General features: G+C 43.9%; 3 protein-coding genes across 4 annotated transcripts in view; 1 reads left to right on the top strand and 2 right to left on the bottom strand.

The window, feature by feature from the left end:
- LOC123995007 (cellular communication network factor 6-like) overlaps nt 1-5,775 on the top strand; it is a 13,963-nt gene extending 8,188 nt beyond the window's left edge. The window contains 5 exon segments of the mRNA XM_046298204.1: nt 21-146; nt 148-304; nt 737-991; nt 1,633-1,826; nt 4,707-5,775. Coding sequence (XP_046154160.1) covers nt 21-146; nt 148-304; nt 737-991; nt 1,633-1,826; nt 4,707-4,988 — 1,014 coding nt within the window. The 3' untranslated portion in view covers nt 4,989-5,775.
- Nucleotides 4,499-16,672, bottom strand: tube1 (tubulin, epsilon 1). Of its 2 annotated transcripts, XM_046298202.1 has the most exons (12): nt 16,427-16,668; nt 16,078-16,151; nt 15,794-15,846; nt 15,588-15,648; nt 15,380-15,495; nt 14,955-15,076; nt 14,620-14,807; nt 14,316-14,488; nt 13,830-13,970; nt 11,457-11,597; nt 6,295-6,469; nt 4,499-6,028 (listed from the first exon to the last, which is right to left on the bottom strand). In XM_046298202.1, exons 1-12 carry the CDS (start codon nt 16,449-16,451, stop codon nt 5,870-5,872), a joined length of 1,428 nt encoding a protein of 475 aa, XP_046154158.1. In that variant the 5' UTR covers nt 16,452-16,668; the 3' UTR covers nt 4,499-5,869. The 2 variants fall into 2 exon arrangements, with proteins under 2 accessions (XP_046154158.1, XP_046154159.1); XM_046298203.1 differs by lacking the exons at nt 4,499-6,028; nt 6,295-6,469 and adding an exon at nt 7,424-7,864 and having other exon boundaries at nt 16,427-16,672.
- A 4,766-nt stretch (nt 16,673-21,438) lies between these two features.
- Nucleotides 21,439-51,837, bottom strand: LOC123995528 (laminin subunit alpha-4-like). The gene is made up of 41 exons (XM_046299167.1): nt 51,501-51,837; nt 47,726-47,827; nt 46,685-46,812; nt 46,193-46,273; nt 45,709-45,923; nt 44,933-45,033; nt 44,541-44,721; nt 43,361-43,444; nt 43,085-43,236; nt 42,663-42,773; nt 41,918-42,029; nt 41,463-41,627; nt 41,175-41,368; nt 39,800-39,915; nt 36,880-36,937; nt 36,329-36,477; nt 35,853-35,994; nt 35,650-35,743; nt 35,439-35,555; nt 35,118-35,303; nt 34,860-34,996; nt 34,352-34,516; nt 33,459-33,604; nt 32,958-33,120; nt 32,640-32,773; nt 32,314-32,485; nt 32,015-32,146; nt 31,749-31,891; nt 31,435-31,564; nt 31,184-31,321; nt 29,399-29,532; nt 29,066-29,221; nt 28,342-28,495; nt 27,696-27,889; nt 25,955-26,144; nt 24,731-24,886; nt 24,070-24,229; nt 23,266-23,396; nt 23,085-23,178; nt 22,828-22,947; nt 21,439-22,634 (listed from the first exon to the last, which is right to left on the bottom strand). The coding sequence occupies exons 1-41, from the start codon at nt 51,615-51,617 to the stop codon at nt 22,489-22,491; spliced, it is 5,700 nt and encodes a 1,899-aa protein (XP_046155123.1). The 5' UTR covers nt 51,618-51,837; the 3' UTR covers nt 21,439-22,488.
- Nucleotides 51,838-72,089: the final 20,252 nt, after the last annotated feature.

Here is a 72,089-nt window from a genome sequence, read left to right as displayed (position 1 = left end):
CCTTCCTACCTTCCCTCCAGTCTCTATGCAGGGCTCAGAACCATGGTGGGCAGCTGTCTGGTCCGCGAGGAGGCAAGGCAGTGTTGGAGAGGAAACAGTTGTGCCAGTGGCCGTGTAAGTGCAAGGCCAAGCCCCAGTGTGCCCCGGGGGGTCAGCTCAGTGCTGGACGGCTGTGGCTGCTGTAAGAGCTGCGCCCGGCAGATAGGAGAGGCCTGCAACGAGAGGGACATCTGCGACCCCCACAAGGGCATGTACTGCGACTTCTCTAATGACCAGCCGCGATATGAGGTCGGAGTCTGCGCTTGTGAGTGAACTTTTCGTTTCATATGTTACCCCCTTCGGGCTATTCATAAGAGTTCAAAGTCAATGTATGACTGACTGTCTCAAGGTCAATAACTTTTTCAGAGGGGGCAGGAGCTGGATTGTGTAATAGGACCCAGCTACTTCAAAGACCTGGCTAGAAACTGTACTACAGCTAAATACTTGAATCCCATGCTACTCACTCAGGATTGTAGATTTGCATAAACCTGTAGTTCCATGAGATTGGTAAAGTCATTTACCTTTAGTCTCTTTGATCATGAAAAGAACCCAGTAGGTCGCACACATAAATCAATCAGGCAAACACCCCAAGGCCAACCACACTAATAGAAACACACTAAGACCAGAAGACTGCTGCAAGCAGTGCACAGGCCAGTCAACCGAGTCGTGTTCAGTTTCCCCATCTCCTTCTCTGTAGACTTGATGGCAGTTGGTTGTGACCTGAATGGGGCCCACTATGAGAACGGCGAGGCCTTCCAGCCCAGCCCGCTGTATAAATGCACGTGCATCGCGGGAGCCATCGGCTGCACCCCGGCCTTCATCCAGAAGCCCGCTGGTCTCCTGGGTCCTGCCCCTCTGAGGAGCAACGCACCCCTGCCAGCTGGCCTGCAGAGCGCCCCTGGTGCCTCCAGAAAACACCAGCAGGACACACCAAACATGGCCGCCATGCCAGGTGTGTGTTTGCAGGGAAAACCAGGGCTAGAACCGCCAGCTTTTCTGCCCTGGAATGCTAATTGCTGTAAAAGCTGGATGGAAAGAGGGAGGCGTTTTTGTTTACTTTGGCTGGGAAGTGCAGAGGGTGGATGGAGTGTGGCTGACTGACTGTGGTTAGCCACACAGAGGGAGTAGGGTGGATGGTTCCAGTCATGCACAAACGTCCATAGAGAGAGCTCTAGTTCACTTTCCATCAAAAGCACCAATGCCTCTTTTAAGTATGCTTCTTTTGATATATTTGAGTAAATGTTTGCTTTGCTTGGCTTGATAAACACAAACGTCCTGCTTTCTAGTGAATCTGAAAGGTTAGCCGTCACTAGGTGCTGATGTTTTTGATATTGCCAACACACAAATCAAATATGTTTGCAATCACTGACTTCAAACCTTACAAAGAGGCAATTGAAACCATCTTGACATCATGGCCCGCCTAAAGATAATTTCTCTCCAGCTGGGCTATCCAATAATCTTTAGCAGGCAGAATGACTGAGGACCGAGGGCTCTTGATTCACTCTGAACAGCATGTGCTCTATAGCAGCATGGCGGCGTACAGGCCGGGTCCCTTCCTCTAGCGATGCCCTTTTAATACTGTAAAACCGAAAGCTTACAGGGATCCTCCTTTAGCCTGGAAGAAGAATTGCCTGATCCAGACCACTCCGTGGAGCCCCTGCTCCAAGACCTGTGGCCTGGGTATCTCAGTCCGGGTCAACAATGACAACGGCAAGTGTGAGATGAGGAAGGACCGCCGCCTCTGCCTGCTGCGGCCGTGTGAGAAGAGCATCATGAAGTCCGTCCAGGTGACTGACCACTGATCAGCCAGGCTCTTCTCTGAGAGATGATGTGTTCTGATGGTGATCAGTGAAATGTTAAATAACTGACTTGTACGCCCACAACACCCAGTGATATTTCTTAATCTGAAAATATGACAATGGTCTGGGAACTACTGTATACAGTGCCTTCAGAAATAATTCACACCTTTTGACTTTTTCCACGTTTTGTTGTGTTACAGCCTGCATTTAAAATGGGTTAGATTGAGATGATGTCGTCACTGGCCTACACAATTCCCCACAATATCAAAGTGGTATTATGCTTTTATAAATGTTTACAAATGAAAAGTTGCAATGTCTTGAGTCCTTCCTAACTCAGTTGCCGGAGAGAAAGAAAATCGCTCAGGGATTTCATCATGAGGCCAAAAGTGACTTTAAAACAGTTAAGAGTTTAATGGCTGTGATAGGAGAAAACTGAGGATGGATCAACAACCTTGTAGCTACTCTCTAAATGACAGAGTGAAAAGAAGGAAGCCTGTACAGAATAAAAAAACATTCCAAAATATTCATCCTGTTTTTAATACGGCATGAAAGTAATACAGAAAAAAATGTGACAAAGAAACTAACTTTATGTCTGTAATACAAAGCGTTATGTTTTGTGCAAATCCAACACAACACATCACAGAGTACCACTTCATATTTTCAAGAATGGTGGTGGCTGTTGTTATGGGTACGTTCGTCATCGGCAAAGAATAGGGAGAGGGGGGGAAAATATACACTGGAGCTGCTTATCAAGATGACATGGAGTGGCCTAGATACAGTTTGACTTAAATTCTATATAAAATCTATGGCAAGACTTTAAAATGGCTGTCTAGCAATGATCAACAACCACCTTGACAGAATTTGAAGAAATTTAAAAAGATCATCTGCAAATATTGTACAATCCACGTGTGTAAATCTCTTAGACTCACAGCTGTAATCACTGCCAAAGGTGATTCTAACATGTATTGACTCAGGGGGTTGAATACATATCTAATCAAGATATATATATATATTACCAGTCAAATGTTTAGACACACCTACTCATTCAAGGGGTTTTCTTTATTTTTACTATTCTGCATTGTAGAATAATAGTGAAGACATCAAACCTATGAAATAACACATATGGAACTTTGTTCAAAATATATAATTTTATATTTATATTTGAAATTCTTCAAAGTCGCCACTCTTCGCCTTGATGACAGCTTTGCACATGCTTGGCATTCTCTCAACCAGCTTCATGAGGTAATCACCTTGAATGCATTTCAATTAACAGGTGTGCCTTGATAAAAGTTCATGTGTCCAAACATTTGACTGGTACTGTCTATAAACTCAGCAAAAAAAGAAACGTCCTCTCACTGTCAACTGCGTTTATTTTCAGCAAACGTAACATCTGTAAATATTTGTATGAACATAAGATTCAACAACTGAGATATAAACGGAACAAGTTCCACGGACATGTGATTAACAGAAATGGAATAATGTGTCCCTGAACAAAGGGGGGGTCAAAATCAAAAGTAACAGTCAGTATCTGGTGTGGCCACCAGCTGCATTAAGTACTGCAGCGCATCTCCTCCTCATGGACTGCACCAGATTTGCCAGTTCTTTCTGTGAGATGTCACCCCACTCTTCCACCAAGGTACCTGCAAGTTCCCTGACATTTCTGGGGGAATGGCCCTAGCCCTCAGATCCAACAGGGCCCAGACGTGCTCAATGGGATTGAGATCCGGGCTCTTCGCTGGCCATGTCTTGCAGGAAATCATGCTGGAGGGTCATGTCAGGATGAGCCTGCAGGAAGGGTACAACATGAGGATGCCTTCCCTGTAACGCACAGCATTGAGATTGCCTACAATGACAACAAGCTCAGTCCGATGATGCTGTGACACACCACCCCAGACCATAACGGACCAACCACCTCCAAATCGATCCTGCTCCAGAGCACAGGCCTGTGTAATGCTCATTCCTTCGACGATAAACATAAATCAGACCATTACCCCTGGTGAGGCAAAACCCTGACTCGTCAGTGAAGAGCACTTTTTGTCAGTCCTGTCTGGTACAGCGACGGTGGGTTTGTGCCCATAGGCAACGTTGTTGTCGGTGATGTCTGGTGAGGACCTGCCTTACAACAGGCCTACAAGCCCTCAGTCCAGCCAATCTCAGTCTATTACGGACAGTCTATTGCGGACAGTCTGAGCACTGATGGAGGGATTGTGCGTTCCTGGTGTAACTCGGGAAGTTGTTGTTGCCATCCTGTACCTGTCCCGCAGGTGAGATGTTCGGATGTACCTATCCTGTGCAGGTGTTGTTACACGTGGTCTGCCACTGCGAGGACAATCAGCTGTCCGTCCCGTCTTAGGCATCTCACAGTATGGACATATATATTGCCCTGGCCACATCTGCAGTCCTCATGCCTCCTTGCAGCATGCCTAAGGCACGTTCACGCAGTTTAGCAGGGACCTTGGGCATCTTTCTTTCTGTGTTTTTCAGAGGCCGTAGAAAGGCCTCTTTAGTGTCCTAAGTTTTCATAACTGTGACCTTAATTGCCTACCGTCTGTAAGCTGTTAGTATCTTAATGACCGTTCCACAGGTGCATGTTCATTCATTTTTTATGGTTCATTGAACAAGCATGGGAAACCGTGTTTAAACCCTTTACAATGAGTTTATATCCATTTTGTCATAGTATTTTGTGTAGATCTTTAACAAATCTATTTTTATTTCACTTTGTCGCACAACAAAATGTGAAAAGTCAAGGAGTGTGAATTCTTTCTGAAGTCACTGTATGTTCACAAATGGAGAGCAGAAGTATGATAGAAACCCTATCAATCTATCATATGACAAGAGAATATTTAACTATGTCCCTTTTCCCTCTAGATGCTGAGAGGAAAGACATGCAAGCCCAAGTTCCAGGCTAAGAAAGCAGAGAAGCTGACCCTGTCTGGGTGCACTAGCACCAAAAGTTTCAAACCCACTTACTGCGGCATCTGCACTGACAAGCGCTGTTGCATCCCCAACAAATCCAAAATGGTGACCGTCAACTTCAAGTGCAAGGGCGGCTCCAACGTGCACTGGAAGATGCAGTGGATAACGTCCTGCGTGTGCCAGAGGAAGTGTAATGACCCTGGGGACATGTTCGCAGAGCTACGCTTCCTCTAGCACCTTCTCCAGCATCTATAAATCAACCTCAGAGCCATGTCCATGCCCATAGACTAACACAGGCCTGGCCTATCTGCCTCTGGCTCTGTGCTGCCCGAGTCGGTATGGTATTTGTGTGTACAGGGCTGAGCTGGTCAGGGTTCGGCCTGGCCATGAAGTGCTACTGAACAGTGCCTGTGTTCTGGCGATATGCCAGTGGGCTGGTATGGAAAGTTTCAACGTAGAACCTCAACTCATGAAGACGGGAGAGAAACAACTTGTTCTGGGTATATTGCTTGACAATTAACATGAAAGGAAATGTAATGTACGTGATGACAATGTGGGGATAGACCTCGATTCTATGGGTTTTGCAGTACCTCATTAAACAATAAGGCTGTGAGTGAGGCCATTAGTGGCAACAGGCATAGATAGAGCAAACATGTTTGCTCTATCTTAATTCACCTTTGTAGCGACCCACTGATTATACCCCTTATCAACAGTGTACCAGCTGGATCACAATACATCTTCCTACCAGTTAATTCTCAACATAGTTTGCACCACAATACCTCATACAATCTCACGTCCACTCTGATTCACTAGAAATTTAGATTCAGAATCAATAAAAATTCATAGTTATTTGTTTTTGTATTTTCCCCTGTGTTGTTGACCCTTTTCAAGGCATACATATTCATAACTCAGTTATCCAGTAAAAATAAATTACAATTAATAAGGAATATCATTTAGACACAGGAAAGAAATGCTTTGTAACTTATAAAAATAAATAAACCAAGTTATCAAATTACAGTACTATTTTCTGCTAATAAAACACAAAAGTGCTTTGCAGACACACACAAACACGCTCCACTATGTGTAGTCTGCTAGTGCGTACACACAGAGGACCTTCATGTGGCGATGTTGAGCCTGGCAGCGTCAGGCATCAGTCTGTCCTTGGTGGCATCCAGCTGACTGTACTCTTCTATCAGAGAAGAGAGGGAGGAGATCGCTTCCGTGAAGCAGCCCTGCTCCATCCCGTCCACATGCAAGTAGTGATGCATGTGAGCCTGTCAAAACAATCCATCGTTTCAGACAAGAAAACTCCACACGGATTGCGAAAGGAAGGAGAAACAAGTGATTGGGAAAACACAGGGGTCTACAAACCTACTTAGAGAACATTAACTGTTGGTCTTTCCTTATTAGAACTCTACTATTGTCCACTGTGAAATAGAAATGGGTCTTTTTGCTGTCTTTTAACCCTCAATCTTCTGGACCGTAAACACTTATTTTGCAACAGAGTTTTGGATTGTTGCGATTGAAGATTAGGATGTACCTTCTTCCTGTAGAGCTTGGTGAAGCGGTCTCGGAGCTCCATGAAGGTGGATTTGACACAGGTGTTGTTGGCCAGGGCTAGGAGTGAGTGGGAGTGACCCACAGGGGGCACAGAACACAGGCCTGTCTTCCATCCCTCCTGATTCCATGACACAAAAGGCAGCATGGGCTTCAGTCTGAGAGGAAGAAGGAAAGGAGAATAAATGCGGCTTTTCTATGAAGACGGATCCGCTTGTCCTTCTCCATAGAGAATATTAATTAAAAGTGCATTTTAGACTCCGGGAAAATCAGCCCAAGGGTGTTTATTTTTATTTTTTAACTTAGTCACAAGAAACCCATTAAGACCGGGGTCTCCTTTTTAAAAAGGTGCCCTGAACACAGCAATACAACAAAATAGTCACTCTAACCAAAGACTCACAAAAGAAACCTACAACATTAAACACAACAATTTCTTCTTCTTAAAAAATAAATACAACTCTCATTCAACACATTTAATACTAGAGTAAAAAACTGCCATGGTGGCACCGGGTACTCAAGATGCAAAGAGTTTCAAGAATGGGGACCATTAAAACGGAACGCGTATCTACCTAGAGCGGCACAGAGTCGGACTAGTGGAATCTCGAGTTCACCACCCCTATGAATGGGTTTGGTGTCTCACTTTTTCTCTCTCCCCTGTGAAGTTAAGTAGGTTGCAAGCTTTTTCAGCAGAGCTTTGTAAACAAAAAGAAACTAATGAAGTTCTCTATGGGACTTTAGTGAGCACCAGCCGACCTTCTGTCACGGGATGCAGTGATGAGTACTAAACCAGTCACCTGTGATAAAGCGAAGTGCTCTATGGTTGAATGCACCCAAAGGTCTTAAAGTGGCGTCTGCTGCAATTTGATGAATGGTGTCACCATAGTCCAAAACTGTCAGGAAAGTTTATTTTAAAACCTGTTTCCTGCTGTTTAGAGAGGCAAGATATATTTCTGAAAAAAGAAGCCCACTTTAAACCTTAGCTTTTTAAACTAGCTCATCATGCTTTTTTTAACATGAGATCTTTAATAAATCCAAAACGGCCAGACATGTATTGGCAGGAACACACACAACGAGAGAATCAGCCAATGAGTAAATACTGTAAGTAGTCCATCAGAGACATTTTTTGCATGAATTAGAGAACATATTTTTAGATTTGCCCGAATTAAGTCAACAAGGGCTTTCTGTAATGTACTGTAACAAAATCAGATTGCAGCTCTAACATAGCTTGGTCAACAGTTGGTGCAAATGACGTACATAACCGTATCGTCTGCATACAGATTCATATTACAGGAGATTACAGGTCCCAGACACTGACACAAACCACATATCCAGGGTTGACATAAAAAATGGTATCTTTATGTGCAGGCTAATTCAACAACCAAGGTGAATAATATGGTCGCTATCGAAAGCCACTAAACGTGCCAAGAGGACTCTGTGCTCCAGGAGATTTCCCCTCCTGATTTAGATGGTGGTCACACACACACGCAAGTATGTGCGCTCATAGAAGCTCCTGTTTCTGTTGCTCTTGACAACATGCCACGTGAAAAAGGTCTCTGCAGGGAGGGAAGAAGGTGGGAGCTGAATGGGCCAGTCATAAATCAGGGGCGTCTGTACTGGAGCACAAACACACGGCGGTGAATGGGAACACTATTTGAGAGTGAGCAGTCGGGGAAGGTCATCTCTGGGTCTTATGAGTAGTTATGATGCTGGGTGAACTGGCAGCCCTTTTTATTCGAGACGGGGGAGGGGAGGATAGTGCTCAAAGTAATTTCCCCCGTGGGGGATCAGTGAAGAATGGATTGTTCCATGTCATTTCAGCAAGCCACGACACCCACCATCTCAGATTGTTCTGAAGTTTGGTCCAACTCAGATGTTTGGTACGACATTGAACAAAAATATAAATGCAACATGTAAATGTTCTGGTCCCATGTTTCATGAGCTGAAAAACGATCCCAGAAATGTTCCATACGTACAAAAATCTTATTTCTCTCAAATTTTGCGGACAAAATAGTTTACATCCCTGTTAGTGAGCATTTTATCCTTTGTCAAGTTATGCCACACCTGCCATGTGGATGGACTACGAAGAAGCTGATTAAACAGCATGAACATGACACAGGTAATGATCATGGGGACAATAAAAGGGCACCTCAAAATGTGCAGTTTTATCACGCAACACTATGCCGCAGATGTTACAAGTTGAGGGTGCGTGCAATTGGCATGCAGACTGCAGGAATGTCCATCAGAGCTGTATCCAGAGAATTGAATGGGCCGCCTCCAACGTTGTTTTAGAGAATTTGGCAGTACGTCCAACAGGCCTCACAACCACAAGTAACCACACCAGCCCAGGACCTCCACATTTGGCTTCTTCACCTGCAGGATCGTCATAGGGGGAGGGCATGGTACCGAGGAGTATTTCTGACTCTAATAAAGTCCTTTTGTGGAGAAAAAAACTATTCTGATTGGCTGTGGGTGAGAGGGCCTATGCCCCTGCCCAATCATGTGAAATCCATAGATTAGGGCCTAATACATTTATTTAAATTGACTGATTTCCTTATATAAACTGTAACTCAGCAAAATTGTTGCGTTTTTATTTTTGTTCAGTATATATACAGTACCAGTATGAGGACATTTTCTGTTAAACCTTACCAATGCTTGTGCACTAAAATATCCTTCTTTAAGCATAGGCATTGGGCTTGAGTTTGTTAAATAAACTAACTCATAAGATAGAAAAGTACGTTTTGCATTAATAGGGGCCTGTGTGTGTAGAACGACCCCATGATGTCTGGGTGCTCAGCCAAGACAGAAACTAACTGGTTCCTCCTAGCTTAACTGGAGAGAGAGTGAAGGTTAAATCCTGCACATCGGTGACAGAGCTGTTGTTCTGTTTGGAGCCTGTTTCTGGGCCAAAGTTTCATGCTTTGTGTGTGTGTGTGTGTGTGTGTGTGTGAGACCAGTAGGACCATACATCATCTGGGACGACAGTCAAAGGCGCTTGCTTGCCCAACTTGGGGGAACCGTTGAGCTACTGTTAGAGGAAGTATGTCTGGAGTGACTTCCTGTCACTTTGGTACCCATTGTCCTCACTCAGTTGTGACAGACTGAGACAACCTCTCCATTATCGTCTGTACCCTATAACCCAGTTGTCTCCACACACACACACACACACACACACACACACACACACACACACACACACACACACACACACACACACACACACACACACACACACACACACACACACACACACACACACACACACACACACACACACACACACACACACGTTTTTGAAAGAAAAGTTATTTTTTGTCCATTAAAATAACATAAAATTGATCAGAAATACAGTGTAGACATTGTTAATGTTGTAAATGACTATTGTAGCTGGAAACGGCAGATTATTTTTACTGAATTTTTTTACTGAATATCTACAACGGCGTACAGAGGCCTATTATCAGCAACCATCAGCATTTTTTTTGGGTCAGAAACAAATCATTTTCTTCTAAAACTCAGTCTATTCTTGTTATGAGAAATGAAGGCTATTCCATGCGAGAAATTGCCAAGAAACTGAAGATCTTGTACAATGCTGTGTACTACTTACAGAACAGCTAAAACTAGATCTAATCATAATAGAAAGAGTAGTGGGAGGCCCCGGTGCACAACTGAGCAAGAGGACAAGTATATTAGAGTGTCTAGTTTGAGAAACAGACGCCTCACAAGTCCTCAACTGGCAGCTTCATTAAATAGCACACGCAAAACACCAGTCTCAACGTCAACAGTGAAGAGGCGACTCCGGGATGCTGGCCTTCTAGGCAGAGTTCCTCTGTCCATTGTCTGTGTCCTTTTGCCCATCTTAATCTTTTATTTTTATTGGCCAGTCTGATGTGGCTTTTTCTTTGCAACTCTGCTGAGAAGGCCAGCATCCCGTAGTCGCATCTTCACTGAATTCAAGGCACACTTAACCAGGATGTCTACCATAGCATTCTGCAGCGATGAGCAATCCCATCTGTTTTGCGCTATTATTTGTTTTTCAACAGAACAATGACCCAAAACACCCCTACAGGCTGTGCAAGGGCTATATGACTAAGGAGAGTGATGGAGTGCTGCATCAGATGACCTGGCCTCCACAATCAACCGACTTCAACCCAATTGAGATGGTTTGGGATGAGTTGGACGGCAGAGTGATGGAAAAGAAGCCAACAAGTGCTCAGCATATGTGGGAACTCCTTCAAGACTGTTGGAAAAGCATTCCTCATGAAGCTGGTTGAGAGAATGCCAAGAGTGTACAAAGCTGTCATCAAGGCAAAGGGTGGCAACTTTGAAGAATCTCAAATATATATATTTGGATTTGTTTTAACACGTCTTAGGTTTCTACATGATTCTGTGTGTTATTTCATAGTTTTGATGCTTTCACCATTACTCTACAACATAGAAAATATTAAAAAGAAAGAAAAACCCTGGAATGAGTAGGTGTGTCCAAACTTTTGACTGGTACTGTATTTATTGAATATTATGTGAATGTCACGCCTTGGTCATTGTATTTTGTGTTTTCGTTATATATTTGGTCAGGCCAGGGTGTGACATGGGTTTATGTTATTGTATTTTCGTATTGGGTTTGTAGTATTTGGGATCGCGGCTGATTAGGGGTGTTGTATAGGCTTGGCTGCCTGAGGCGGTTCTCAATCAGAGTCAGGTGATTCTCGTTGTCTCTGATTGGGAACAATATTTAGGTAGCCTGGTTTCGCTTTGTATTTCGTGGGTGATTGTTCCTGTCTCTGTGTAGTTTCACCAGATAGGCTGTAATTAGGTTTCACGTTCCGTTTGTTGTTTTGTATCGTTATTTCATGTGTCACTTTTTCTATTAAAGTCATGAGTAACCACTACGCTGCATTTCGGTCCGACTCTCTTTTGACAAACGAAGAACGCCGTTACAGTGAACCATAAAAAATAAATAAAAAAGGGACAACTTGCGTGCAATCAATTAGCTTATTTTCTCCGAGATCAAATAAAACTTCAACGAATAAAAATGTTTCAGGATTGCGACTCTTACTTGTTTCTAACTTCAGAAACAATTTCAGGAAAATCTGAGACGGTGCGTGTGCTTTTTGAGGTGGAACAATCCTAGTAGCTTTCTCTGGGTCTTACCTCTCTATGTTCCTGCGGAGGTCAGACATTTGCACGTTGCCACGGACCATGAGGGCACAGGCCAGGTACAGGCTGTGTTTGGGGTCAGCCCGGATCAGCTGGTGGTCTTTACTGAAGGCATCAGTGAACATCTGATCAAGCCTGAGGTAGACAGGGTACACAGCTAAGGAACAACAACTATACACAAGGAATACATGCCATTTACATTTGACTCATTCAGTAGACACTATTATCCATGGTGCCAAACTAACTAAAGTGCATTCAACTAAGAAATGTGAAATACCACACTAGCTCTTTTGCAGTACACTTAACATTATACAGGCTTGGACATGATCATTGGCACAATGTGCTGCTAATAGATTTCCCACATTCATCCAGAAAAGAGACCCACTCGAGTGAAAATGAGTTCCTGTTCAGTCTTGTCCTGTACATTTTTTGCCCATACTGTCCCAATCGCACAACAGTTCTATTACCCCACAACTTTCCTGTCCCGATGAAAATCACCTCCGCTCAATTTAACACACAGAAATCAGAAATAACTTATTCCGTTAACTGCACACTGCTGCATGAGTTTCCATACCAATGGCCTCGTTTTGGGCTCACGAGACAAGAGTGGGGGCTGGTAGCTAGCTACTATTTTGTTGCCTGCGCAGCTGGGTACCAAAACATTTATGCAGTAAATATATTTGGATTTGTTTCACACTTTTTTGGTTACTACATGATTCCATATGTGTTATTTCATATGTTTGATGTCTTCACTATTATTCTACAATGTAGAAAATAGTAGAAATAAAGAAAAACCCTTGAATGAGTAGGTGTGTCCAAACTTTTGACTGGTACTGTATAAATAAATGGCATATATTATGTATAATATTGATATTTATTATGTGAATTGTTGGAATCATATAATTAAAAATGGTTAGGCTATTCTAATTCTGTGGTTGGTGTTGTCATGAAAGTGAATGAAAAAGACAGTATAGTAGGAGTTGTGAAGTCAGTGCTTCCCAGGGGACCCAACCCTTTGAATAGAAATGTTATCAAGATTTTAGATGTTATCAAGCTTCACCTATTCTCTCTGATCCAGAACATGACTTTGTTCAAGCAACATGCTGCCACCACCACTGGCAAGCACCTGTATTCAGTGATCCCAAGATTTAGCAACTTTTCAGACTACCCTGTATGAGGATTCTGTGTTATGCACTATAGCCCGTTACCATATATGTGATTGAATATTATTTAATGTTTGTCTTGTGTGGTTGTATGCATGTGTTATGGCAACCATAACACCTGGCAACTTTTTTTGTTAAACAGCACCTAGCAACAAATTTAGCTACTTTTAAAAATATATTTGAAACTTTTAGCAACTTTTGAAAAGTGACAAACGCTAAAATGCACGCATTTTCCCACTAAATGACACAAAAACGATTTTCTCTGTCACACACTCGGTCACAACACACGTGCCTGGCTGCAAAAAGTGCATTGTGAGTGATGTCAGTAGCAGGCGCTCAGCTCGTGCACAGCCAGCAGCAATTTCGGCAAATAGAAAATCATTGTTGGCTGACTGCAGCTGCCTGTGACCGAGCTGAGCGTCTGTTGCGAACGTCACTCACAATGCACTTTGCAGCCAAGCATAACTAACTACCAATACACTGCTTAAAACTATAATTGTTTAGAATGTGTAGGTTTACTAGATTAAAAGCAAATAATTCAAATGTAATTATTCAATAGTGTAATTGTTCAATAATTAAGTGTTAGGTTTCAAAATAAAAATATCTGATCATATAAAATGTGTTGCGTTTATATTACTTTTACAAACAAAAATATGTGATAAACAAAAAAAATCGAAACTAACAAATGTCAAATCATATTTTTGCCGAGATGGCCAGTCAATTTGAGTAACGTTATTGTGTATTCTACGTAATGACGCAGTTTTACGCAATGATATCACAACGTCATTTAGCAACTTTTAGTAACAAATCGACCTGCCTCAAGCAACTTCCCCTGAAAATTAGTTGGCAACACTGCCTCTATTAGAGCTACCGTTTGCTAGCCAGATATGCCCTAGCTTCATATTACGTGCTAGCTCAATGCATTTACCTAGCGATTAGCATTAGCAGCTAATGCAAAATAATTATGTGGAGCTTGCTAAGACTAACTTACTAGCAGTTGGCAGAGATGAAGAAACTAATAGTACAATATAAAACATGCGGATTGATATGATGAAGCAAAGTTGAAAGCAGCATCGTTCTTGTTTCTTGACTGCATGGGAATCCTGTTCCCTTGTCAATCCTGTTCCAAATATAATATTCTGAGTTACAGAAAAGTCTAAACAAAAGAGGAGAAAAATTAGCAATAGGGGACAGCAGAGCAGACCTTCGGGTGGGGATGTTGACATCAGCCAGGGTGTACAGAGGGGTGAGGCTGGGCACCAGGTAGTGCAGTCGAGGGAAGGGCACTAGGTTCATGGCTATCTCATTCAGGTCCATGTTGAGTGATCCCTCAAAACGAGCTGAACTGCAATAAAAGAGAAACAAACAGCTAATTGACATCACACATCAGACATTTCACAATCAAGCAGACAGATGCTATCGCCTAAAACAAACAAGTGGTCTTCTTTATTGACATAAATAACCCCTTTAACAGTTCAATGACTGCAGTAGGCAATGACATTGTTGCTGGCGAGATGGATTTTTTGAAATTCTAATGAAATTCCGATTTTTCTCTTGATTTTTACAGTGGCAGTAAAATGCACTGGAGACCAGACTCCAAACACCTGGGAGGCTTAATGAAGAGAGTCTGTCAAGGTAAATAAAAGGCCTAGTGCCACAGACAGCAGCCAGTTCATCTCCAGTAGTCTACCTGGTGATATTGAGCAGCAGGTTGGCTACGATGTTGTTCATGGCATCAAAAGGCTTCTCAGCTCCACTGACCCCTCCCTGGCCTGAGATGATGGCACTGTCCTTCTTGATCACAGAACCTGGCTTCCCACTGTGGGACATGTGCTTGATCTTGTTCACTATGTCTACCAGTGACTGGAAAAGGAATCATAAGAATGGACAAATGGAAGGGAATTGTTATTTACAACAGTCAGTAACAGACTGTAAAACATGGTCATGCATCGTATGCATAATACGGAAAATAACTTACACGCACGCAAACACACCTGATTCTCCACAGGGAGGACACAGTCGGCATGCTCGGTGAGCTCCCGCATGGCCAAGACACTGTTGTAGGGGGAAGTGACGACATCGTCCTCTGCTGAGGGGTAGACTGAGGTGACGATACGACATACCTCGGGGAACTCCTCCTCCAGAAGCTTCAACACACAGGTGCCCAGACCTGATCCAGTTCCTGACCATCACAGCATAGGACACAACACATCATGGTTATCCAAAAAGTTACACTGAAAAAGCAGAACACGCCAACGTTGTTCATGTAGTAATAATGTGTTTCAGTAGTTATGAGACTATGTATACATTTGTACACTCGAGTCCTCACCTCCACCCATGGAGTGAATGAGAAAGAAGCACTGCAGGCAGTCACAACGCTCTGCTGCCCTCCTCAGCTGGTCCACAATCTGTTCCCTGTAGGCTGAGCCATACGTCCAGTGGCCCACTGCCCTGGAGAGGAATAAACAGGTGGCACAGTTGTTTTACAAATTCATGTTATCAAACATAAAATGTACCTGCAATTGTACTGATGGAAATTACTACTGAGTGCCAGTCTGGTGCTATCATGCCAAGTCCTTGTCACTCATAGTTATGCCATAAGAAATGGAGTTGGCAAGAGCACCAACAGATCTGGGACCAGCCTGGGAAATGACCATGTATAGCCTATACAGAAAAAAAAAAAGAGTTTCATAAGCATTATTTTCAAGGAATGCGAGATGGCACCCCGCGAGGCAGGCAGGCACAGTCGCTAACCAGTTGTTGCCTGAGCCAGACACATCAGTGATGAGCTGAGTGCTATCAAACAATTCTCTCAGCGGGCCCTGTAGGATCTCATTCACCACACCCTCCTCCATGTCCACCAGCACCGCCTGTAGTGAAGACATTAGTTTTGTCAGAGTGGGTGAAGCCGACACACAAACAAACACGTCAAAGTGAAGCAATAACTGTCACTGGAATTTACCCTGGCCTTCAGGGATTGGATCCTCCCACCAGTGATGTCACAAGATCCCCCGACACTTCTCCTGGAAATACACACGTAGCAGGGAACCACAGCGGTCATTTGAGAAGGCACTCCATTTGTTTGTCTGAATGAACATGCACATTTCACAGCCATGTGGTAGCTAGGGTTGAATGGATCACAGCAAGAGATTGGCAGGATGGAATTACCTTGAGTCAACGTTCCGAAAGAAGCTGCTCAGCGCCTCATCGTAGATTCCTTTCTAAAATAAATAAATAGGAAGGACATGCTAGAGATAATTCAGCTTGGGTAATGAATAGCCTATGCCTGTTGTCCAATGGAAACATACCAGTAGACTAACTTCCTGTCCCATTTCACACAACAAGTGAGAGGACAACAGGAGGCAAGTATATTTAGGTTACCAGCTTAGAATTTTTCCACATAAAATCAAATATTTCATCTTTATTTATTTTCTTTAAAAAGTATTACTTACTTTATTGACATGGGAATGTTCCCGCAAAGCAAGATCCCAAAACCTGCAGCCCACCTGGTTACCACACTGCCCAACTGCAGAACACAGACCATGAAAGCTAAGGGGATAGTCTGTCATAGAAAATTGTGAAACCAGCTGACCCATGTAAACATTAGCTAGCTCTTCCAGTTTCAAGTAATGATATTCCCATTGATATGCCTCACTCATCAGCCATCTGGGTAACACAACTTTCGCAAACATGGTGCTGCTTTGTTTACGAGACCACAGTAAACAATGAGCTCAAAATAGATCATCTTGGTCACTGCTCAAAAATCGTAGAAGTCAGATAGACAGTATCAAACAAACTCACCCTGTACAACAACTGATTGTGTCATCACTGGAAATAATAGCGGTCTTCTACGACTTTGTGCAACGTTCTCGTTTACAGAACATCATATCAACTTTCAGGGAAAATGTACACGACTGTAACAAGACACTTTTATATCCGCCGCGCACGTTTGTCGCATGTTGATGGCGTATATTTGTCATGGAAACATAAACCGTGGACCAATGCAACTTGTTTCTTTTATCATATTCTCCCCTTCAGTTTGACATCGGCTTGCATCTGTATGGCCGAGATGCAATGGCGATGAATGTTGAAGCAATCGAAGAAGAACGCGATGAATCAGCACAGAGAAATGTTCCATCAACTTTCATTTTCCACTGTCATCATACGCTAGATGGCAGTACAATGTGGTTGAAATTCATACCTCTCCCTCCTAGAATAATAAACAAGGTAAGACCTTATTTATTGCATTATTAATACTTTCCATAACAAATTGTATGGAAAGCAATATACTTTCCATAAAGCATTTGGGGTTTAAGGCCGCCTTCCTGATTCAAAGTTTAAAATAAAACCATACTTGATGGTCAAAACCAACTTACTCCGCACAACTAAAATAGTACATCGACAAAACTAAAACAAACTCACACTTCTTTCTTTCTCAAAGTTCCATATTTCCCCACTCAGTCTCTTGGGCCTGAGTGGTTAGTACGGCTCGTGACAACCTTTCATGTAACTCATTCATAGAGAAGTCCTCCAATCCCAGAAACTGCTCCACAATTATGTTCATTTTTCTGGAGTTTTTCTCCACTTCGACAGTGATCATGATAGCCACAAAGATTACAAAGCCCACCGTCTTAACATGTAGAATATCTGGGTCCTACTGATAAGAGGCAACCCCTTCCGCCTGCAGTGAAGGCCTACCCATCACCATGGGCCGTTCAGGACCATTCACTCCCCAGCTCTCTTGACAGCCACTGCATATGATACAGTATGTTCTGGTCAGTGGTGGAAAAAGTACCCAGATGAGTCTTACTTGAGTAAAAGTAAAGATACGTTAGTAGAAAATGACTCAAGTAAAAGGCAGCCAGTAAAATACTACTTGAGTAAAAGTCTAAAAGTATTTGGTTTTAAATATACAGTTGAAGTAGGAAAAAAATAGAACTGTCTGGCCATAATAACCATCGTTATTTTTGGAGGAAAAAGGGGGAGGCTTGCAAGCCGAAGAACACCATCCCTACCGTGAAGCACGGGGGTGGCAGCATCATGTTGTGTGGTTGCTTTGCTGCAGGAGGGACTGGTGCACTTCAGAAAATAGATGGCATCATGAGGTAGGAAAATGTGGATATATTGAAACATCTCAAGACTTCAGTCAGGAAGTTAAAGCTTGTTTGCAAGCTGGCTTTTAAGGACAACAAAGTCAAGGTATTGGAGTGGCCATCACAAAGCCCTAACCTCAATCCCAAAGACAATTTGTGGGCATAACTGAAAAAGTGTGCAAGCAAGGAGGCCTACAATCCTGACTCAGTTACACCAGCTCTGTCAGGAGGAATGGGCCAAAATTCACACAACTTATTGTGGGAAGCTTGTGGAAGGCTACCCGAAACATTTAACCCAAGTTAAACAATTAAGGCAATGCTACCAAATATTAATTGAGTGTATGTAAACTTCTGACCCACTAGGAATATGATGAAATAAATAATTCTCTATTATTCTGGCATTTCACATTCTTAAAATAAAGTGATGATCCTAACTGACCTAAAACTGTTTTTTTAAAGGGATTAAATGTCAGAAATTGTGAAAAACTGAGTTTAAATGTATTTGGCTAGGGTGTATGTAAACTTCAACTGTACTTAAGTATCAAAAGTATAAACCATTTCAAATTCCTTATAATAACCAAACCAGATGGTGTTACGCACGCCTCTATGAAGAGGGAACGCAACACCCTGCTACAACTAAACTCTCCGTGAAGTGAAAAAGGTATGGACTGTAGGTGCGAGTAAGGATGACAACAGACAGAATGTGGTACCGTTTACAAGGACTTTATTCCTTTACACGGTAATATGGGAAAAAGGGGCTGGACGGAACCAAAGCAAAGAAAGTAAATCTCAAAGCCCCCCTATCTTACCTGCCTACCCACTACTTACCTAATTTAGCACCACCTGGTGCCCTAACCAAAATACAGGGGGTGGTCCGCCCAGGTCTTACCTAGTGTGCCTAGACAGCGGATATGCTACGGGTATATGTATGCCCACGGGCCTCTTGCCTAAGCACTCCCTAGGTGCCTTCCCCTTCCCCCCTGGGAACAAATGATACAGAATATTAAACAATTTCACAAACAAACTAAGAAACAAACAAAGGACATCAAATAAGCTCTGAGCAACAAACAAAACATACCAACTCTCAGCAATGAACTCCCAGCAAAATCAACCTCTATCAAAACCTCTTTCAAATCTACCTCCAGCAAAAAAAATCTCTCATAAATCTACCTCCATCAAAAAAATCTCTAATAAATCTACCTCCAGCAAAAAAATCTCTAATAAATCTACCTCCAGCAAAAAAATCTCTAATAAATCTACCTCCAGCAAAAAAATCTCTAGCAAATCTACTTCCAGCAAAATTCTCTCCTCCTGCACAGAACACTGGCTTTTATATAGCTTCTGGTATAGGTAATTGGAGACAGCTGCGTCTTGACGAGGGGGCGGGGTCAGCTCTCCAATTAGCCCTGGAGTCGACCAATCAGCTGCTTGATGGATTTCAGGAAGCCATTTCCTGAAATAAACACATGCAAACATACAAACTACAACACATAAACTGGGGAACGTAACAGATGGCACAATTTTTTTTGTTTAAAAAATTTACGGATAGACAGAATTATTTGTGTTTGTGAGTCCGCAAGATCAGAGGCAATAGGGATAACCAGGGATGTTCTCTTGATAAGCGTGTGAATTTGACCATTTTCCTGTCCTGCTATCCATGAAAAATGACGTTAGCTAGCTAAATTGAAACTGAACTCTCACCTTAATCACTGCAGTGTAGCTAATGTTAGCTAGTTTTCTAGAAAATAAAAACTATAGCTATATTTTAAAGACCCTTTTTGTCAAAGTACTTAATTCCACTGCCTGTTTATTTATTAATTGGTGACTGAAAAAGTTGCAAAGAAAAGTGTCCCTCCAAATTTCACTGCAAATAGACTTATAGGCTGTATTGGTTGGGTATCATTTGGCTGATGTGAACATTTACATGACAGGCTGACCACACCGATGGTGCCGCGTGCGCGAACGTTGCAAAATTAATTTAGAAGTCTATGTTATTCAATTATTGCACCCACACTGCTCGCGCACGCCAATGAGCATCTGTGTTGCCAAGGGCTAAAATAGAAATCAATTCTATTTCTGACGCAGATCACGCTGCAAGTCCTGCCTCTCCTATCTCCTCATGGATTTATAGAAGCAGGTACCCACATGCAATCTCCTCATTGGTTATACCCACGTGGATGACTGAAAGACGAACGAGGTCAGTGGCGGTAATGCATCGAATTTATGAAATTTTCCAATTGCAATATAAAGTCAAGAGAATAAAAAGACTGTAAAGAAGAGAGATGACTAGAAATGATTCAGTTGACCATTTTATGTGTGGATTAATTGGTAGAGTAGAGGACCTTGTGCATTTCAGGTAAAATAACAACTCAATGTTTATAGCCCAAGACAAATTAGCTAGCAACAGCAAGCTAGCTAAATAGGACAAATTAGCTCGCAACTGCAAGCTAACTAGCTAAATTGCCATAAATGTTTAAGGCTTTTCGACCTGTCCCCAAATTAATATAATTGGTTCAGATATTATGATTGTTTTGATATTTTAACCTGCGTATCGTGATCGCGTTTGGCGCGGGGGGGACAAAATACATTTGTGCGCGATGATGCACGCGCTCAGCCGGTTTAGGTTCAGTGTGACTGTTTAGTTTTGCCAAGTTACTGACTTATAGGCATATGGTTATTCATGTGTTTGTTATTTAATTTTAGGTGGAGAGGGAGTAAGATCATTAGAAAGCAGCATGCTGCCACAACCACTGAATACTGGGGCCTGCCTTGGAGTATTGTTGTAATCATCTCCACCACGTCCCTAGAAATCATATGACGAACCTGCATAGACTAACAAAGGGAAATTGTGTATAGGTTTTGGTTCCAGTACTTCACTAACACCTCATTCAACTAATTGTGGTCTAAATTGAACAAAAACTTGCACAGTTTAGTCCCCTGGGACAGAAATCACCCAAGTCTGTGTTACTGAATGAGCTTCCAAAGTTACACGCTTCAATTCTGTATGATAGATTATAACATGTGTGGAACTAATTCTATCATTATTTTACTGGCAAATTTCATTCTACAAATTGACAAAACTTCCTCCAACGTGACAACAGTGACAGAACTCTGAGCGAGCGCAGATTCAAAATCTTCAAGTGTATTTTTTTATTCACAGCAGAATATTCATAGTCGTAAATGGACGTGCAATATAAATTATGCTTTCAAATCGTATTGTATGTATTCAAATGTAGAGTTAAACGTTTTCTTGACCGTTGCTAAACATCTCACACGTCCTGATACCAAGCGTGCGAAATTGAATTACACATTTTGCGAATGGTACTTGCAACCACAAAACTCTATTTGCGACCACAAAATGTAAAATACAAATTCACATAGCTCTGTCATGATTATAATCCCATACAACATAAACTCTTTCTTATCCTCAGAAGTACACCAAATAAAAACGGTCCTTTTCTCATAATCCTCCCAGCATTTACTTTACCCGTCACTCTTCCCACCAGATTGAATATCTCAAATGTATTCCTCAGGTTTGGCAACTCGATATGCCCCTTCTCAATTCTCCCCGTTTCCCATTCTTTTAGACCATAGTCAAATCCTCCTCGCTTTCACCGCCATTAGTTCCGAGATCTACACCTAATCATGCCATCTTTTTCTCCTTTCCGACCTCTCTCTTTCTCTGTGTGTGTGAGGGGAATAAACCAATAACAGCAAGGATTTTAGAATATACATTTTATTAATCTGAAAAAAAGTAGAAAAACTGTGACAAAGCAATGAAGACGATGTTGTTACATACAGATGTGGCAGCATTGAGATGATAACATATGGTGGTGGAAGCATTGTCTGGAACTGGACTTGGCTGCACTCCTACAGTACATCATAGCTCTCTGACAAAAATATAAACTATACTTTAGGCTCCTATCAACCAAACCCAAACCAATCCCTTTGGAGTGGGAGTGTGGATTTATGAGTTCTGCCAATGTAGATTAAAGGCCCAATGCAGCTCTTTTATATATATATATATCAAATCATTTCTGGGTAACAATGAACTACATTACTGTAATATATTCCCATTCAAATGGGCAAAAATAGCTTTTTTAGCAAAAACAAGAATTTTGCTAGTACTGTCTGGGAGTGGAAAACTAGAAACTAGCTGTTATTGGCAGAGAGGTTTGGAATTATCTTTGTTATTGGTCTATTAAACACTGTACTGCATGGTGATGTCACCATGAAAAAAAGAAAATCCCGCCCATGCAAACCTGCTGATTAGAAGCTCTTGTGTAGATTGTATTTTCAACCAGCAACTATCAGGAAATAACACTGATAAAAAATGTTCTCACACTTTTACAGTGTTATTTTCATCAGTTGTTGTACAATATTATATAAAAAAATGCATTTGGTCTGTACTGGGCCTTTAAGAAAATGAAGATACCTTCTCATAGGGTGATACAGTTACAAGCCTTCTTAAGTTGGCTATAATATGAGCAGTGGTCCTTAATCACATCATGTTGCAGTCCAACTCTTTTGGGGGGATATTTTCTAATGTGAAACTAATTAATATGGGAGGGTTGGTTACGTTGCCGGGTCATTTTCTTTTCCAAATGAAAACAAACATTGTTCTAGTTAACATCAAACAAGAATAGGCAATTTAAAACACAATGAAAATGACTTTTCATGCTTTATTGACAGTGTGGAAACTTGTTAGGAAGCAGAATTTGGTCAGTCGTGTTGCTGGAGAGCTGGGCTGTATTCGTTATGACAGGGCCTTTAGGCAGCTGGACAGGAGCCCACACTGACGGCCCCGCTGACCAGGGCAGCTTTGCTGAAGGCCACTTGGCTCTCGTTCACCGTCAGGTTCCTCATACAGCCTGTGTAGGCCCTCCTAGTGGTAATGCTCTCTGGGAGAAGAGATTCTAGGAAGATATATAATAAACAACATTATAAACACATTTCCTTTCATTTTGCAAACTCAAGGTTGATAGTGCTGCCTCACCCTGTAGCCAAAGTACTCACAGTTTGGATGTGTTTTGTTAGTTGGAAGTGTCTAGCAAAAAACTATTTTGTGTGAAGTTCAATCGTCTTGAAATGCATGGCTTTGCCACTGACCTGGAGCTCCACCAATGAACACAGGGGCCCTGGCATTCTGGGTACTGTGGTAGAGAGGTCCTACCACATGGTTGACATCTGAGTCCACATCCAGCTGGATTACATTGGCATCTCGGATCACTGAACCAGAGGCAGAAAGGACAGCAGAACACATTGTTGTCAGCCACTGCACATAACATGGGCCAATCATTGCAAATGAACCGTGGTCCCATACTGTTTAAATCAGGGGCAGTCAATGCAATAAAGAGATCTCTTACCTGTGATCCTGTGCCAGCTCCCATCACACAGACCCAGTCTAGGAGTGACCTGAGTGAAGAACTCACGGACCCCATTGTTCACCAGCACCACCACCTGTGAGCATAGAACAATACTTGCATTGAAGATCTACTAATAGCAAATTAGCAAATTACGACTGATTGCTTTGTATTAGTCGCTTACCGCTCCTTGATGAATATACATCGTTAAGTACTCCTCTGCTGCTGTGTAGACATGCAGTAGTACTCCTGACGCCACACGAGGGCGCACCTCTACCACCAGCTCAAACTTCCGCCCCAGGTTGAACGTGTCATCTTGAGGGAGACGGACAGAAAGAGTAATTCAAGTAAAGTCTGAATCTCTACCAGTCTACCAGTCCCTCTGTCCGTTCGGAACCTCATCTTTAACGCCTGTAACCTGGAATGTGTCACTGCACTTCGGCCCAATGGGGTCGTGTGCACGTGTGAAACTTAGCCAGCCACAGTAGGGTGTGAAATTGCTCTGCACTCGTTCAAACAGCTGCAGCTTGGCTTCCAAGACCTTGGAGATTGCAGCTCTCCTCCGCGCCCTCAACTTTTCCACCAGGCCACATTTTCACCACAGCTGCACTGGGCATATCAAATTCCGATATCCTGACTAGAGCCTCTCTGCTTCCCCGTCTCTGTGGTGATTCGTGAGCGGCCCAGGGGTTTTGTCTGCTTTCCAGAGATAATCTGACATGGCGTGTGATATAACTGACACATTGTTTCCAAACAGCTCCAGGCCCTGCCAAAGTGAACCGTGTACAATGATAGGATGGAGTATGTCCTGAAGATTGCAGGAAAATCAATGTTTCACAAGCTTTTCCTTTGGTATCATACTTCAAATGAATCTGGTAGGGTTCAGCCACAGTATAAAGCCAGAAGGGCCTTGAGGATAATCATATGCCATTACTTTCTTAATTCCTAGCCAAATGGAGAGGCTTGGCAAAGTGTGTTTATGTCTTACCCAAGACGACATATCCTCCCTCTTCAGAGAAGTATGTCCCCGGCTCAGAGAGTCCCTCGAAGCACGGCGTCACCCCGAAGGCCTGGGACACGGAGGACAGCCATTGGCCATTCAACTGGAAGTTCTTCACACAGCCAGTGAAGCTGTACGCAGAGTTTCTCTATTGGAGACAAATACAGCACAGGAAAGTGTAAATGGGTGGTAGTACAGATATCTGTAGATAATATGTTCCACTAACAGACCCCAGAGAGGGGTCACATTGATGGTTTATTGTTTTCTATGGGAAACGTATCGTCTGAGTGCAGCAGTCTGAAGTGAAAATACTTGGATGGCTCCCAGTGTGAACATATGGCAGAAAAGACTAGAGGACCATAAATCATTCCAGACATCTCTTATAATGTTCTTTATCGAAAGGTCAGGATCTTGACTTTTTAGTTCTTATACATTCTTGGCCAGGGTTTTCATGTTTCCAGGTTTCCACTGTAAAAACATTCTGCTCCATTTTCCTTCAGTAGGCTATAAGGCCCTGCTCTATGTCCCAAATTACACCTCATTCCCTATATAGTGCACAACTTTTTGACCCTTGTGAAAAGTAGTACACTACATAGGGAATAGGGTACCATTTGGGATGCAGCCCTGGGCACTAAGGGGTGTATCTTACCAGTATGTTCTTCTGGGCCCTCCCTGGTGGCACCCCTCCCACATAGAGGGTACTGCTGACGTGCCAGGAGACGTTGGAGCCCTGAGCTCTATCCTCCAGCAGTGTCAGCCCATCAATGATTAATCGGCCCAGATTCCCATCACGAATAAAAATAACCTGCAGGAGGAGAGACAAGACAGGGCTGTTACACTGTCGGGTAGAACTATGTCACTGCTGAAAATGAGTGGCTTATCCCATAGAACAATCTATTTATGTGTGACAGATGTCAGAGGTAAAAGTTATGTATTTTAGTATATGGTTAATGGGGAATAAGTACACTACCGGTCAAAAGTTTTAGAACACCTACTCATTCAAGGGTTTCTTTATTTTTTACTATTTTATACATAAACCAAAAGACTGGTGGAAATTTGTCCAATGTCCATTGCTCATGTTTCTGGGCCCAAGAAAGTCTCTTCTTATTATTGGTGTCCTTTAGTGGTGGTTTCTTTGCAGCAATTCGACCACGAAGGCCTGATTCACACAGTCACCTCTGAACAGTTGATGTTGAGATGTGTCTGTTACTTAAACTCTGTGAATCATTTATTTGGGTTGCAATTTCTGAGGCTGGTAACTCTAATGAACCTATCCTCTGCAGTCTTTCATTCCTGTGGCGGTCCTCACGAGAGCCAGTTTCATCATAGCACTCGATGGTTTTTGAGGCTGCACAAAGTTCTTGAAATGTTCCATATTGATTGACCTTCATGTCTTAAAGTAATGATGGACTGTCGTTTCTCTTTTGCTTATTTGAGCTGTTCTTGCCATAATATGGACTTGGTGTTTTACCAAATAGGGCTATATTCTGTATACCCCCCTACCTTTTCACAACCCAGCTGATTGGCTCAAACGCATTAAGAAGGAAAGAAATTCCACAAGTGAACTTTTCAGAAGGCACACCTGTTAATTGAAATATATTCCAGGTGACTACCTTATGAGGCTGGTTGAGAGAATGCCAAGAGTGTGCATAGCTGTCATCAAGGCAAAGAGTGGCTATTTGAATAATCTCAAATATAAAATATATTTGGATTTGTTTAACAATTCTTTGGTTACTACATGATTCCATGTGTTATTTAATAGTTTTGATGTCTTCACTATTATTCTACAATGTAGAAAATAGTAACATTTTAGAAAAACCCTTGAATGAGTAGGTGTTCTAAAACTTTTGACCGATAGTGTATATTTACTTACATTGTGCCATGTTCCGTCGTTGTACTTCTCCGGGCTCTTGACCTTGACCTGTTCTTGACCCAGGTTGAAGGTGTACATCAGTTTCCCATGGGAAAGAAACAGAGCCATGTAGTTGTCCTCTGCCTCGTCTGATGCATAAAAGATGAGGCCGAACGAGGACTGGGTCTTCAGGGACAGGGAGAAGTGAGACCTGGGGGGTAAAAGGTGCATTATAAACTGGGTGGTTCGAGCCCTGAATGCTGATTGGCAGAAAGCTGTGGTATATTTAAGTAATAAGGCCTAAGAAGGGTTTGAGGGCCTTATTGCTTTTATAAAATGGTTACCGTAATACGGTTTAGAAAAATATTAATAACTTTCTCAGTAAAACATGGGTACATTCGTTTTTGCATTCTGAAGTTGCTACCCAAGCGTGCTGGTCGTTAGTTATTTTCTAATGTTTTGACCCAGTTGTTAATTCGTTTCATTCTACGTTGCTATGCTAAACAAGCCATTGGCTTGTAGCTAGTAGATAATCAATGATGATGAGACAATAACTGCAATAAATATTTATTTAATAAATATCCAATAGACCTACATAGGCCGCACTGCTCTGGTTAATGAATTAATGGAATTCTGAGTGTTTACGGTTTCCATGGTGAATTATTAGTTTTACGTTCATTTATGGGCTAGCTAGGCACGGGAGAGACCGCATTTGTAAAATGAAACATTGTTGCACAGGTAGTAGAGGCATACAGGTGTCACGATCGTCGTACGAACTGGAAATATACTCAGACCAACGTGCAGCGTGATTTGGGTTCCACATGTTTAATAAAGGAAACTTAGCAAACGAAACATGAAGTCATGGAGTGCTCACAGGTAACTACACACAAACAAGATCCCACAAAAACCAGTGGAGAAATGGCTGCCTGAATATGATTCCCAATCAGAGACAAGTAATATTTAGACCAAGAAAACAGAGTGGAGTTCATGTGTAGAGTGGGTTCATGATTGACCTCTGGTTGACCTCTGGTTGACTTCTGCTTGACCAATCACCTATGTTGTACCCCCAGGTTGTATCCCAAATGTCACCCTATTCCCTTCACAGAGTACTACCTTTATACAGAGCCCTATAGATGCGGTGAAGAGGTCATTGGAATGCAGACCATGGGGGGATAGAGGAAGGATGCAGGATTGATCTAACAATGTGGATATTTGTCAAATCCGTCATGGTTGATTTATTGGAACAGGCCCACAATGTGGTTAATAAAGTCTGATATGGATATCTTTGGTTGTTTTTGCATAGCATTTAGAAGTCTCTTTTCAGGTTGAGATGTGTCTGCTAAATGCTAACTCCCGTTCACATAAGCTGGTAGCATAGAGTAGCTAGCATACATCGGTGGTGGTAGTCAAAGTCATTTTTAACTGTACTGCAGTTGATTGGTGACGATGACATGAACATGCGTTGGGGTTGACATCCATAAAAGCATTATACTCTGATTTGTACCTCAACATAGTGTGAAATACACATATAAACACTAGCCTACATGTAGGATCATTTTGCTGGGGGGCAATGAGGAGATTGGGGATCTTTCCCAGACAGCATCTTTAACCCAGGCGTTTCCATGGCATTTCCATTGTTTTGGTTGAGTTCCATTGACCTCTTTACCACATCTATGGGCCCTGGTCAAAAGTAGTACACTATATAGGGAATAGGGTGCTATTTGGGATGCAAGCCAGGTGTTCTTCCCTTTCCTGGTCTTACCTCTCAGCGAGGGACTCTGGGATGTCAGTGTACTCCTGCCTGCTGTTGGCTATACCCCCGTAGTGGTGGGCGTGGCGGGTGGCATGGGGCCTAGCGGACAGGTAGCATGGTGTCTCTTCTGTCTCTCCTGGCTGCTGGTCATCACTGTTCAGTCCCAACAGGCCTTGTGGCTGGTTGATCTTGTCTCTGCCCACCTTATTGAGAGAATGGAAGTTATTTGACTGTTAGTAGTGGGTCAATGCATGCCTATTGTTCGGTATACAGTATCATCTTTAAAGATCGAAATTGGGGGCAAGCAGCGCTACTGTTTGCCCCAGCGCCTTTGTTATTGTGGGGAATGGCTCCTCCGGCAGCACGGGGGAAAAACATTGCAGTTCATATTCTGCTGTTCAATTACACGTGCAATGATGTCCGAGGTGTTCGTTGTTTGGGGTGACTTCTTTGTTAATGTATTATCCCAAACGGATGTGGCAGCATCACCAATTAAGGATTCCATCTTTAAGTGTTTATAGCCTCTTTTAAGACTTGAAAAGACAGGCATTTTTTATGAATGAATACTGACGACTTTTGTATCCGGCAGGCATAAGCTCTTAGAAGCCAAACTCGGGTTCAATGACATGTATTTAAATGATCTTCATTTCTTTACCTTCCTAGTATGGCCCTGGTTGGATTTGGCAGAGTTTTTGCTGTGCTTTGAGAGCAGGGCAGCGGGCGGTCGCTCCACAGGGCAGTCCTGCAGGGAGGTCTGGACATTCTCAGTGTACTTCTGAAAGTCCTCAGGTTCAATGTCCCTGTCTTGTCTGGAGAGAGAGAGAGAGAGAGAGAGAGAGAGAGAGAGAGAGACTAGCAACTCAGTGCCAAAGACATAAGAGCCATAGAGATACACACACACACACACACACACACACACACACACACACACACACACACACACACACACACACACACACACACACACACACACACACACACACACACACACACACACACACACACACACACACACACACACACACACACACACACACACACACACACACACACACACACACACACACACACACACACACTACTCTGTCTCCATGGAAACACACTCCATGTCCTCCCACTCGGCTCTCAACAGCAACTCTGCCAGGCTTTCTTCCTCTCATAGATACAGCTAGGCAGCAAGGTTTTCACCAACCGACCTGAGCCAGATGTCCAATGAGCTTGCTATCATAACAACGTTCTCTGGAGATAAGAGGTGTGTACAACCTTGGACTCGTTCACTTGCTAATATTAGATGCAATCCATTACACTCCATGACGTCAAACGCATTACGCTTTTAATGTGATCTGAGTGCTGTCGCAGTGAGAGAGGGGCCAGGTCACCTGCTGATGTAGGCGTAGCTGATGCAGCCAGTGAAGTTCTTGATGCTGCTACTGGGAGAGCCTCCTAAGTAGAAACTCCTCACTGTGGAGGCTGAGGCGGGGGAGGACGGACGTTTCTTCTCATGCTTGTCTTTGTCATCCACCACCAGCTCATATCTGATGGCGATAGATAGTTATCGGTCAATTGTTACAGTGAACAATTCTAATACATTTTCCTAGTAAATCACACTTTTAAATATGAAGAAATATGTATGTGGCTTGACAGCGAGGCAATCTGTAAAAAATACTTGCCAGATAAAGGGAGATGTTTTTTACGATACGTTGGATTCTTACTTGTCATTATTCACTGAAGCTACCAGGAAATGGGTCATTCCATCGTTGTACTGCTTCTTGTGTGATTTGACTCTGGTGCCCCTGGAGTTCAATACCACTGCTCCATTCTCCAGAGCGATGGTAAACTCATCAGACTGAAGGAGGGATAAAGTTTGGAGTTTGAACAACAGTTGTATTTCCTTTGCAGTTCCTTTGGAACTCACAAACTCAGCAAAAAAAGAAACATCCCCTTTTCAGGACCCTGTCTTTCAAAGATAATTCGTAAAAATCCGAATAACTTCACAGATCTTTATTGTAAAGGGTTTAAATCCTGTTTCCCATGCTTGTTCAATGAACAATAAACAATTAATGAACATGCACCTGTGGAACGGTCATTAAGACACTAAAAGTTTACAGAAGGTAGGATAATAATAATAATAATATATGCCATTTAGCAATTAAGATCACAGTTATTAAAACTTAGGACAGAAGGACCACAAGATCACAGTTAAAGGACACGAGGCCTTTGTACTGACTCTGAAAAACACCAAAAGAAATATGGCCAGGGTCCCTGCTCATCTGCGTGAACATGCCTTAGGCATGCTGCAAGGAGGCATGAGGACTGCAGATGTGGCCAGGGCAATAAATTGCTATGTCCGTACTGTGAGTCGCCTAAGACAGCGCTACAGGGAGACAGGATGGACAGCTGATCGTCCTCGCAGTGGCAAGCCACGTGCAGCAACACCTGCTCAGGATCGGTACATCCTAACATCACACCTGCGGGACAGGTACAGGATGGCAACAACAACTGCCCGAGTTACACCAGGAACGCACAATCCCTCCATCAGTGCTCAGACTGTCCGCAATAGGCTGAGAGAGGCTGGACTGAGGGTTTGTAGGCCTGTTGTAAGGCAGGTCATCACCGGCAACAATGTCGCCTATGGGCACAAACCCACCCTCGCTGGACCAGACAGGACTGGCAAAAAATGCTCTTCACTGACGAGTCGTGGTTTTGTCTCACCAGGGGTGATGGTCGGATTTGCGTTTATCGTCGAAGGAATGAGCCTAACATCGAGGCCTGTACTCTGGAGAGGGATCGATTTGGAGGTGGAGGGTCCATCATGGTCTGGGGCGTGGTGTCACAGCATTATCGGATAGAACTTGTTGTCATTGCAGGCAATCTCAACACTGTGTGTTACAGGGAAGACATCCTCCTCCCTCATGTGGTACCCTTCCTGCAGGCTCATCCTGACATGACCTTCCAGCATGACAATGCCACCAGCCATACTGCTCGTTCTGTGTGTGATTTCCTGCAAGACAGGAATGTCAGTGTTCTGCCATAGCCAGTGAAGAGCCCGGATCTCAATCCCATTGAGCAGGTCTGGCACCTGTTGGATCGGAGGGTGAGGGCTAAGGCCATTCCCCCCAGAAATGTCCGGGAACTTGCAGGTACCTTGGTGGAAGAGTGGGGTGACATCTCTCAGCAAGAACAGGCAAATCTGGTGCAGTCCATGAGGAGGAGATGCACTGCAGTACTTAATGCAGCTGGTGGCCACACCAGATACTGACTGTTACTTTTGATTTTGACCCCCCCCCTTTGTTCAGGGACACATTATTCAATTTCTGATAATCACATGTCTGTGGAACTTGTTCCGTTTATGTCTCAGTTGTTGAATCTTATGTTCATACAAATATTTACACATGTTACGTTTGCTGAAAATAAACGCAGTTGACAGTGAGAGGACGTCTCTTTTGTTGTTGAGTTTATGAAACAAATAAATACAATTCAGGCAAGAATCAATATACCCCTTCGATGTGGTAGAACAGGAGACCAGTAGGCTGCAGTGTCCTGAAGTTCAGGCCACCCTCGAAGGCGTCGAAGGGAGATATCTTTGCTGCAGACCCCAGGTAGCTCTCTCCAGTGAAGTAGGCTTTACGGGACATCTGTTAGAATCCAAGACACAACAGGGACATTGTCAACTATTGTAGTTCAGTTGATTCTGTATACACCACCAATGCTTTGTCTAGTAGCATTTGCTATGGACTACAGTACATACAAAGGACTCCTCAGGACAACCGCTGCTGATGCCAATAGTGCCTGGTTCCTCCAGGAGGTTAAAGTCTTTCTTCTGGAACTGGAAGCCCTTCACACAGCCCTTCAGCCCCATCAGGGAGGATAGCTCAGGCCTGGGGGAGAGGGAATATGCTCATAGTCACATAGGGCCTGCCGTCCAACTGTACTCAGTGTGATGCTAATGTAACAATCTGTTGATATTGTGTTACAATTGTCAACTATGCTTACAAAGGAAGACCTCTTAAGGTCCTTGGATTGGTGTGAGGAAGTGCACGTGTGATTAGATAACTGACTCACCTGGAGAGGAGAATGCGCGAGGGGGCCCCTCCTATGTAGATATCGGAGAAGGGCAATGTTTTTTTTTCATTCTCCATGGACTTCACGTGACTCTTGTCCACCAATAGAATGATCTTCTTGGAGTAATGATAGATGACTGACACCTATAAACAGAACAGCACAGCTTAGATTGGATTGGGCCTACTGTTGAAAGGAAATTGATTGCATTCACATCTTAATAGGCACACCCCTGCTGACAGAAAGACAATGGGCTGATTTAGATTTACCTCATGGTATCTTGCGTCATTGATCTGTAGTTTAGGTAAGTTACTCTCCATGACGATCGGGCCTCCGCTGAAGCCAAAGTCGTACATGAGACGTAGAAAGCCATTCTTCAACTCTAACAGGAAGAACTTGTCCTGGAATGAATTATTGAACAATTTTTCCCCAAGTAACATGACGCAGAAAAAGTATTGGTAAATCTCTCTGTGCTCTCTGAAGAATTGCAAGGCATAGCATTGCATCACTGACTGACACTATGTTGCTTGTTCAAAAATAAAGGGGACATTTTCGCTACTATATTTACCCCGGTGACCATGAGTAACAGGATGCCGTTGTTTGCTACTGTCCGAACAGCAATGTCAAACCGGGTGACGATGCCAAATTTACCCCTCCTCTCCATGTTGTTGATGAGGGCATAACCAGTTCCGTCAAACAGGTAGCTGGCGATACGACTCTGCGAGAATGCCAGCTTATACCTGATACGCCAAAGAAAACAATGCTAAAGTTAAGTCAAAATGAAGCAACTTGCCTGAAGGAGCCTCAGATGGAGACGTGGACTCTTTAAGGGCAGAGGTAATATCTAATGTTCCCAACAGAAAACGTATATAGACAAGATACAGTACGTCATACCTGGGACAAGGTGTTGAAGCAACTACATCCATCTTGTGCGTCTGTTTGAAATTGTACAGACTGATGACATCATTATTTAAAGAGGCCAACTCGATGCAGCCCACAAAAGGAGCTAGGCTGAGTGCAGGTGGAAGCTACAAGGAAAAACAAAACATTCAGAATCTTATCTCGGAAGGAAAAAGTAAAGTCATCGCAATACTGATTTCAATTCTGCTGTGTCAGTGGTTCATGAGTGAAGTACAGTTTTTTTAGATCAATATTGTACGATGGAAATGATCAGAGGTCGATGTCATATCCTGTTAGAAAGTGATACCGTACCCTGACGTCAGCGGGGACGCCACCCACGAAGAAGACAGTGTCTTCAGGGTCCAGGTTGAACAGGGAGTCGGTGCCAAAGGCTTCGCCCTTTTGGATGAACTTCTGCTCGTCAGTGGACGTCTGACTGGGCACAGTCAGGAACACTTTTCCATGTCTGCCCAGCCTGTCAAAACAAAGACACAAAGAAGTGTGAATAATCAGTCCCATCAACACCGTTACATACTGCATGGGCAGAACAGCCTCATGAATCCCTGTGAGTGGTTAGACGAGACAGATGTCCTGTCTGTGTGAATGGACGGACGGTCTTTAGCAAGGTTGCAAATCTGTACTGTATGTGCTTTAGCCAAGTTCTTTGTCATCGCTTGTCCTTCGTGAAACATGTATGGCATGACGACAGACACGACAGATGTCTTGTCTAATAAGCATCAGTTGATCTGCTACCAGGTTATGCCAGTCTATTTGTGCGACTGGATCTGTTGCTTAGGCAACACACTACTGTACCTCTCTACTTTGATGAGGTTGAAGACTGGAGGCCATTGGCTGACGGGCTTTGAACCCAGCGGGATTTCAACATCTTCCCCTCCCAGGTTGTAGATGTACACCAGGTTGTCATTCTTGATGGCCAGACCCATGTAGTCCTTCTTACCCTATATGATATGTAGGAGAGAAACCAAGGTGACAGGTTTTATACAGCACAGTGCCTGTATTGTAATATTGAATCCCTGCCTGCGATCTTATTCAGGAAAATCTCCTAATCTTTGCTTTATAAAACCAACGAAGGGTCACAGAGCGCCATTTCTAAGCATCAAGCAGACTTACACAAACACCACTGCATAATTTACAGCAGTGGCAGAATCACCAGGGTAAGCAGCATCATTAAAGAGAACAGAGAGGCCCAGAGAGGAGAGCTCCTGTGGGTGGGGGGGGTAACGGCATTTATGTAAATGAGCCCCGACTTTGGCGGCAGCGCACACAACAGGCGTCTCCCGGAAACCTTTTGAAAAAGGCAACTGTCTCAAAGGCCTCTTCTGCTCACATGATCACAACAAACCATTCATCTGCACACAAGCTGCTCTCGCCCTTTTATCTCAAGCCATCCTCAGGGTCCAAGTCTGGGAACTTTCATTGGCAGATCTGGGCCATTCTGCAACCCCCTTCTCCAACCCACCCACTTCTTGCACACAATAGAAAAACACGTCAGCATTATCCCAGGGGCTGTTGCGCTATATGCTGGTCTATGCTAGCCTGATCCCAGATGTGTTTATGCTGTATGGCCAACTTCCATGGTTGTGGCATGACAACAAAAGGAGTCGGCTATACAGGACAAGTAGATCTGAACCCAGCACCAGCCCAGCTCCCTATTTCCTAACCCCCCCCCCCCCCAGCCTCCTCACGTTTCTGTCTCCCAGATAGAAGATGAAGCGGTCCTCAATAGGGTCCTTATCTGGGTCCACCCTGATGAACAGACTGATGGTGGTCACTGTCTTAAGGTCCGCCACGTTGATGTGGGGCTGCACTTCAACCGACGACTGACCGTTGAACTTCATGGACACTTGGACCTACAGTACGGTGTAACAAAACATGATATACAGTGCCTTCGGAAAGTATTCAGACTCCTTGACTTTTTCCACATTTTGTTACGTTCCAGCCTTATTTTAAAATGGATTAAATAAATGTCATTATGGGGTATTGTGTGTATATCGATGAGGAGAACAACTATTTTATCAATATTAGAATAAGGCTGTAACTTAATAAAATGTGGATAAAGTCAAGGGGTCTGTATACTTTCCGAAGGCACTGTATCTGTGTCATACAGGACTCGATTATGAACAAGACTTGGGATTATAGTAACACAAGCCTGTACAGGGTTTTTCATTGGTGTTGATAGGTAATAATATTGACCTTCTTGGCCACACTCCTGGCCTGGGCGATGAGCTCTCTGATCCTCATGATGTTGGTGGTCACGTTGTTCACTGGCTTCTTCTCAATGACACGCAGCTTGTCCAGCAGCTCAGGAACCAGCTCAGACAGGTTCTCAACTGAAAACCCCACCATGGATGGAGAGGATTACCACTTACTAGTTTGAGGGTAATGCTTAGTCATTTAGTCTACTCTGTCGAGGATTGAAATACTGTAGAAGTGTTGATGAGTATACTGTACCTGCTTTCCCAGCAGAGACTACAGCGCGGTCAAAGGCTGCAGCAGAGTAATCTTGGTTCTTCATGTTGGTGGCCCACTCCTCCACCTTCTCGTGGATGGGGGTTATGGTCTGCAGGACCTCCACAGAGCGGTTCAGGGTGCCTTCAGCCACCTCCCTGGTGAGCTCCAGACGCTTGGTGGTTCTGCCTGGAAGATCAAAGTGGATTTCAGAACAACAAATTCAGTACCGAGATGAGGAGAGCAGTGAATGGCAGTGAATACAATGATGTGCATGTCAGAGACCCTAGATAGGCTATGGTCCAGAACAAGAATGTGTTTTACCTGGCTCAATTTCCTTGATGTCTTTCAGTACTTCCTCTAGTTTTTTGGTGTTGTCATCCATGGTCTCCTTGGTCTCCTCAATATATTTAATCTTGTCCAGAACCTCAGTTTCAACCTCTGTTGACACAATTCAGACATGAATCATCAAGGAGAACCCGTACAGTCTAGTCTAAAAATAACCAGACATTGCCCAATCTAAAAAATGTCATACCAAGTTGCTCAGAATGCAATGAAATAGATTCCTTGAAGATGTTGTCACTCTGGGTCTTCAGGAACCCCAGCTGTGTGTTGATCCCGTTGGTGGCCTGCCATAGACAGCACATGTTTCGCTTATCAATTGAAAAGCACTCTATATTAGCCTAAATACTGTATGTAGCTAATGTAGCTAACTGCTGCGCATTTCGGACAACCTACATCCTCAGCTCTTGTTGCTAAATCCAGTGTTGTCAGTCCAGTGATGTTGGCTTCTTCGATGTACTGGACTATGTTGTTGTACACATTGGCTGCATCCAGAGCCTTCTGCACGAATCCGTTGGCATCGCTGCCTTTCAGATCACTGGGTGGAAAGAAACGTATAACAACGTCAAGGTCTAGTTGGAATCTTTGTAAAGCATTAAGGGTAAAGAACATAGCTGCAGTGTTGGCCTGCTTTTAACTGTGATTCTACTACTGTACTACTCATTTGTGCTTCAAGTAAAGTGTGATTGATTGTTGATCAGTTTTGAATAATGTTCAGTGGTGGTTTTGTTCTTGAATGTGGTGTGCATTATAATGGAATAAAGTGGATAATCGAGTCGTGTTTAGCAGTTGGTTGTTTGGTTCTACAATGTGATGTGCATTAGAGTGAGGCCATTAGGAGATCATTACTATATGACAGCACTACTACTCACTACTCCAGCTCTGTAGCTTGACTCTGTAGATCCTTTGCGTGGTCCTGGGCTCTCTGGACTAGGTCTCTGTCTGCCAGGGATAGCGCCTCAGTCTTCTCCTGCAACAGCTTGCTGGCGCCATCGATCGCAGCGTGGTACTCAGTCACGTTCTACATAGATACAGACCCCATTCCAGGACTTAACTAACAAAGTTACGTCTGAATGATTCTATTTCACCACTGACTTAACCAATAGAGAGCCAATTGACTTAAAGGGATACCTTGGGATTTTGGCAATGAAGCCCTATGCTTACCATTAATGCCCAGCCATTATGCTAATGCTAGTTAGCAATTGCGCTAATGGTAGTTAGCAACATTCTTCACGCAGAGACATACCAATGGTATCCACAAGTTCATCTGACTCTGGGGAAGAATACAAAGGGCTTCATTTCGAAAATTCTGAAGTATCCCCTCAAAAGGGGAATTGTATAACCTGTTAAACTCTGAGCGATTGTTTTGTGTCCTGTACAGGGTCTGGCAAATGTTGGTGGGTTATAAGAATGAAGTTCTTACCTTTCTAACAGTGCTAAGCATGTGTTTGTAGTACTTATAGTTTTGAAACCGAAATGTACTTCATGAGGGTAGTATACAATATTATGAATCGTTTAGAAAATGCCATCAGAGGGCGTCAGAGTTTGCAGCAGCGTTTTTGATCTCATGCTACCTCAAAAAATGCCCTAATATCATTTTGGGTGTCTGTTAGATTTGTCATGGATTCATACAAAGTGCATTGACAATACGTGGTACTCTCCCTGTCATGCCATACAGTGCCTTCAGAAAGTATTCACACCCCTTGACTTTTTCCACATTTCGTTGCGTTAAAGCCTGAATTCAAAAGGGATTCCATTTAGATGTTGTGTCACTGGCCTACACACGATACCCCATAATGTCAAAGTGGAATTCCGTTTTCAGACATTTTGACAAATGAATTGAAAATGAAAAGTTGAAATGTCTTTAGTCAATAAGTATTCAACCCTTTTGTTATGGCAAGTCTAAATATGTTCAGGAGTAAAAATGTGCATAACAAGTCACATACAAGAGGACCACAATGGAAATAAGTCCCAGACTTTACTGTGTGTTATCCTCAATGATTTTATTCATGTGCATGTATGGCTATTAAGTTTTATGTGTGCTTTTGTTTTTAAATGGTCATTTACATTACATTTACATTTAAGTCATTTAGCAGACGCTCTTATCCAGAGCGACTTACAAATTGGTGCATTCACCTTATGACATCCAGTGGAACAGTCACTTTACAATAGTGCATCTAAATCTTAAAGGGGGGTGAGAAGGATTACTTATCCTATCCTAGGTATTCCTTAAAGAGGTGGGGTTTCAGGTGTCTCCGGAAGGTGGTGATTGACTCCGCTGTCCTGGCGTCGTGAGGGAGTTTGTTCCACCATTGGGGGGCCAGAGCAGCGAACAGTTTAGACTGGGCTGAGCGGGAACTGTACTTCCTCAGTGGTAGGGAGGCGAGCAGGCCAGAGGTGGATGAACGCAGTGCCCTTGGTCAAATTAATAAACTAAACTAAACTAATAAGTTGCATGGACTCACTCTGTGTGCAATAATAGTGTTTAACATGGTTTCTGAATACCTCATCTCTGTAACCCACAAATACAATTATCTGTAAGATCCCCCACCCGAGTAGTGAATTTCAAACACAGATTCAACCACAAAGACCAGGGAGGTTTTCCAATGCCTCGCACCTAATTGTAGATGGGTAAAAAAGACATTGAATATCCATTTCTGCAGTGATTAATTACACTTTGGATGGTGTATCGATACACCCAGTCACTACAAAGATACAGACGTCCTTCCAAACTCAGTTGCCGGAGAGGAAGGAAACCACTCAGGGGTTTCACCATGAGGGAAATGCTGACTTTAAAACCATTATAGAGTTTACTGGCTGTGATAGGAGAAAACTGAAGATGGGTCAACAACATTGTAGTTACTCCACAATACTAACCTAAATGACAGTGTGAAAAGAAGGAAGCCTGTACAGAATACACATTTTCTAAAATATGCATCCTGAATCAGGCACTAAAGTAAAACTGTAAAAGATTTGGCAACAAAATTAGCTTTATGTTCTGAATACAAAGTGTTGTGTTTGGGGCAAAACCAACACAACACATTACTGAGTACCACTCTTCGTATTTTCAAGCATGGTGGTAGCTGCATCATATTATGGGTATGCTTGTCATCGGCAAGGACTAGGGAGTTTTCTTTTGGATAAAAATAAATGGAATAGAGTTAAGCACAGCACAGGCAATTCCACAGGAAAACCTTATTCAGTCTGCTTTCCAACAGACACTGGGAGTCCTTTCAACTTTCAGCAGGACAATAACCTAAAACACAAGGCCAAATATACACTGGAGTTGTTTACCAAGATGACATTGAATGTTCCTGTTCCTAGTTACAGTTTTGACTTGAAAATCTTTGGCAAGACTTGAAAATGGCTGTCTAGCAATGATTAACAACTAACTTGAAAGAGCTTAAATAATTATTTTAATAATAATTTGCTAATATTGTACAATCCATGTGTGCAAAGCTCTTAGAGACTTATGCAGAAAGACTCATAGCTGTAATTGCTGCCAAAGGTGATTCTAATATGTATTGACTAAGGGGTTTGAATACTTATGTAAATTAGAAATATTTTTATAACATTTTTTTTTTAACCCCTTTTTCTCCCCAATTTCGTGATATCCAATTGGTAGTTACAGTCTTGTCCCATCACTGCAACTTCCGTATGGACTCGGGAGAGGCGAAGGTCGAGAGCCGTGCATCCTCCGAAACACAGCCCCGCCAAGCCACACTGCTTCTTGACACACTGCTCGCTTAACCCGGAAGCCAGCCGCACCAACGTGTTGGAGGAAACACCGTACAGCTGGCGACCGAAGTCAGCTTGCATGCGCCCGACCCTCCATAAGGAGACGCTAGAGCACAATGGGACAAGGACATACCGGCTGGCCAAACCCTCCCCTAACCTGGACGACGCTGTGCCAATTGTTTGCTGCCTCATGGGTCTCCCGGGTCACAGCCGGCTGCGACACAGCCTGGGATCGAACCCGGGTCTGTAGTGCCTTAGACCGCTGCGCCACTCGGGAGGCCCCCAAAATGAGATAATTCTGCAGGATTAGCACAATTATTTTTTAAACATGTCTTCAATTTGTCATAATGGGATAGATGGGTGAGGGAAAAAACATCTATTTAATCCAGTTTGAATTCAGGCTGTAACACAACAAAATGTGGAACAAGTAAAGGGGTTTGAATACTTTCTGAAGGTACTCTATCCAAAACATGCACTGAAGCAACCCAATCCATTGTAATTACATGTATAATGCAGGTGACCTCATTCAGTGGGTCCAAAATACAAAGCTTTCAGGCATAGGTTAATGGTGACTGCGGCGTGTACAGAAAGACAACAGGCCTTACCTGCACCAGGAGAACCATCTCAGCAACAGTATTCTCAGTGTCCTTGACAGGTCTTCAGCTGTCTGCAAGGTGTCATTCACAGCTTCGTAGTTCTCCACCAGTATCTGCTGCTTGGCCTGGGAGAGAGATGTTCAGTCATATCTTTGTTTTAGTACAGAGCAGAGGAGGCTGGTGGGAGGAGATATACGATGGACAGGTTATACATTATGTGTACTGAGTACAGGTTATGCAGGTCTCCCATATGGACACTCTTATCACAAAAGCACATAAATCATAGGAACAATAATATTAAACGTGAAATGAAAAGGATGAAAAATGTGTTTTTCCCCAAAGAGGCAAGATAGAGATATTTGTTGACAAAGATATAAGTATAGCACAGTAACATTGTCCTACCCCCAGAGTAACCCTGGCTTTGTTCCTGTTGCCACGACTCGTGTTGACCAATCTGCTTAGGGAAGGAAGAGCCCCAGATTATGGGAGGCCTCCTGTTTGGACAGTGCACCATTCATGTCATTGGTTTACAGCAGAGGCCCTGAACCACACTGGGCCCATAATGTCAACTTGGGCATGACAACAGGCCAGTCTGCGTGCCACAAAGAATCCCAATCCCTCAGGTTTTCACACCGTAATGAATAGGACCAACAGGCCTGTTGTATTGTATTTCGGATCTATAAACAGAACAGACACGCCCCAGACTTAAAGACATGTTAAGGAGCTTTACAAAATGACTGTACACATGATACCCAATTCAATGTCAAGCAGCTGTATTTAACTCTAAGGGGCATAGCCTCTTTATATGGGGATATGATTGTGTGGTGCAGTAATGTATCTCCCCCAGTTTGTGCCTCTTAACAATCCAACCCAACAGCTGTTTCTGTGTTACTGTTCTCTACTACTAAATACCACGGGTAATTGAGTTCTCTGGCAGACTTTGGGAACAACAACAATCCCCATACAGATGGAGAGAAATATCTGGTCTATTCCTTGGCAGGAGCAGGACAGTGTGGCTTTCCAGTGATAAAGCCAAGCTGAACTCCTACAACATTCAAAGAAGAGATAGAGGTAGACTGCATTGAGGCAGAACTCAACAACATTACTCCCCCAGAGCAGGCTTTTATCGTTTTAGCAGGGCGTTCTCATAGTGAACTGTAGTAATAAACCCAAGCGGACGAACACAGAGAGCTGGAAACCAGGGAGTCAGGCCAGCAGGCAGTCAGTCAGTCAGGCGGCCAGTCAGGAAGTCAGTCAGAGAGTCAGAGGGTCAGGGAGGCTGGGAGTCAGGGAGTCAGCTCGAGACATTTGGGGAGCCAGGACGAGAGCGGCTCCCGGCGGCACGGTTTGGGCCAAGCGGACCCCAGGGGTTGTGGGAAGTTACCTCACTCCTCTGGAATTTGACGGTGTTGGCTTTGTTCATGTCCTCCGTCTCCTGCACAGTGTTGGCAGCCTTCTGGAGGATCTCCTGGGCCTCAGAGAGCTTTTTGGTGAAGCGGGAGAGCACCTCCCGTACCGGGGCCATGCGGCCTTCCGTACTGATCAGCTTCTTCTCCAGCTGACGCACGTTTCTAAGGACTGAACGACACACAAATGGGACCCCAAACGCAGCCTTTTGTAACAAACCATCAAAAAATGTGTGTGTGTATGCGCAAGCACGTGTTTCCCTCACGGTCGTGGGCCTCCGTGGACTCATCGGTGGCGGTGGGCTCTCGTGGGGACAGGTCCAGTTTCTTCATCAATGTCACCATGCCCTCGGCCATGGCCGTCTTCTTTCTGATGACCTCTGGGTCCAGGTCCTGATGGACACTGTAGAGCTCCCAGTCACTGATCATTTCTGTGAGACACAAACATAACAGGGAGCACAGGGTGAAGGAAGGCTGGGATATGACTGAGGCCGCGTTACCAGAAGCGCCCCTCAAAAACTCAAACGCTGATAAATGGATGACTGTAGGAAATACAGCAACGGAGATTTGGATTTCAATCTTCAGCCAAGGCGCCATTCAAAAGTCATTGGAAATCACATATCAACATTTAGAACATACCTAAAAGCCTATAATAATCGCAAGGAAGGTGGACAGTACTCAAAGAGGCATAGCAGTGTAGCTTTAGCAGACCTAAAATTACCTTCAAGGAGTACGTTGAGGGTGGTGAGGTTAGTGGTCAGCTCGTCAGCCAGAGTGACGCTTTGTAGTGCGTCTTCATCCACTCGGTCCCCCATGGACTTCACTACACTCTCCTGGCCCACCACAAACACCAGACAGATCAATGACATAGTCAAGACAAACACCACAAGAACTCACAAATCAATCACACGGTCCGGACACTACCACTACAGCTCAATAAAATAGACGTGATGACTCTGAGAGATAAGCTAACTTATCTACACTCCCCTACGTATTTATTTGGAGAGTGAAGCTAAAATATTCTTACTGGCTGTATACTCCAGGATTTTGTATTTGAGGTCAAATGTTTTTTTCTCAGGCGACAGTACAGAATGTCACCTTATATATGAGGGTATTTTCATACATATCTGTTTTACCATTTAGAAATGAGCGCACTTCATGTATCTAGTCCCCCCCCCCATTTGAGGATGTCATACATTTTTGGGCAAATTCACTTATTGGTGTATTAAAATTGGTCAAAAGTTTAGTAATCTGCCCCATATTCCCAGCATGCAATGACTACATCAAGCTTGCAACTCTACAAACTTGTTGGATGCATTTGCAGTTTGTTTTGGTTGTGTTTCGGGATTAATAGAAATGTTTTTCTGCAGGTGGACTTTATTTCACCTCCAGCGTAATGTAAACAGTGGAAGAGGGAGGAAGAGGAGTGCGAGTGAGTTAGATGAGCGATGAAGGTGTCCTCTTACTGTCTCTGCCAGATGGTTCATGTCTGAGAGTAGAGCAGCACTAGCCTCCTCCAGCTGCCCTGTCTGTGTCCTCATCATAGATGACTTATTTCTCCAGTTCATAAACTGAGTCTGAAAACAAAACGGGAGAAGTTAGATACACTTACACAATACTATTACAATACAGTCTATGCGTGTTAGGGTTGTGAGAAGAGAATTGTATGATGTGCACTGTACAATGTTTGGTGTATTGGTTGGTTAGTTAGTTGGTTGGGTGTTTAGTGTGTGAGATTTGCCAATATCTAGCGGCTTTGTAATAGTTAAACTCCTGAAGTTGCTCATTTCTCTTGTTTAAATCAGAATGAACTGATAATATAGGTGTGTATCAACATGATTGAGTCCCGACTATATCAGCGTGAGCAGAAAGAGAGGCTGTACTCTACCTGCAGACGGTGGGCGGTGTAGTTGTAGTACTTGAGCCTGTCATTGGCTGCAGCCCCCGTGGAGATGTTCAACACACTGACCTTCACCTGGTCCAGTGTCTTATTGGACAGCCTCAGGTCACCAGTCAGGTGCCAGATACACTCATCACAACCTGATAGGAGGGAGGAGCCAAATGACGACATTTCCCCAAAATCACATCAGTCCAACACAAATAAATAGTTGTTTAACGATGAACTGAAATGTATTTTTTTTTATTTCTAACCAGGCCCTCTTACTGATGTTGCAGGGGTTGACCATGGCTGCTTCTGGCAAACACTCCCCAGTGTGCATGTCACAGTGCCCGCTAGCACAGTCACATTCTGGATGGAAGAAACAGACACACACATGCACCTCATATATAGCTACAGTTGATTACAATGTGGAGTTCCCTTCATCAAGTCGAATGCTTTATCAGCCGGACACGTGAGAGTCAGTCTGGGTACCAAAAATATGATGGAACCCATGGCGAGTATTATATATATATAATAGCTTCCTCTCTTATTTTTGTATATAGCTTCCTCTCTTAGTTTTTATTTCTCATGTTTTGTATTTTCTTATAATTGATACTTTTGAATACTGCGCTGTTGGGTAGGGCTTGCAAGTGAAAGGTGCAATATGCCAAAATCGCTCCGCTATTGCCTGGATGCTAAAATTCGAAAAGTTCGGACTAATTTCTGTTTATGTGACGAAACAATCTATGCATAGTGTAGAGAATCATTGTGCCATCTAAACCACTGTGGAATACCTTATCAATAGCCCAAAATATTGTATTTTCAGCTGTTTGAAGCTGGTTTACAAAACCGAAAGTTAAGAATGGGCAGCATAGAAATAGCGGTATAGATCTACCACTTCTTAGACTTGCTTTCAATGAGAATGACAGTTCTACAACTCACATTTCTATGTGAATTTGGTTGGGTCGCCCAAAAGTTACATAGCAGCTTTAAGCATTTCACTGTACTTGCGCACTTGACAAATAAAACTTGAATTTAATTCCCTGGTTCTCTACACTGTGGCTGTGGGATGATTTTGGCAGCTGGCCAGATTAATTGGGGCTGGGTGGTGATGTCAGAGAAAAGTTGGATGCTCGCTGCAGTTTGTCCTTGTGATCTTGTACAAATGTGTACAGCTGGCCCCGGGGTTGCAGATTGCAGCAGATGCCTGCCTGACATCATGTATGAGTGGGTGTGAGAACAGTGGACTGACTAGCTAGCTGCAGTAAAAACTCTGGGGAAAACAATTTCGGTTCCGAATGTTTGACCAAACTGGTCTGAGTGGTTTATGTTCTTGAGTGTGTGAAACACACAGAGAGAGAGATATATATATATTTTTTTACATCTATGACAGACACTAGCTTTTGATTCCAGGATTTCCTGCATGTGGGTGATTGAGATGGGAGTAGGGTCACACATGACTTACTCTGGCACCCTGATGGGCCGTAGTTCCAGTGGTCTGGGAGGCAGCGCTCGCAGTATCGGCCTCCGGCCCCTGGTTGGCACTGGCAGCTGTGGGTCAGAGGATGACAAGTAGGCCGGAGACCGGCAGCCCCACAGTCACACCTCCGGCAGCCCTGGCAACCGTTGAAACCCGTGTGACCCTCCTAAAGCACATTATAGACACAAGCATTATAGTTAGTTTTGCTTGCTGTTGTTGTTCATGCTGTTGTTAACTATATACAGGTGTATTCAACTATTTTGTCTGCTCTCTTCTCCACCTGCTTTGCTTAGTTATCAGGGAAGACAGTCCAACAGTGTGAATGTGTGTCCACATGGTCGTATGGCTCACATTGAAAAGGCCCCTGAGTGACTCACCTCACATCGGTCACAGAGTCGGCCCGTGACGCCAGGCTTACAGTGACACGTCCCGGTCCTGTCGTCACACGATCCTGTCCCGCACTTGCTGCACTCACACGCTGTAACACAGGACATACACATAGGTAATACTGCGCGGGTCACAGAAGCGTGACATGGTCACAATGGAAAAGGTTATTTTTGCCCTTGCGGAGGACAATACAAATGCTAATCCCGCAACAGCTTGACAAGGAGTTCCCCACGTCCATTAGTATTCTATGACGTTTTCTACAAGTGACCAGAAGATCGACTCTGTTGTCTCGTAGAGTTACTAAGAGCTTGACTTTCCAAGGATGCTTTTCTTCCACCGATGTGCACATGCCACAAGGTTATCTTTGTTGCACTGCACTGTCTCTGAGGCATGGAGGCATTAGAGACGGCAGGACCAGCCCGCCAAACTATGTAAACACACAAAATGGACTTTGTTTCACATGGAGCTTTGTAATTGGCGTATGTCTACAACACCCATTATGAGCAACACAGGAGGGAATTGTCAGAGCTCTACCTGAAGACAACGCCATAGCAAGCCTTTTAAGACAAAGAGCAAGGTAAGAGCAGGGTTCAAATGCAACATAAAGCATTTTACTGCTCATGAACACATCTTCACCCTCCAGACAAGTGGGTATCATCTTCATACGTATAAATATCTGTTTTGTTCTCTATGTTTTTCCATGGATAGTCTTCATTGACAGTAGGGCTGACCTGTATTAGTGGAGCAAGGGCAAATTGGCACGCACCTCTGCAGTTCTTGGCACTGATGGCATCACCGTAGAAACCCGGGGCACATCGTTCACAGTTGGCTCCAGACGTGTCCCCCCAGCAGTTCTGACAGAAGCCGGTCACGTTGTGGCACTCATTGAAGATGTGGTTGGGGTCCGAGTTACCGTTACAGTCACACCTCTTACAGGAGTCACCAATCATCATGGGGTTGCCAGAGAAACCTGGAGCACATCTGCGTGAGGAAGACGCAAGGTGATTGCCAATAATAGTTTGACTTAGGATGTCTTATCACTGAAACATCATTATTTGTAAGCATTTCCAAATATTTTCCTTTCAGGTTCAGAAAAATTGGCCCATATTCAACATGTAGAAATAGGTGAAAATGCAAGAGTTTCATTTGTGGCTATTTGAGCTGATTTAATGTTATGAGTGTAATTGCTCCCATGGTAGAGTTGCAGTAACTCATGGTTGTGGCCAAGCCAAGTCCCTGTCAGCACTGACCTCTCACAGTAATGTCCAGCATAGCCCTCTTGGCACTTGCACCGTAGGATGTTACTGCTTCTGTCGCAGTGCTGTGCAAAGCTGGCCAGACACACAGGGAAAGAATGTCAGTCAGTGAGCTCTGCCCGCCAACACACACAGCCCACTGGGCACAGACGTCATGTTGACATCTAGTTCTGATTTACATTTGGTTGAGACGTCAACTGACGTGAATTAAACATGAAATCAACACAACATGGCACCATGTCATTGGATTTAGATGACAACTTGGGTGAGAGGAAGACGACATCCCTTTACGTTGATGACTTTTGGCAAATTCAATCCGCTTTTTTTTCACACCGATTCAACGTCATCAGATTTGTGTATATATATATATATATTTTTTTACACCACGTGGAAACAACGTTGATTCAACCAGTTGCCCAGCGGGAGGCTTCTCCCTGCAGGGCCGACACAACAGTAGGGTCTGGAGGTACACGCGCCGTGGCTTACTTGTTGGAGGGGATCGAGAGGGGACAGGCGCATGGCCGGCAGGAGTGACGTCCGTGTGTGTTGACGTCAGGCATGAATCCGTCTTCACAGATCTCACAGAAATCCCCAGTGGCGTGGTCCTGACATGACTGTATGGTAGGGGAGAGTGGGGTAAGTTGAGCCAAAGGGGTACGTTGAGCTACCCTTGTTTCTAGGAAACCATACACAAAATTCATAATTTGACCAAATATTTAGGAAGAGCCTATCCTTTCATGGAGCCTGTGAAGGGGAGAAAAAAACACATGTAAAAGTGGTAAGTAAGTTAGGTCCCCCAAAATAAAAATATTTTCACCAAGTCAAAGAAATGTATTTCTGTTAGAGATTTCATGACGCTTGTATCTAAACCAAAGTAGATCATTTTAAGATTGTTCTATACATCAGTTGGGTGTCTCCATAAGCTTCATTTAAGGTCCTAAACCTAGCATGAAAGTGCATCCTTGTGGCTGTGGGAGCTAATATAGTCTAAATGTTTGCCTTGGGGTAAGTTGAGCCAATGGCCATGAGGTAAGTTGAGCCAATGGTTGAGCAAATGGAAGTGTTTTCTGAATGCAAGGCATTATCGCTGGGATATGAGGTAACAACAGAGCCTAGCCTATGTTTAAAGTGTTTAAAAAAGTACAAAGTGTTTGTTTGCTGCTAAGCCGGTGTAAAAAGATGCTTAAAATGATTAAAATACCAAAATGATTGTGATTGTGTTGAAATTGAAATAAAGTGTTTTTAAAAGGGAAATGTAGATATCTTTGTTACAAGAGAAATGTTTAATACTATTATTTCCACATCAACCTAAAATATATGGATATCTTTGTGATATTGAATATATATATATATATATATATATATATATATATATATATATATATATATATATATATATATATATATATATATATATATATTAAACTCTACCCTCTACCCTAAAGAGTGTAATCTAGTTTAAATATATTACTGATATAATAGTATTATGATTCATCAAGAGGAGGTAATACATGGGAAAATACTTACTATACAAATACCAGTGATCTCCTCACAGGTTTCTGAATGTCCTTTGCAGTTACATGGTAGGCATTTGTTCTGGTTACTGAGGAAATATCCTTTCGCACACACCTGAGAGAGGGAACATGAGGGAGATGTTGGTAAACAGAGTACAACCCCAGTTTCCCACAAGTACAAATTTGCCCCTCTACCTGATCTGTCTGAAATGAACCAGTTTAATGGCTGCAGAATTAGAAACACATTGACCAGAGAGCAGCTGGGTTCCTGACGTTAATGCCAAGTTGCTAACGAGGCACTCTATCATTCAACAGCAATTTCAGAAAGTAGAGCACCTGGAATCGTTTTGGCCAGCCTGGCTTAGGTTGGTCTGTCGTCAATGGGATACAACGCTCCACTGTTTTCCACAACATCTCTCATCAAACACACTCACATTCCTTCGTGGGAGAAGATGCTCTCTTATTCAGCTACTGTATGTGTGATGTGGATGTTAAGCACAGTACATGACCAGGGGGGAAAAAGTATGACATACTCGATACTGCTCTGTAATATATTTACAGAATGTCAGTTACACCAAAACATTTGTGCCAAATTCACTCTGCCACTTTTTCTGCCACTGGTAGTGCTGTGGACTAAAGTGCAGGGATGTGGGAACGACAGTCCCAGCTCCGACACATCTAGAGTTTCTCCCTCGCACGGCCGACACGGAATTTACGAGACAGTACTTTTAGAGTACTTTTAGTCACCCCACGTCTGGTACATGTAAATCCACTTCGAGGTGGTTTCCTGCTGCAGTGTGATGTCAGAGTTCAGTAACCCGTCTCCCCCCCCCACACACACACACACACACACACACACACACACACACACACACACACACACACACACACACACACACACACACACACACACACACACACACACACACACACACACACACACACACACACACACACACACACACACACACACACACACACACACACACACACACACACACACACACACACACACGCACACACACACACACGTGACTTTGATCTTCAGTCACCCCATTCAAAGAGCACAGTGATCATACAATACCACTCTGTTCATATTGGCCTACTGTAAAGAATGCCAAGTTTGCCTCCCCCCTTGCTCCATCCAGAGTGGCTGGGCCAAATACATCATACATTGCAGAGATACTGTATGCTCCCAGTTGTGATGCATATTTTCCCCCTGATTTATTCATGAGCAGTCCGTGAGACAGAGAAATGCCTCTCCAGTGAACTAATGTGGAACATCCTGTGAACAGCGGTTCTTTCATGACCGGGGCAGATTTTTCCCTGTAGCCCCTTCCTTCCAGTGGCTTTCCTGACCGATAGTACACAAACTAAATAAGAACAGACTTATACATCATATTGTTACGATGTTATAGGATGTCCTGGTTACAGTTCAATCAATTCTACTGACCTTTATGCACCGCACACATACAGTATGTTTGCATTACAATTAATGACATACTTTTTTTTATTGAACTTTTGATTGAATAATTAGCAGAGAAGAAGAACCTAGACCAGGCGTGATGCAAAATGATCTGACTGTGCACTGGGACGATAAGCAGTCTAGAGATCCATATCACAGATGAGACCATTGGACAAGGGTTCTAAGTCCACCACAGAATGTTAGTCCACCGGTTTTAGCGGTGGCTGACAGTGCTGAAGAATGACCCTTCGTTGCTAATGACTGGATTTAGAATGATTAGCTGTGTGACATCCTGTGACGGGTCAAACAGCTGGACGACGCATACACAACCAGACCCGTGGGACAAGAGGTTCCTGGGAAAGATGTAGCAGAATCAGCAGATGGTTTAGTGTGGGATAGGCTGTGTCCAAATGGCAACCGATGTCCTACATAGTGTACTACTTTTGACCACCAAGGCCAATACAGTAGGGTTCTGGTCAAAAGTAGTGCAATATGTAGGGAATAGTGTGCCATTTAGGACTCAAGTGTGTATACAACCCAGTAGCCTTTACCCCACGTCAAATCTAATTACATTATTTCCTGTTCGTATTAATGCTTTCATTAAAATGTCATTTAGTTTCCAATCCCGTATCATTCAAAAACCAAGCCCAAACTTTGGGTGATATTTCCCCTGGGCATAGGGAGTAATCCTGAGATACTGAAAATGAACCCCTCAATAAGAATTCACAGCATGGTGAATGCTCTAATCCGCTCCTAAATGGCATGAACATTGAAATAATGGACATCTGTAGCCCTCTGGTCCACTATGAATGTCCTCGTGTATGTGAGCAATTTCGGAACTTCTCCTCTGTGTGCCCACTACCGTAGAGAACAAAGATGACATTCACCACGCGGTATAGCCTCTCTGTGTTTCATATGCAGCAGCATGTTCCAAAGACTATGTCACCGGGCTCCACTTCTAACAGGACTGAACACTGTTAAATGGTATGTGTTTATCACTAGCTGTTCATATCATGTGTTCAGAAGTGCTGTAGTAGGCCTATGTTATTAGATTCACAAGATTGACCATGAGTCTGCCTCTATCTCTGCCTCTGGGACAGCGCTGAATAAATACGGTGGGTTTTTAGCTCAGGCAACAACAACAAAAACAAGAATTGGCTTCGCACAGGAATCCAGTCCAAAATCTACATCTCTTCAGGTCTGAGGCTGTGAAATCTCGCTCTCTTTGCAATGGGAACAACAAACCATATGCCTCCCTGATTCCACTCCTCACCAATAAGGGGCAGATAGCTTATTGACTTTGGCCCTGGTGAAGGCTTCGGTCCCTGGCTTAGTGGTAAACTCCCCGGAAGACACTGGGGGGAAAAGGGCCTGGTTAGGTCATGTGAATTTCATCATAATCCAAAAACAGCAGAGACAATATGTCTGCAGTGGAGAGGCCTCATTCTCCTCATGGGACAATGGTATTCGAATGCTCACAGAACAAGTAAACAATCTTCACATTTCACAAGAGGCGGAAGATCGTCAATTCTCAATTGGAACACTACGGGGGGTCTGCTCCCTGCCCCTCCCCCACACAAATCTAGCGATTCAACTCATTGTTCTTACATTAGTCTAGCTCTGGACACATTGTTTTGCCTGTGTCCCCTTGAGATAGAAGAAGGCATCTTTAAGCTCGAGGCCCATTATAGGGGTCCCATTTGGCCCCACAAACAGGAAATACCAGCCTGTATCCAGTCTACCCACTATAAATACATCAGCAGCATGTCACGTATTGTTTCTCATGCTCTTTCTACCCGCTGTGTTCCCTCTATGTGTGTTGCTCAACACTTGGCAGCTGGTTTCCATTAGGGCCCTATCGGGGGGCCAAGCGGGTGCCAGTGGAGAATGGCACGGCCCTCATCGAGATCTCGGCTGGAGCTCCTCCGCTAACAGCCCGACCCCAGGCAGAAAAATGAGAGGGTTGAGAGGCAGCACCGAGTGGCCAGAGTGTGGCCATAGAGGTATAGATCCACACAGCAAGATCCTCTCACACCCAAACCACCCCAGCACTTCACAAATGTCTACAAAGCACAATGACTAACTCACAAACCTGTCTGTCTTATAGTGGCCCTCAAATCTAAACCCGGCATGGTTTAACTACAGAGGCATTCAGCACAAGTCTTTGACATGACACAGTCCAAAGGACAGCTCTCTTTCCACGGTCGTGGAAAAGTTTGTAACAACAACAGGCCCTCTAAATTTAGCTGCGATAAGGCACTGGAAGCTTGCTATGCATCCTGTACCAGCCAAGCAGAGGAAAAAACTAAAAGTCTGGTCTTACTTTTACCACCGAACGCTGTTCCAAATCTAAACCGTTGGGAGCCGCTGGGCAGACGATCCCTGAGAGGATGATGGCGAAAAGAAGGCAGAGGCATGGCAGAGCTCTAGTAGCAGACATGTCTGTGTGTAAGTCCAGTGGAGCACTGCTCCCTCTCTGTCTCTCCCTGTCCCGTCTGTCGGGAAGTCTCTCTGGGACACAGGCAGCTCTCTCTCACGCTCCACTGCACCCGTTGGTTTCACTTTTCCACTGGTCCGACTTCCAGATGCGGTGCCTGCGCCAGCCCAGCCCCAAGTCCTGTAAACTGTGTGTACTTCCTCCTCTCCCTCCTCCCTCTCTCCTCTCGACTCCCCCCTACGCCTCCCCCAGTGGACCTGCCTCTCCCCAGAGCCTGAGCTTAAATCACATACATATGGGAAGTCTGGAGAGAATGGGAGAGACGGGGGGGTGGGGGGAGAGGAGGGAAGAGAGAGTGGGATAGGAGATAGTTGAATTGAGAGGGGGGGAGAGAGAGAGAGAGAAATGGAGAGAGAGCAATAGAGATTTCACTAGACTAGTGTGTATGTCCAGCAGACAGACGGCCAGTGTAGTGTAGACATCCAGACGGCATATCTACCGCTGACTGTCAGAGTCACATTGAGTGTTGTCTGGCAGCAGTCGCCTCCGTTTGCAGGGTCCGTGTGTGGCACCCTTTCACCTTGTGAGTAGCAGACACAACCCCCAAACCCCCTCAGACCCCTATCCCTTCCCCCTCTGCTCCACTCGTCCAGGAAGAGAGGGCAGCCGGAATAAGCCTCAGCACTCTGTCTGTAGTACAGGCTGAAGGAAAACCAGCTGTCCTCCCACCCCACCTCCTCCCTCTTGCCGGCACCGCCTCTATGTTTGTTTACCCAGGTCAGACCGTCAAAGAAGGTGATTCATTTATGAAAAATGTGTAAGGGTCAGGATGCTTCCACACACCAGGAAGAGGCCGGTAACTGACTGACTGCTACTTTCAGTCACAAAGGAAGTATTGTTCTGTGTATCTGTTTTTATGTGTATGGGCATTTTCAATGCAGAAACTCAAGACTATAAAGTAACATGTCATGCTGGACGCTAGATTGTCACAGGGTGATTTTGTTCTCGCTTCATGTCTCTGCCTACAAAAGAGCGTGTTGTAAGCCGTTTCAAATGCGGCTGAGTTGTGCCATTGGTCCTGACTGGACCATGTGGAAGTCATATGTCTCAGATGACCAATAAACAGGTTGTCAAATTCCATTGATGCATGTTAGGGATGTTCCTTCCCTGCAAGAACAAAACAACCCCACAACGACATGGCAGTTAACCGCTTCCACTTGAATGAGACACATCAAAGGAAAGCAAACCCCAACCTTTATAACATGCATAGGGTTTCTCTCTCTCACACACAGACACAGCACACACACTGCCTTATGTCAAGTTTGGGAGAGGCTGAGAGCTCGTAATATGTTATTATAACCAAAAGCAGCAATTCAGCATTCTGAAACCCGCAAGCTCTCAGCAAGGTTTGTCTTAACTTAGTGAGCACCATGTAAACAAACTTCTCTGGCTGCATGTTGAAGAGGCTGTTGAGGATACTCTGAGTCTCCTCTTGGTCCCCGGGAGTCCCTCCCCCGTTAGCCCTATTGCACATTGGTATTCGCAGCAGAGGGTCTAGACACAGGGGGAGATCACTCACAGGGCCTTCTGGAATGACCTGTGGGCTTCACAGAGGTTCACTCCTTCATGGGTAAATCAGTCTGTGGTGGTCTACACTGCCCCATTCAGCCCACTGAGCCCAGGAGTCACAGCAAGGCCATCAATCTGATGAAAAGCTTGGATTGAGGCTCCCTGCCCCTCCTCGCCCCCTGAATACGTCAACAGTCATGACGCTGCTGCCCTCTGATCAAAAGACTGAAAGAGATCTGATGCTGCCGCCACCTGAGACACTCAGTTCTGCATTGTTCATTGGTGTTTAGTGATGTTGTTCTGTGTGCTCTACTGCTTTCAGGATCCTTTCACTGCCCTGAATAATAAGGAGATTAATTCGGTTAGACTACTTCAATGCTCTACTTTCCGGCTGCCCGGGTAAAGCACTAAATAAACTTCAGTTAGTGCTAAATACGGCTGCCAGAATCCTGACTAGAACCACAGATTTTGATAATATTACTCCAGTGCTAGCCTCCGTACACTGGCTTCCTGTCAAGGAAAGGGCTGATTTCAAGGTTTTACTTCTAACCTACAAAGCATTACATGGGCTTGCTCCTACCTATCTCTCTGATTTGGTCCTGCCGTACATACCTACACGTACGCTATGGTCACAAGACGCAGGCCTCCTTATTGTCCCTAGAATTTCTAAGCAAACAGCTGGAGGCAGGGCTTTCTTTTATAGAGCTCCATTTTTATGGAATGGTCTGCCTACCCATGTGAGAGACGCAAACTTAGTCTCAACCTTTAAGTCTTTACTGAAGACTCATCTCTTCAGTGGGTCATATGATTGAGTGTAGTCTGGCCCAGGAGTGTGAAGGTGAACGGAAAGGCTCTGGAGCAACGAACTGCCCTTGCTGTCTCTGCCTGGCCGGTTCCCCTCTTTCCACTGCGATTCTCTGCCTCTAACCCTATTACAGGGGCTGAGTCACTGGCTTACTGGTGCTCTTTCATGCTGTCCCTAGGATGGATGTGTCACTTGAGTGGGTTGAGACACTGATGTGATCTTCCTGTCTGGGTTGACGCTCCCCCTTGGGTTGTGCCGTGGCGGAGATCTTTGTGGGCTATTCTCAGCCTGGTCTCAGGATGGTAAGTTGGTGGTTGAAGATATCCCTCTAGTGATATGGGGGCTGTGCTTTGGCAAAGTGGGTGTTGTTATATCCTACCTGTTTGGCCCTGTCCGGGGATATCATCGGATGGAGCCACAGTGTCTCCTGACCCCTCCTGTCTCAGCCTCCAGTATTTATGCTGCAGTAGTTTATGTGTCGGGGGGCTAGGGTCAGTTTGTTATATCTGGAGTACTTCTCCTGTCTTATCCGGTGTCCTGTGTGAATTTAAGTATGCTCTCTCTAATTCTCTCTTTCTCTCTTTCTCGGAGGACCTGAGCCCTAGGACCATACCTCAGGACTACCTGGCATGATGACTCCTTGCTGTCCCCAGTCCACCTGGCCGTGCTGCTGCTCCAGTTTCAACTGTTCTGCCTGTGATTATTATTATTTGACCATGCTGGTCATTTATAAACATTTGAACATCTTGGCCATGTTCTGTTATAATCTCCACCCGGCACAGCCAGAAGAGGACTGGCCACCCCTCATAGCCTGGTTCCTCTCTAGGTTTCTTCCTAGGTTTTGGCCTTTCTAGGGCGCTTTTCCTAGCCACCATGCTTCTACACCTGCATTGCTTGCTGTTTGGGGTTTTAGGCTGGGTTTCTGTATAGCACTTTGAGATATCAGCTGATGTACGAAGGGCTATACATTTGATTTGATTTGAATTAGAGGCTACTGCTAGCACATTATTTAGGTGTTTTGACAGAGACAGATGCTATCTAACCCCAATCTCCCATGTATCTAACATGTTGGCCTGTCTAACCTTCAGTATGGGCTGAGAATGTCATGGTACTGTATGGAGAAGGGAGTCATTACTGCTGCACATGAGTGTGTGGTTGATTTAAAGTAAAGATGCGTTTGTTACGATAGATCTTTTCCCTGGCTGCCTGGGCTTACCATGTGGCAGAGAGTGAAAGAGGATCTCCTAGGCTCAGCCACACGGTTTTAAGGGGCAAGGAGGGAGACAAACAGGGGTGCGGGGCAGCGAAGGTTGACTTGTCAGGGCGCTTTTGGACTCTCTGATCTGCCTCGCACTCCAGGAGAGACCGTAAAGCCAGTCTGCGCCCCTCCCATTCCCCCCTACTTTATGTGACCCTGCTCAGCCGAACCCTATCACGGTGAAATGAGGCATACATTTCACAGGCGAAATGACCTGGGGTTAGGTCTTAGCACCCAAACGGTTTTCAAAATGAGCTCGGGGACGCTGCCTGCATAGTTGACCATAGACAAGGAAGTTGCAGGAAATGAATTATCCATGTATTTGGAAATCCTCATGAAATCAGTTTTTAGTTTCTCTCCTCACTCCCAGACAGTCCTGGCAAATGTCTTGCTTGAGAAACTGCTGTTTGCTAAGAAGCTCTTTTTTTGTTTTGTTACCTTTTTAATTGAAAACAATCACATGAAGGTACTTAATTGTTACCCAGAAAGGATTGATATTGAGATAATAACAAAAGGAATCCACCAATCTGGAGAAAACAGACAGCTCAAGAGGTACAATGGCAGGAACAAGTATGTGAACCCTTTGGAAATACCTGGATTTCTGCATAAACTGGTCATACAATTTGATCTGGTCTTCATCTAGGTCACAACAATAGACAACTGTCTGGTTAAACTAATACCACACAAAAAAAGTATAGGCTTTCATGTCTTTATTGAACACGCCATGTAAACGTTCACAGTGCAGGGTGGGAAAAGTATTTTTTTTATAACTTGGTTTTTTACTTCTGTGTTTTGAGTCGTTTTCCTGTTGCATCACCCAACTTCTGTTGAGCTTCAATTGGAGAACGGATAGCCTTAGATTCTCCTGCTAAATGTCTTGATAAACGTTGATAATGGCAAGCTGTCCAGGCCCTGAGGAAGCAAAGCAGCCCCAAACCATGATGCTTCCTCCACCATACTTTTGATGTTGGTCTGCTGTGCCTTTTTTTCTCTCTACACATAGTGTTGTGTGTTCCTTCAAAACAACTCAACTGTAGTTTCATCTGTCCACAGAATATCCAGGTGCACTTTTGCAAACTTCAGACGTGCATCAATGTTTTTTTTTGGATAGCAGTGGCTTCTTCCGTGGTGTCCTCCCACGAACACCATTCTTGTTTAGTGTTTTACATATCGTAAACTAGTCAACAGAGATGTTAGCATGTTCCAGAGAGTTCTGTAAGTCTTAGCTGACACTTTAGCTGATTCTTCTAAACCTCATTGAGCATTCTGCGCTGTGCTCTTGCAGTCATCTTTGCAGGACGGCCACTCTTAGGGAGAGTAGGTCTTCTGAGATCTCTTTTGTTTAAGGCATGGTTCACTACAGGCATTGCTCCTTGTGAATAGCAAACTCAAAATTTGTGAGTGTTTTTTATAGCTCTAACCAACATCTCCAATCTCATCTCATTGATTGGACCCCAGGTTAGCTGACTCCTGATTCCAATGAGCTTTTGGAGAAGTCATTAGAGCTTTTGGAGAAGTCATTAGAGCTTTTGGAGAAGTCATTAGCCCCGAGGTTCACATACTTTCCCCAACCTACACTGTGAATGTTTCAATGATTTATTCAATATAGACAAGAAAAATACAATCATGTGCGTTAGTCGTTTAAGCACACTATGTGTGTCTATTGTTGTGACTTAGATGAAGATCAAATTTGATGACCAATTCTGTATCCTTAGATAAGCAGAAAATGATTTTTTTTCTTTACATAGTATTCTGAATAATGATTATGGCTCTAGATTGCAGGAAAAGGCTGATTCAGGTGTTTGGAAAATGCAACATTCTCCAACATCCAGACTGGGGGCTTAGCCCCGCCCCAGATTTACCCCCACCACCCGCCCCAGCCCCCACCCCCAGCCATCCTCATGTGTTTTGTGCCCCCTCAGATTTTTGGAGTGCATTACGCCCCTGAAAGGTGGTGCCCTATACAGGGAATATAAGGTGACATTTGGGATGCAACATGGGAGAGGATGTAAAGTATGCATCACTTCCGGGTCATGATTATCACCACCAGAAGATGACGAGGATCCAATCAAAGAACAGGAAACATATTTGTTTATATCACCGGTTTCAAGAGTTGCGATAGAATTCAATTCATTCTCACCTGGTCTAAACATATGTTCAGCATGGAAATAAATATTTTTCCTGTGTAATTACATGTTTTTGAACATGTCTGGTATATATGTAAACATTCGTTTAGATAAATTCAGTACGTGTATTATGAGTGTATGGTTTTCATGAGTCATCTCAATACTATAACAATATACTTCTTTCTCTGTCCTTCGGTATTTTGAAAGGCTCAAATAAAATGTATTATTATTATTTTACCATTTGAATTATATCTCCAGCCGATCTGTTGACAGTAAAGTCTGTATAATGTGAGCCAAGGAAAAGAATGCTATTTATTGTCTGGTTTCTAGTCTGTCATGCAGTTTCTCAGTTTGTGAAAAGGATACCATGGGGAATAGGAGAGAATTGGATCCCTGGGCCACTGGCGGTTAGCGTTGATTAGAAACAGATGCAGAGAGGAGAGGGGGTGTTTGAGAGAGGGGTGGGGGGGAGCGGTGAGTGGGAGAGGGATTTCATTGTGTAGAGAGGTCTGACTTGGTGGGAAAATGTGTAACACATTCAAGACTACTTTTACATAAATTGTTCCCGTCTACAGCAAAAATGGATGCAATCAACGAACACAATTGCATTTTATCGATGTCAATTTTAATGCACAGAGATACCGTGACGAGATCCTGAGGCCCGTTGTCGTGCCATTCATCCGCCGCCATCACCTCATGTTTCAACATGATAATGTACGGCCCCACTTCTCAAGGATCTGTACACAATTCCTGGAAGGTGAAAATGTTCCAGTTTTCCCATGTCACCCGTTGAGCATGTTTGGGATGCTCTGGATCGATGTGTAACGACAGCATTGATCCTCTGATTCCTTTACATGAACTGTAGAAATTGTTGCATGTTGCATTTATATTTTTGTTCAGTGTAGAAGAACTGCAAAGGAAAACAGAAGGCATCTTGTAATCAGGTCAGATGAAACCACATATCCTAGGCCCTGTCTTTAATTGGAAATCTCTTTTTAAAACTAACCCAAATAAAAGTGTATAGTTATGTATGACCGCCTCAGCTGGTGGGACAGTGGTGAATATATCCTTACATAGCGCTGGCCTGCCTGCCTCCCATGGGCTTGGTTAGTTCAGCACAGTCCCAGCCATGCACAGCTGCTGTGGCCAACAGACCTCAGAAACACTACTCCACCATTAGTCAGTTGCTGGGTCATTTTCTAGCGTACACATTTACACAGCAATACCACGAGAGAGTACATTTGTTTCTCAAATTGTACTACAGGAAGAGTGGTTGCACGATCATACTATACATGAAATGGCAGTGGAGTGAAAGTCTAAAAGTGTTTGGTTTGAAATATACTTAAGTCTCAAAAGTAAATGTCAAGCAAACTAGGCGGCACAATTTTTTATTTGTTTATTTATGGACAGCCAGGGGGGCACTCCAACACTCAGACATCATTTACAAACCAAGCATTTGTGCTTAGTGAGTCAGCCAGATCAGAGGCAGTATGGATGACCAGGGTTGTTCCCTTGATTCATTTTTTGTTTGTTTTATTTCACCTTTATTTTACCAGGTAGGCTATCAGATTATCAGATTAGGCAGGTAGGTCAATAAATAGGCCGTAGTGGCGAAGAAATTACAATTTAGAAATTAAACACTGGAGTGATAGATGTGCAGAAGATGAATGTGCAAGTAGAGATACTGGGGTGCAAAGGAGCAAATAGATAAATAACAATATGGCGTTGAGGTAGTTGGATGGGCTATTTACAGATTGGCTATTTACAGGTGCAATGATCTGTGAGCTGCTCTGACAGCTGATGTTTAAAGTTAACGAGGGAGATATAAGTCTCCAGCTTCAGTGATTTTTGCAATTTGTTCCAGTTATTGGCAGCAGAGAACTGGAAGGAAAGGTGGCCAAAGGAGGAATAGGCTTTGAGGGTGACCTGCTGGAGCGCGTGCTACGGGTGGGTGCTGCTAGTGAGCAGTGACCAGTGAGCTGAGATCAGGCGGAGCTTTACCTAGCAAAGACTTATAGATGACCTGGAGCCAGAGGTGTTGGCGACGAATATGAAGCGAGGGCCAGCCAACGAGAGCATACATGTCACAGTGGTGGGTAGTATATGGGGCTTTGGTGACTAAACGGATGACACTGTGATAGACTGCATCCAATTTGCTGAGTAGAGTGTTGGAGGCTAATTTGTAAATGACATTGCCGATGTCAAGGATCGGTAGGATGGTCAGTTTTACGAGGGTATGTTTTACAGCATGAGTGAAGAATGCTTTGTTGTGAAATAGGAAGCCGATTCTAGATTTAATTTTGGATTGGAGATGCTTAATGTGAGTCTGGAAGGAGAGTTTACAGTCTAACCAGACACCTAGGTGTTTGTAATTGCCCACATATTCTACGTCAGAACCGCCCAGAGTAGTAATGCTGGACGGGCGGGCAGGTGCGGGCAGCGTTCGGTTGAAGAGCATGCATTTAGGTATACTTGCATTTAAGAGCCGTTGGAGGCCACGGAAGAAAAGTTGTATGGCATTGAAGCTCGTCTGAATCGTGAATTGGACCATTTTCCTGTCCTGCAAAGCATTCAAAATGTAACGAGTACTTCTGGCTATCAGGGAAAATGTATGGGGTAAAAAGAACATCATTTTTTTAATGAACGTAGTCAAGTAAAAGTAAAAGTTGTCAAAAATATAAATAGTAAATAGTAAATAGTACTACTTTCAAGTATTTTTACATAAGTACTTTACACCACTGTGAAATGGTGGCTTTAAACAGATAAGGAGAAATCATCATCTCCTATGAACATAACTGCATGTTTACTGAGTTGTTGTCTGTGATTATGCAGTGTGACTTTATACCATCCTAAATGACAGCAGAATGTTGCCATAAACTATTCAAAATGTCACTTAGTGACCTTGTCTGTATGCTAAGTATCATATCCCTCATGGTTGAAATTCAAACCTACTAATCGTTGTTAGTGTCAGGGCCCTGAACAGGGTATAGTGCTTCCCCAATACTCAACAGGAGTAGCACACACACAGGAAGTGTTAGTCTTCTGGATATGCGTTCCTCCACTATCTCAGTGTGAAAGGCCGGATAGCAACCAGTCTGGATACTAGCAGTGACACTCGGGACTCCCTCCTGTCCTGCTCTGTGTTCACACACCATGTCCTCCTGTTATCAGAGACACTGGCCCGGTTGGAGCAGCAACTGACAAGGACACGTGTCATATCCTGTCCAGTTCCTGTCACCCTATCATGGTCTCACACTCCTGGTTCCAAACCAAGTTCCTTTGAATACTGTTAGTCCATCCTAAAATCCTTAGTGAGAGTAAGCAGTCCCCTCAAAATTGTTGCATGATGTAAATGAGATAAAAGTCTGAGTAAAACGCTGCCTAATTTCTACTGTATCTTGTTTTAGGCTTGATAATCTTTGAATGAACCTTGTTTGATCGTATTCAAAAGTATTTATCACCCAATGTAAGGAATCATGAAGCTACTCAACTGTGCTGGGCCCGGTTTCCCAAAAGCCTCTTAAGTCTAAGTTCATCTTTAGAAAAATCTTCAGTCTAAGTTCATCTTTAGAACCATAGGATCCTATGGTTCTAAGATTAATTTAGCCTTTAAGATGCTTTTGGGAAACCTGGAATTGTATTTTAGTTATATGAGTGCCCCCTGGTGTTGATACACGAAACTACAGTTAATTTCCCCCAGTAGAATGTCCTGAGCAGTCCCCACTTTGGACTCACCATCCTCATCTTCATTCAGAAAGCATCTTCACACTATATAAACAAATATTTGAATACAGAATGAATACATCCATGGTTGAGGGCTTCTAAGATCTAGTAATATAAACTCCCCACAATATTTTCAAAAGCAGAAACATTTAACACTGCCACACGTAGTGGTCATTTCAATAAACACTGAAAATCCTTCTTCCTCTGCCGGGCCCCAACTACCATGAAAAATAAAAAAGCAGCAATCTTCTGAGGGACTGTCAAAGTCTCCAGGGGATATTCATCTGTTCCCCTCCCTTCTAGTGAGGTGCAGGTGCTGCGGAGAGCAGGTCTGTGGAGGAGGTGTAATCCTATGGTACCTGACAGAGCACTTTCCCACAGAGACAATAAACCCTATCCATCACCTCCACCCACCTCCACCAGCGAACACCACGGCACGGAAAGATGACAAATGACATTGATTTACTTTTGGAACACAGCTACCGCTGCGCTGAGGTTCATTGCTCCTCACTTCAAAGTGATTATTTTGTTTGCGGGAGGACCAGTGGAGCGGTGTGTGTGTGTGACAAATGCTCTTCATCTTATTGGTGAGCTGGCTTGATCAAAGCAGCCCACTCCCCGGAACTGTCAGTGCCCAGCCTTCCATAGGCAGCCCAGCTCAGCCTGCATTCAGGGAGACAGTAAATTACTTTTTCTTTCTTCAGAGGCCAGGCAGACAATAATTGTGCTGTGATGGTCTGTCAGACTAATGAAAATACCTAGAGGGGAGTCACTGGCATTTTAATAACTTCATTATGTTTCATTCATTCATTAGATTAAAACCTTCTCCACTCTGAGTAGTTTAAAAAAAAGAATTCCCACCCAGTACAGCTATTGTTAGGCCTATTGAGCTGTCACCTGTCTTTTTGGGCTCTACATGAGCAGAGAGTATGTTTCAGTAATGTTTGACGATACTCGAAAGACGATCAAGAAATGTACAGGTCAGTTAGGATCACCACTTTATTTTAAGAATGTGAAATGCCAGAATAATAGTAGAGAGAATGATTTATTTAAGCTTTTATTTCTTTCATCACATTCCCAGTGGGTCAGAAGTTTACATATATGCAATTAGTATTTGGTAGCTTTGCCTTTAAATTGTAGAACTTGGGTCAGACTTTTCGGGTAGCCTTCCACAAGCTTCCCACAATAAGTTGGGTGAATTTTGTCCCATTCCTCCTGACAGAGCTGGTGTAACTGAGTCAGGTTTGTAGAACTCCTTGCTCACACACACATTTTCAGTTCTGCCCACAAATGTTCTATAGGATTGAGGTCAGGGCTTCCAAGACCTTGACTTTGTTGTCCTTAAGCCATTTTGCCACACCTTTTGAACTATGCTTGGGGTCATTGTCCATTTGGAAGACCCATTTGTGACAAAGCTTTAACTTCCTGACTGATGTCTTGAGATGTTGATTCAATATATCCACATAATTTTCCTTCCTCGTGATGCTATCTATTTCGTGAAGTGCACCAGTCCCTCCTGAAGCAAAGCACCCCCAGAACATGATGCTGCCACCCCCATGCTTCACGGTTGGGATGGTGCTCTTTGGCTTGCAAGCCTCCCCCTTTTTCCTCCAAACATAACAATGGTAATTATGGCCAAACAGTTATATTTTTGTTTCATCAGACCAGAGGGCATTTCTCCAAAAAGTATGATCTTCGGCCCCATGTGCAGTTGCAAACCGTAGTCTGGCTTTTTTATTGAGGTTTTTGAGCAGTAGCTTCTACCTTGCTGAGCAGCCTTTCAGGTTATGCCGATATAGGACTCGTTTTACTGAGGATATAGATACTTTTGTAGCCGTTTCCTCCAGCATCTTCACAAGGTCCTTTGCTGTTGTTCTGGGATAGATATGCACTTTTTGACAGAACGCGTATCCTTCCTAAGCAGTAGGATGGCTGCGTTGTCCCATTGTGTTTATACTTGTGTACTATTGTTTGTACAGATGAACGTGGTACCTTCAGGCGTTTGGAAATTGCTCCCAAGGATGAACCAGACTTGTAGAGGTCTACCATTTTTCTCTGATGTCTTGGCTGATTTTTTTTGATTATCCCATGATGTCAAGCAAAGAGGCACTGAGTTTGAAGGTAGGCCTTGAAATACATCCACAGGTACACCTCCAATTGAATCAAATGATGTCAATTAACCTATCAGAAACTTCTAAAGCCTTGAAATCATTTTCTGGAATTTTCCAAGCTGTTTAAAGGCCCGGTCAACTTAGCGTATGTACACGTCTCACCCACAGGAATTGTGATACAGTGAATTATAAGTGAAATAATCTGTTTGTAAACAATTGTTGGAATATGTCACAAGTCTGACCGAGGGTGGCTTCCCTTCCCGGTCGGGTGGCGCTCGGCGGTCGTCGTCACCGGCCTATTAGCTGCCACTGATTGTCTTTCCTCCCCCTCCTTGTATGTTTATTGTTAGCACCTGTTTGTGAATGATTAGTTGGGCTTTATTAGACAGCCTGTTTGTTTGTGCGGGATTCATTATTGTGACCTTTGGTTCTGTAGTAGAGGAACGTGTTTGTTCCTGGTCTTGTATTTCGGTTGTACAATTTTCGTCCCCCGTGTTTGGGGCAGTTTGGTTGTGAGCACCCTGTGTTGCGTTTGTGCCTTAAAGAGCACAGCATTGCACTCCCTGTTTCCTGCGTCTGACTCCACAGCCACGACATCCGGAGCGTTACAGAATAATGACTTGTGTTATGCACATAGTAGATGTCCTAACTGACTTGCCAAAACTATGGTTTGTTAACAAGACATTTGTGGAGTGGTTGAGAAACAAGTTTTAATGACTCCAACCTATGTGTATGTAAACCTCCGACCTCAACTGTATATGCACATTGTTTGTACAATAGTTACTCACAAAATGTGATATGAGTTCTAGGTTAGTTTATCTTTGCAAACTGTGTGTACAAGTGAGACATGAATCTATTTATAATGGTTGCCTGGCTATTTTACACCCAGTAGGTCTATATATGCTTATGGAACTGAGCTGAGACCTGTCATCTTGTGCTTTGGATGAACAGAACACATAATGTTCCAGTAACACAACTGTGTTGGAGAATAAACCTTGAGTACCACAGCAACATGCCTGCATATTGATTCCCAATGGACTCAGCAGAATAACACCTATTCATATGCTAATCACCCGTGAAGCTGTTTCAATCTAAATTGAGAATAAAAAAATAAAAAAATTTAAGTATGAAAATGGGAAATCTTTGCTTATAATTGTATGAAAAGAGATGGCTGGTGTCCATGCTAAAGGCAAGCTATTCACACTCGCTATCAGTTTTTCAATTTTTTTTTGCAATCTGTTTATAAGTGTGTCCGTGAGACAGTCTGTAATGGTTGTGAAAGCAGTGAGTGATGTAATGGTCTTTGAAGTAGAGGAACTAAGAGTGTGCATGTCAAACCCTTGAACCCAGAGTCCCAATTATTTCAACTTTGTCATCATCGTTAGCTAGCAATAACATCAACAACAAAAAATATACGGGACATTTTACAAACATATCAGCCATCTTTGAACCCACCCACTTTCACATGGTGTGTATCAACCAGACCAATTTCACCACACACACACACACACACACACACACACACACACACACACACACACACACACACACACACACACACACACACACACACACACACACACACACACACACACACACACACACACACACACACACACACACACACACACACACACACAGAGAGACAGAGACGCCAGCATATATCAACATCTGCATGGTCAAACAACACACTAAATCTGACCCTAGGATAAACGATCTGATTCGTCCATATCAGCAAACAAAGCCTGCAGTGAGGCACTGTTAGCCCCATCTCTCAGTCAGTCAGGCCGGCTGGGATGACTGGATGTCTGGCCCACATTTCTTCTGTAGGCTGCAGTACCCTGCCAGACACTCTAGAGGGCAATGCCGCTCACAGGTTCAGGCCCGGACCTACTGCAACATCTCCCTAAGGCCTTCTATTACACGGAGAGAGAGAAAAACAGGCTGTCTTCCTCTTCCTAGTTACTGCAGGATGGGACCCCTGCCAGCCTCCCCTCAAATATTACACACGCAGAGAAGAATGAGTGAAAACCCTATGGAGCAAAATACAGGCCACAAACATTCAGACCTGGCATGTGCCATTTCATTCCTGGCCTTGGAGAGTGGAAGTGGAAGTGTTTTTTTTTCCTTCCGTAGGCCTAAATAATAGAACCTGCAACATTTCACAGTGGCAGTCAATTTGTCTGGTTGCATCAAACAATGATAAATGCAACTCAAAAAGAGAGATAAGATATAGAAGGCCATAAAGCACTGCTTTTGATACATCTACCAAGCGCATTGATACTGTGATGTGAAAATGTATATTTTAAAAGGAAAATAAGCCAAGGTGAAGGAAAGACCATAAAATACGCACACGATTGTCTCTTTAAATGCTATTGTCAAAGACAACAGGCAGGTGTCAAAAGTTAACAAAGGAGATGTAAATACAGACGGCCTTCATCTCTCTGGTCCCCAAGGCATTATGGGGGAGTTATCCATGTCAGACAGATGCAAGCGGGTGGGTGTGGGTGTGGGAGAGCCGTGCTATCCTCGTGTGATTGGGTTGAAACGTCCACTCTACCCCAACAGCACACACCCACACAGCACATCAAAGCTGTCCATCTCCTCATGCCCTTAGCTGTAAATCAAACACGTCCTCCAGCTCCCAGATCTATACCGTGGGATTCACACCCCAACCCCCAGCCTCCCATTTCTGACACATAATGAAAAATACATATTTCAAAGTCACTCCTGTCTAATCTTTTTTCCAACGTCTCAGGAGAGACTCGGAGACAGGGTCAAGGTTGAGGTGAAAGCAACCAGGCACAGAGATGTCGATGAAATAATGATTTGAGTTTCTAATTCTGAATCATCAATCATGTTTGGTCAGATATGTCTTGTTTGTTTTTATATTCAGTCCTTAGAGGGTTCAACAACAAAAGAACAAAACATCAGCAGAATGGGGGAAATTGCAAATGAAACGGCCGGGCACGCACACCCATAACAATCTAGTGTTGTATACACTTCTATTTCCTGCATCAAATATTCAAGAGCAGATAAAATCAGAGGAGTCCCTTCCCTGGAGTGACCCCTCCCCCCTGTGATTTCTGGGACTATGGCTACAAAGTGACCATACTGTTTATATGCACCGATATGATGATTGTAGATGCCCTATGACAATATGCTCACATATATGTCCGAGTATGCACACAAGCATAATAGCATGTGCATGTAAACAAGGCACTGAACTGAGTACCGGCTCACCGGAAAAACAAAAGGTTCACTGAAACATTTACATTTACATTTACATTTAAGTCATTTAGCAGACGCTCTTATCCAGAGCGACTTACAAATTGGTGCATTCACCTTATGACATCCAGTGGAACAACCAGTTTACATGTCATCTAAATATTTTAGAAACAAGCACACCGTTGAGGAGTAATGCTTACGCTGCGAGAACCCCTCAGCCCTGTTTAGCAGCCAGCCTCAGAGCGAGGAGTCCGAGGCAGGGCAGTAGAACGGCAGACATCCGCTGCCTGCCATCTTGTCAATATTTGCTCTAATAATTGCCAGGTGCCGTATTATCCTCCAAATCCCCCCTGTAATAATCAGAGTTTCTCAAATAAGAAGCCGTAGTCTGCGAGCAATTTCAGTTTTGACTTCAAACAGGCTGTACTTTTCCGCGCCTCATTTTTCGAGGTGTGAGGCAGAATTCCTTTTCGTCGAAGTTTAGTGTTCTATGAGATGTGTTCAGGGTCTCCAAAAGAACACACAGGCAGGGGGAAGTGTACTGTAGTAGCCACCGCATAGCTTCAGGGTCGTCGCTGCTAATGTCCAGGATACAGCTCACTTACTGCAAAGCAACGAAAACATGTCCCCTTGATGAAGAGATGTTCCCCTCCCGCCCTACCATGCAGGTTTTAGAGCATGGCCTGATGAAGGAAATGACCAGCAGCTCCCCAAACGACCACGAGATGACTTGTCTGCTGGTACAGTCTATGGGTGAGATGTCATTTGGTGGAAGGTGTGCTTTGCCTTACTTCAAAAGGGGAGTGAACTTAGTGCCAAAAAAAACAGATCTCACACGAGAGTCACAACCTATGTATTTCACACTTTAAAATACACACTTTGATTCTGCAAAAAAATGTTTTGTCTACTTTTTTCAATTTTCTATCAAGTGACCACCGCTCCTTATGAAACTTCTCTGACTGAGAGCACGTTGCCTGAGGAGGAATGTGCCCGTTGCTCTCTGGGTGCAGCTGCGGCAGCTGCGGTGGAGCTTTAACCATTGATTTATTATTCCCCAGCACATTCTACTGCTTTGTGTCAGTACACCATTTTGTTTTTGCCCCGGAGCTCTGAGCCTGATCTCAAAAGGAGACGTGTCATAAAATACAGTAAACACAATGTTGAAATGATTACAAAATACCCACAAAACATGTGGCTTAGAGATTTATGAAACCGTCATTCAATTACGTGTGTTTTTGAAAAGAGGCCAGACTCCACACTAAACCATACTGCTTTGAGTTGGCCAGCCAGTCTTTGTTTGCTTTTCACTTCACAGTGGACAGCAATATTGATTAATTATGCCTCCGTTACTCTCCTTGCATTGTGTAGAGAGAGGGAGGGGACACACTTTCACCGTCTGTTTCTTCTCCCAAACGGAAAATCCATACACCTCTTCCTCATCTGTTACAGTAGAATCCAGACATGGTCACACGTAATACGTTATAATGGGAACTGACATTGAAATGCCCGGATGTTAGTCATAAGATATCTCCATGCAATACATCACATTCCACATTCAAATGTCTCTGTACTTCCTAGTTTCACCGTGCAAGGCATTCTTTAAAAAAATAAAGAAAAGAGTGCTCCTGTCCAATGTTAGTGACAGTAAATAAAGTGTGTTTGGAGTGTGTGGCCTGGGTATAGGCTTGAATCCCAAATGGCTTCTCATTCTTTATGTACTGTACTGTGCTTTAAAAAATAAAAAAAATAAACCATGGCCTATAGGGAATAGGGTGCCATTTGGGACACAGACATGTTATGCAGAATGGACCAGATCAGAGGCTCGTGGTGCTAGTTGTGTCAGGTGAGATCCAGCCAGCAAGACTTAAACACACACAGCTGTTGGTTATTATAACACCGCTGTCTCTAGACAAACATCATCGTTAAAATGCATCTGATGGGCATTCTATTAATTAAGCAAATATTCAACCCAAGTTATTTCCGCAATGTATTTCTCTTTTAAAGATTTATGTTTATTCACATTCTAGGCATTCCACCGCTGTCTCTTCTCTCTTCACTCACGTCAACCTGACATTGTGCACCCAGTATCTTTTGCTGTCGCTGACGATTAACCCCACGTAAATGACGGCGGTGCTACCTGAAGCTATATGTAATAAAGCCATGCCCAACTAGAAAATGACATTAGAGCAGCAGTCAGATACAGAGTTTCCAACAAGTTGCACTCGTGATTAGCCGGTGTGAAGGACTCCTGCTCCACTAATTCCTTGGCTCACTGGCCTTTTAATGGGATTAAACTACTACCACAGCCAGATAAACTGGATTCCCATATCACTCCTGGCAGGAGGGCCTAGGTTATTATCACTGGAGGAGCTACCGAACGGAGGAGAAGATAGGGAGTGAGGGATGGAGGAAGGGAGAGGAGGAGAGAATTAAAGATGGGAGGTGATTAGGATAGATTAGGGCCCCTGGTGTCCACATCTCAGCTCTAATCAGTCCACAAGGAGAGAAAGTACAAAGAGAGAGAGAAGAGGAGGGAGGGAGTGAGGGGGGAGGGAGGGAGGGGGAGGGAGGGAGGGGATGATGAGTCCAAAAAGCAGTGGTGCCCCACCGAGAGGAAAGAGAAGTAACTACAGTAGTCAGTCCCCTATGAAATGGACTGAAGAATGGCAGTGGAGCTGTACTGTGGAAGTAGTGCCTTTGTAGGACATCATTGCTGTGATAAGCTTCAGACAGGTTTAACTATCGTACTACTTGAACAGAAGCATTTACAACTAACTGATAAAGGTGCTGTCTGGAACCTAAAAAGGTTATTCGGCTGTTCCCGTCAGAGAACCCTTTCAATAACCTGTTTAGGTTTGAGGTAGAACCCTATTGAGTCCCACGTACAACCCTTTTCCCAAAGGGTTCCTCATGGTACCCAAAACAATTCTACCTGAAACCAAAAAGGGTTCTACCTCGAACCTAAACAGGTTATTGAAAGGGTTCTCCTATGGTGGACAGCTGAAGGAACCCTTTTTTTTGTAAGACTAAGATAATGCTAATTTTATCTGTTATTTTACCAGGTAAGTTGATTGAGAACACGTTCTCATTTGCAGCAACGACCTGGGGAATAGTTACAAGGGAGATGAGGGGAATGAATGAGCCAATTATTATTAGGTGACCGTGATGGTTTGAGCGCCAGATTGGGAATTTAGCCAGGACACCGGGGTTAACACCCCTACTCTTACGATTAAGTGCCAGGGGATCTTTAATGACCTCAGAGAGTCAGGACACCCGTTTAACGTCCCATCCGAAAGACGGCACCCTACACAAGGCAGTGTCCCCTATCACTGCCATGGGGCATTGGGACATTTTTTTTTTCTTAGACCAGAGAAAAGAGTGCCTCCTACTGGCCCTACAACACCACTTCCAGCAGCATCTGGTCTCCCATCCAGGAACTGACCAGGACCAACCCTGCTTAGCTTCAGAAGCAAGCCAGCAGTGGTATGCAGGGTGGTAATGCTATGAATCTAGTGTCTAGACCACAGTATGACACAAGGGGATGGATAGCAGGCTATACAATGATACCCTTCTGCTCCTATAAGGCTACAGAACAATCACTTTCGCATGATACAGTATCAGCCTGATGATCCCCTTCAATGATCCTCTTTCAGGGCTCTTGGCAGTAGAGCGCTTCTCCCATAGAATGAAAGAGATCATATTCTCTGGCTTCGCCCCCCCCCTCCCTCCTTCCCACGTCCTTCAGCAGTGTGTGTTTTGTAGCAGTGTGTATTGTAGTACACAATATACAGTAAGTGGCAGTTGGTTCCGACCCCCCTTGGAGCAGTGTAGTAGGAGTGATGATGGGTGATGCCAGACCCCACGTGAATAATAGGAACCCTGTCCGATGGCCCAGCTGCTCCTGGTTGGCCTCTACACAGCCAAAGGCGAACAGCGGGGCCTCTTACAGTCGATGTTCCACACAGATAACACACTCTGCTCTGCCACTGGCCAGTCATAGGCCAGTACAGGCACACAGCCAATCATAGCAGAGCATGGCATGTGGCAATATCTCAGGCCTCTGCCCATCTGCTTCCTGGCCTATGTGACCTTGTAGGTGACCTCTCTTGACGGATGTGACAGACTAGACCTGGGATGAAGTCAGGATGATGTCTGAGTGCAGGACTGACCCCTGGTTAACACACAACCTGCATTCAGAGGGAATATCTGAAACGTGGACTTGTATGACGGTTCTTGCATGACATCGTCTTTTTTCCCCACAACAGCACGCGTGTCAGAACTATTTGTTGTAACACACCACTAACTCACACCTGTTTGGATCTCCTTCTCCTTCCTCTGATGAAAAACCAGAGGCGTGTACCTCAGACAGGTTTTCCAAACAGAAACCGAAAGAGACACTTCTGGTAATGAGACGCATGACACCGGCTGACAGTCAAGAGACAGCTATCGACCGGGTGTAATAAAACTGCCAGGAGCTTCACTACTCCCCTGTCAAGATGTGAACGGCGCAGAGCAGACTGACAGAGAGACGGTCCCCACTTCATTTCCCCTGCGTATCAGGCAGCCGTAGTGTGCATAGAGCAAATCGACAGGACGTCAACTGATACGTCAAGTAAACACTGAGCGAAGGTGACGAAACTGTCAAAAAGCAGAGAGCGGTGCTCTGGGAGAGGCCGTAGCTGAGGTCGGAATGCTTACCAAACACATAGATAGACCACAGAGCAGAAACATAGCTCACACAGGTGGGGTGGGTGGGACGAGAAGTGCATCCGGTCATTCCCTTGATATGATATGTTTAACCCATGGTGCACAGGGGAATTGCCTGGTGAGATCTGGAATGTGGGTGGATGAGAGGAAGCAGGGGCACCGCTAGAGACAAGTATTTCCCCTGGGCTCAGGTCTGGATGGTGGAGGGTGGCGGTATAAAATCAAATCAAATCAAATGTATTTATATAGCCCTTCGTACATCAGCTGATATCTCAAAGTGCTGTACAGAAATCCAGCCTAAAACCCCAATCAGCAAGCAATGCAGGTGTTGAAGCACGTTGGCTAGGAAAAACTCCCTAGAAAGGCCAAAACCTAGGAAGAAACCTAGAGAGGAGCCAGGCTATGAGGGTTGGCTAGTCTTCTTCTGGCTGTGCCGGGTGGAGATTATAACAGAACATGGCCAAGATGTTCAAATGTTCATAAATGACCAGCATGGTCAAATAATAATAATCACAGTAGTTGTCGAGGGTGCAACAAGTCAGCACCTCAGGAGTAAATGTCAGTTGGCTTTTCATAGCCCATCATTTAAAATATCTCTGCCACTCCTGCTGTCTCTAGAAAGTTGAAAACAGCAGGTCTGGGACAGGTAGCACATCCGGTGAACAGGTCAGGATTCCATAGCCGCAGGCAGAACAGTTGAAACTGGAGCAGCAGCACGGCCAAGTGGACTGGGGACAGCAAGGAGTCATCATGCCAGGTAGTCCTGAGGCATGGTCCTAGGGCTCAGGTCCTCCGAGAGAGAGAAAAAAAGAGAGAAAGAGAGAAAGAGAGAATTAGAGAGAGCATACTTAAATTCACACAGGACACCGGATAAGACAGGAGAAGTACTCCAGATATAACAAACTGACCCTAGCCCCCAGACACATAACGTACTGCAGCATAAATACT

Source organism: Oncorhynchus gorbuscha, linkage group LG14, assembly GCF_021184085.1.
Source record: "Oncorhynchus gorbuscha isolate QuinsamMale2020 ecotype Even-year linkage group LG14, OgorEven_v1.0, whole genome shotgun sequence".
NCBI lineage: Eukaryota > Metazoa > Chordata > Actinopteri > Salmoniformes > Salmonidae > Oncorhynchus > Oncorhynchus gorbuscha.
The sequence above is the reverse complement of the archived record's forward strand: the minus strand, read 5'-3'. Positions and strand labels throughout refer to the sequence as shown.

Coding starts and splice junctions, on each gene's coding strand:
- tube1 (XM_046298202.1), bottom strand. CDS start 16,451: ATGACACAATCAGTTGTTGTACAGG. Junction 15,847..16,077: donor AACATTCCCATGTCAATAAA/GTAAGTAATACT, acceptor TATTTATTTTAG/AAAGGAATCTACGATGAGGC. Junction 15,649..15,793: donor TTTCGGAACGTTGACTCAAG/GTAATTCCATCC, acceptor GTGTATTTCCAG/GAGAAGTGTCGGGGGATCTT.
- LOC123995528 (XM_046299167.1), bottom strand. CDS start 51,617: ATGTCTGCTACTAGAGCTCTGCCATGCCTCTGCCTTCTTTTCGCCATC. Junction 44,722..44,932: donor GACTCTGTGACCGATGTGAG/GTGAGTCACTCA, acceptor AATGTGCTTTAG/GAGGGTCACACGGGTTTCAA. Junction 31,892..32,014: donor ATGACGCAAGATACCATGAG/GTAAATCTAAAT, acceptor TTCTGTTTATAG/GTGTCAGTCATCTATCATTA.